Consider the following 71,692-nt stretch of genomic DNA (forward strand, 5'->3'; position numbering starts at 1 on the left):
CATATGAGTCTTACCCTTATTAAATTTATTTTTAAGTATTTTATTATGAAGCTACTATAAATGAAACTGTTTTCTTAATTTTGTTTATGGATTATTCATTGCCAGAAGACAGAACATTCAATCAAATGTTCATTGCAATAGATACCCAGTTGATTTTTGTATGTCGATAGTGTATCCAGTAACCTTGATAACTCACTTTTATTCTAATAGTTTTTCCTGTAGCTGCATTAGATTTTTCTAAATCTAATTAGATTTTCTAAGCCTGATTACTCTGCCTAGAATCTCCAGTACAGTGTTGAATAGAGGTGATGAGAATGCACATCCTGTATTGTTACTGTTCTTAGTGGAAAAGCATCCAGTCTTCTTCATGGTTTATGATGTTAGCTGTGGGTGTTTTGTAGATACCCTTACTAGGTTGAAGAAGTTCCCTTCCCTTTCTGTTTGTTAAGCATTTTCATCATAAAAGGGTGTTGGATTGTCTTGTTTTGTTTTTTTTTTCCTACACCCATCGAGACGACCTTATGCTCTTGTCTTTCATTCTTTTAATATGGTATATTACATTGATTAATATTCAGGTGTTAAACCAATCTTGTTATTCTTGCAACAATCCAATTGGTCATGGTATATAATCCTTTTTACATGTTGCTGCATTCAGCTTACCTATATTTTTGCTCTAACCTCTTAACTGGTTTGCCTCTTTCTACCAGGCTCCATATAGTCTTTTCTCAGCCCGCAGGCTACAGTGTTGTATTGTGCCATTCCTCTTTTCAAAACCGTCCAGGGATTTCTTTCCCACTCCAGAGTAAATGCTAAAATCTCACAAGATCTGATCTAACCAAACCTCCCAATTCTTCTAGAGCACACATCCTGGGACTCTCTGTTTCATCTACTCTGCTCTTCCTATGCTAGTTTCCTTGATGTTTCTCAGCAATCCAAGAAAATTTGCACCTCAGGACATTAGCACTTTCTGTATTCTATTCTTAGGTTGTTCTTCTTCCATATGACTTACTCCCTTACTTCCTTCAGTTCTCTGTTCACATGTTGCCTCATTAGAGAAGCAGCTTCTGATCATCTTATAAAAGAGCAATGCTTTTACCCCCAAGAATGGCATAGTATTCCCCATTCTCCTAACCTGCTCTTTCTTGATAGCATATTTTACCATCTGACTATATATGTTTAAATGCTTGTTTTGCTTACTGTCTTTCCTCACGTACAGCATAAGCTCAAATAAATATATGTATATATTTGTTGGGCAAGTATTATTGATTTATTACTATGGGCAATGTTCTACATGCTGGAGACAAATTGAAAAAAAAATAAAGCAGATAAAATCTCTGCCCTTATGGAGCTCATCTTTTAGTAGGGAGAGATATTCAATAAATAAATATAATTAAAATATGGAATTGTGGTGATGAGTACAAAAGAGGAAGATTTTGCAAGCAATATGGAGGTTACTAATATTCTTGGTAAAAGCAGTTTTAATGGACGATGGATATGATAACCCAATTGGAATGGGTGCAAGTATGAATGAGAGGAGCAAATTAAAACAGACAGTACTGAAAATTATTTCAGGGATCTTACTATGAAGGTGAATACAGAAATGAGGTATGAAGAAATAGCATATTTGTAGTTGACCCAAACAATCCCAGTAGAGATACAAAGTAGGTTTTATGGGAGACAGAAGAGAAAATTGCTGAGCTATGTCCTTTAGCAGTTTTTGCAAGAGGACACAGTCTAGCTCCCAAGTAAAGAGATTAGACTTAAGAATATGGACTATATAGAGATGATGTAAGTAGGTGGTATGTTTGTTAAATGAATGATTCACTGTTAATCATAATAGTAAAGTACTCACCCCAGGAAATTCCAAATTCCAACAAGTGGCTTTATATCACGGGGCTTTCCCTGATCCCCTTTGTGAACTGAGATCATCTATGTGTAAGTTATAGTCTACAATATTAAATTTGGGTTCAAGTGTTGACTTGTTCTCATTTTCTGAAGACTGGTGGAACAACTCTTCTACTTGGAAGCATTTTAATGGGATGTATCAGAAAACCAACTCGGGATCCCTGGGTGGCGCAGCGGTTTGGCGCCTGCCTTTGGCCCAGGGCGCGATCCTGGAGATCCGGGATCGAATCCCACGTCAGGCTCCCGGTGCATGGAGCCTGCTTCTCCCTCTGCCTGTGTCTCTGCCTCTCCCTCTCTCACTGTGTGCCTATCATGAATAAATAAAAAAAAAAAAAAATTAAAAAAAAAGAAAACCAACTCAAATTACGTAAGTTTAAAAAACACATTTGTGACTTTTACCCAACACTCTATGAATTTACCTTATAGATAGACTTGCACAAGTGTGCAAGGGTATCTAGACAAGGTTCACTGCAACATTAATTGTAAAAGCAAAAAATGAAAATAACTCCAACATCCATCATAGGTTACATCAACTAGGGTATAGACATACCATGAAGTTCTCTTTCTTTATTACAAAGAGTGAATCATTCATTTAACAAACATACCACCTACTTACATCATCTCTATATAGTCCATATTCTTAAGTCTAATCTCTTTACTTGGGAGCTAGACTGTGTCCTCTTGCAAAAACTGCTAAAGGACATAGCTCAGCAATTTTCTCTTCTGTCTTTGTCTAGGGGGTACCTCTGGCATGAGAAGACTTCAAATTTTTACATCATAGAATTCTAATTATATACAATTTTTTTCAATAAGCATGTGTCAATATAGTAACTTTACCATTAAAAAGATCATATAGGACACTTCAAAGATATGGTAATGTTTTATTTTTTTAAACCGGTGCGGTAGGGCCATGGGTGCTCATTGTATTAGAATTTTCTAACCACACACATAATTTGTAAATACCATTTTGTACCTGCTTAACATTTAATAAAAAGATTATACCCCTGGGCAGCCCGGGTGGCTCAGCGGTTTAGCGCCGCCTTCAGCCCAGGGCGCGATCCCGGAGACCCGGGATCGAGTCCCATGTCGGGCTCCCTGCATTGGGCCTGCTTCTCCCTCTGCCTCTGCGTGTGTGTGTGTGTGTGTGCGCGCGCGCGTGTGTCTCTCTCTGTCTCTGTGGATAAATAAATAAAATCTTAAAAAAACAAAACAAAAAAAAAGATTATACCCCTGAGGGGTGCCAGAGTGGCCCAGTCAGTTAAGCATCTGCTCAGGTCATGATCCTGGGGTTCTGAGATCGATCCCCACATTGGGCTGTCTGCTTGGCGGGGAGTCTTCTTTTCCCTCTGTCTCTCCCCCCACTTATGGTCTCTCTCGTGCTCTGCTTTCTCTCAAATAAATAAAATATTTTTAAAAAGTTATACTCATGATATCTGATTATTTTCTTGTTAATGACTTCTCTTTTGAAAAGGCAAGTGCAAATACATCTTTGTCAAACAGTTGAGGATTCTAGTTAGCTGAGGTCGGTTCATTCAGGTTTCTCTATGTCTATCAAGAATTGCCCCCCTAGATTCTTTGGAACATGGGAAGAAACAACCAAACTTCCAGGTGTTACTGAATATCTGTTACAGACAGTAGCCTTAAATTTTTTATTTACAAAGTTTATCTACTGTTTTTTTTTAAGTTTATCTACTGTTAAAGACAGAATTATGTCCTCCAAAAAAAAAAAAAAAATGTGTTGAAGTCCTAGACCTCTGCACCTCAGAATATGACCTTATCTGAAAATAGGGTTGTTGTAGATGTAATTAGTTAAGATGACATCATAATGGAGTAGCGTGGACCCCTCATCCAATGCAACTGGTGTCCTTATAAGAAGACAGCCATGTGAAGATAGAGACAGAGAAAAAGAATGCCATATGTTGACAAGGCAGAGACTGTAGTTGTGTGACTGCAAACCAAAGAATGCCAAGGATCTCCGGCAAACCACAGATGCTAGGGAGAGACAAGGAAGGATTCCCCTACAGGTTTCAGAGGGAACACTTGATTTTGGATTTCTAGCCTTCAGATGTGAGATAATACATTTCTGTCATTCCAGCCACCTAGATAGTGGTATTTTGATAAGAGCATGACTAGGAAACTAATAAGCCTGCCTTATACTTATAATTATTACCAATAATATTGTGACATCAGATCATAGTCATCAATAAGATTCAGTGTGTTTCACACCACGAAGCCAAGGGATCCTTCTCTCATTTGAGAGAGCCTGCGAAATACAGTGTTGGAAATGTCTGGAAGGACACTCTCCAAACTGTCAGCAGCGACAGTTCCCTGTGAGGAGGGAAAACAGAGGCTCAGGAACATAGAAATGAAGGACTTTTAACATTGCCATCTTAAAAAACAAACATATTTGTTGCATCATTAAAAAGAAAAAAAAGAATCCTAGGCAGATTGGAAAGCCAATAGTAGGAAAAAAGCAAAAATTGTGTGTACATTTCACGTGTTACGAAAATACTTATTGTAAATTAAGCTAATCTTTGATAAAAAGTGAATATGTGGTTGCCTATATGGCTCAGTCAGGTAAGCTTCTGCCTTTGGCTCAGGCCATGATTTCAGGGTCCCGGGATCAAGTCCACATCAGCTCCCTGCTCAATGGGGAGCCTGCTTCTCCCTTTCCCTCTGCCCTCCACTTGTGCTCTTTCTTAAATAAATAATTTTTTTTTAAAGTGAATGTATGTGATTTAGGGCTCAGAGACCATATATATTGTTTGATACCATGTAATTACTGAAACACTCTCTTTCAGTCTCAAAAGTGATCCAGGTTTTATAACAAATTATGTGATTACCTCACTAATGTCCTTTCAGAGTCACTAAGAAGGACTTTCTTGTTCAAAGACAAATATATCAGCTAAGAAAAGCTCAGCAAACAGAGGTGCCAGGGAAAAATTTTCTAGCAGAAAAAAGGAAACCGAAAAGCACTGGGACTTCTGAAACGCATGAGCTAATGGCAATTTTTTTTTCAATTTCTGTGAAATTGTGTCTTTTATCTTTAAGATCGTGGAAATTTTGCATTCTTTACTAGAGTATTTATATGTTTGGAGCAGTAGAAAAATAATGCTTTTCTCACTATAGAGTTGAATTACTTTACTTTTCCTTTCAAATCATCTCTGAGTAAAATTGGATTGGCAGTCTATGGTTCTTGTGCTCTGTCCCCACCCCACCCCCGCCCCCAAAACCTGAGATTGCTGCCCTTCCATCTGAGAGGTACAGCTCTAATGCTGCAGACTTCTTGAGCTCCTTTATTAAATGCCTGGGTGTTCAGAAGGCCTAACTGAACATTTTCACTGCTTTCTAGTGCAATCACATCATCTATTAAGGGGAGACTCCTGTGAGTAAATGGCCCTTATTAGGGAGCCAGGAGGCTGGATTCTTCCCACCCTTGCCAGGAACCTGCTCTGGGTGTCCTTAAGGAAAGGAATTCAACATCTAGCTTTTTGTCCTTAGTGTCTGCTAAACTGCAGAAAGAGGAACACAGGATCTTCTGTTTCTTTTTTAAAAGATTTTATTTATTCATTTGACAGAGAGAGAGCATAAACAGTGGGAGCGGCAGGCAGAGGGAGAGGGAGAAGCAGATTCCCTGCTGAGCGGGGAGCCTGATATGGGGCTCGATCCCAGGCCCCTGGGATCATGACCTGAGTGGAAGGCAGACGCTTAATTGACTCAGCCACCCAGGTGCCCTGCCCCAGATCTTCTGTTTCATCATAACATAAAGACTTAGAATTCAGTTAAGACCTATTCTCTTAAAATTATGTGCCAGTACTATAAGGTTATAAAAGACTTATATCAAGAGTTTCTTGGGGCACCTGGGTGGCCCAGCTGGTTAAGCATCCAACTCTAGATTTCAACTCAGGTCATGATCGCAGGGTCCTGAGATGGAGCCTCACATCCAGCTCTGTGTTGGGCATGGAGCCTGCTTGAGATTCTCTCTTCCTCTCCCTCTGCCTCCTCCTCCTGCTCATGAGCTCTCATACTTTCTGGCTGTCAAAAAGAAAATAAATAATAAAATAAATAAATAAAAATAAAATAAAAAACCAAACTCACAGCAAGTGATTCTGCCCTCATAGATTCCATTCTCTGCTGAGGAAAATAGACTAATCAGGAGATTACTTAGGTCTAGTGATAAATGCTAAGAGGGGTAAAGATTAATGTAGATATTCCCCCAAAGGTAGAGTGCAGCAAAGAGGGAAAGAGGGAGCCACTATAACTGATGATACTGGTAAACACACCCCCTCACACACACACACACTCAAGATTGTGAGCAATTTGATATTAGGGAGTGTGACTTATTCATCCTGTTTCTCCAGCAGTAAGAAGAGAGTAGGTTCACAATTCATTGAATTATGAACAAAAAAATTTGAAGCATACTTGTGCTAGCATAGGACATATATTCATAAGATTGCCTGTCGCTTTCCCTTTCAATCAATCTGATTATCCTTTTCTTCAATTTGCTCCCTTAAAGAAAAAAGATTTTTAAATAATTTCATATGTTTTAAAACAAAGAATTAAAAAAAATAAAAAATAAAACAAAGAATTTATTTATATTCTACCAATTTGGAAATAAGGTAGTCTGGACAGAGATTAGACTACAGTTACCCTTCTGTTATATGAAACCAGGATTTGCAATGAAAACTTAAATGTAACTATATCTGAGTTCCTTTGGGCTACTTAAAGAACAACTTTTTAAAAGTGTCCTTCAGATTGTTTGGCAATATTTATTAGAATTGCAAATGTAGGGGCACCTGGGTGGCTCAGTCCGTGAAGCATCTGCCTTTGGCTAAGGTCATGATACCAGGGCCCTGGGGTTGAGCCCCATGTCTGGCTCCTTGCTCAGCAGGGAATCTGCTTCTCCCTCTCCCTCTGCCTTCTGCTCCCCCTGCTTGTGCGCTCTCTCTCTCTCTCTGTCAAATACATAAATAAAATCTTAAAACAAAAAAATTGCAAATGCATGAAACCTTTGATCTAACAATTCTACTTTTATAAATAAATGTATATACTTGCTTGATATTGCAGCTGCTTTATATTGAGAGATAACAACCCTAATATACAACCCTAAATGAATGAAGAGAAACTTTATTTACTGATCTAAAATTATCTTCAAGATACATTGTGAAAATTGCTAAGTAAAGCAAAGGGTAGGACACTACACACACACACACACACACACACACACACTTGGCTTGTATGTGTACAAACTATTTCTGGAAGGATACACAAAAAGCTAGTCGTTTTGATTGACTTTGCAGATGGAATCGAGTGTGAAAAGGGGATTATTTATACCTTTTGTTCCTTTAAATTTTTAAAAATTTAAAATGTTGTAATTCTGAATTTTATTTTAAAGATTTAAAAAACTTCTTAATTAAAAGTGCCTTCAGATCTTCCATTTGCTTCTAAGGAGAGAAATTGAATATCTAATTATCAGGAGAGCCAGGGAGACTTACTTTTCATCATCTACATTTTTGCCCCTTTTAAATTTTGTACCATGCATATTTGGGGGGGGGGGGGAAAGAAGTACCCTTAAACACATTAGGTCCTCAATCTAACTTTATTAATTGAGTGATTATATAAATTCCTAAATACAAACTAAACTTAAAAATCATATAAACCTTTATAATTATATTTTCTAATTTTATTATAATTCAAACTGACCATCCACATCCATATCTTACAGGTTTTGTGGACTTGCTGCTGATAGTAATTTTTCAAAACTGTTAGATATAGCTCTATACTCCAGACATTCATATACTTAAGATAGTAGAAGTGTATTTTAAAATCTTGTTTCTTTTGCTTGATCCTTCGGAGTAAATTATAGAAACTTAATTAACTGAAACTTAATTCTATTAAGTTAATGGTTGGGATTGACATGACATTCTCTGAAATAAAATTAATGAAATCTGTAATTTCATTACCTGATGAGCTAGCTATTGAACATATTCAATATGCTCATTATATTATCAATTCTGGTTGTCTTTCTAATCTCTAAGCATCCCATTTTTCCAGAAGTTCAAGCTAAGAGGCCTTTCATGAATAATAGGTTGGGCATCAGCATGCCAATCCCAACCATTCACTAAAATTCAGTCTTAGAGTTTGCCAGGATTTATATAGCCCAAATAAAGTTGCCAAAGTGATTTTTCATGGTTATATTATGCAGAGAGAAAAGCTGTTCCCATGCGTATCCATAGAAATGATGTTGAACTCTTCACCAGTTCATATAATCTATGAGATCTAAATGAGATCATCTTTCAGTATTTTAAAGCAATCGCTTTAGACCCTCATACCCAGATTGGCAACATTTATTATTTCCTGAGTCTGTCTGTCTCAGATCACACATGAATCCTAGGCTCAGTCTTCTGCCTTCCAAATAGTCCTGTCACCACCTCCAGAAGTCCTGATGAAACTGATCATTTCTGACTCCACACTATTTTCTGCTGCTGCTGTTTCAATTACGGCCACACGGGGACACTGTTGAAAACTCGTAGTAGTGCTCCTCCAAAGCCAGCATGAGGCCATACAGTGCTACTGGTGGCCCAAGGTCCTAATGAAAATAGTTTATGCTGATTTGGAATTCTCTATGAGCCTGTGCTGTATTGTGTCTAATTGCATCATCTTATTTAAACCTTATAATATGCCTCTGAATGTTATTATTATCCTTGTTTTATGGATGCTAAAACAGATGTGAAAAGATGAAGTAAAATGACCAAGGTCACAAAGTAGTAACTCTAACCCAGGTTTGACTGACTTCCACCATGATTATAAGTTCATCCCTTCAATATATTCATGCTTGTTAACCTAGTAATTCCACTTCTATGATTAGAGATACATGTAAGGGTTTACATTCAATGCAGTACATGATGTAGGGATATTGGAGACAATTTAAAGTTTCAACAAGGAGACACTAGTTAATTTATAATCCATTCACAGATTAGAATACTAATAGATTAATTTATTAAGTAAATAATATCAGTTAGTCATAGTTTCTAAGCATTTTGTTTCTTGGCTCAGTTACCCCCCAAAAAAATCCTAAGATAGAGCTATTATTATATTTCATCTAGTTTAAGCTACCATCATTATTAAACAACCCATTATTTATGTACCACTAAGAAAAATGCTACTAATCTAAGATACAATGTTTTCTCATCATCATAGTGAAATACACTTTGACGTCAGAGATTTTAAAATTGGGGGAAAATGTTTATCTTAGACATTTATCTAAAATGTTTATCTTAGAATTATCTTGGAATAAGCTATCATCATGTTTCATTTTTGGGTGAGGAAATTGAGGCACAGCAAAATTAAATAATTTGCCCAAGGTTAATCAAAAAAAGGCTGAGAGCAAAGGTAGAATGGTGATCAGAGTGACCAACAGTCCCAGCTTGGTCCATCTCTATGTGCCTCTCTCTTCCTTTTTCTGAAGGTAAAATGTGTAGTATTTTAACAATATTTTTTAGAAAACCAAAAAAAAATTATCAAAGATCCTCAAAGAGAGTAATTCAGGCACCTCAAAATTCACAGAGGACTTTTGAAAAAGCCTGAAATCATAGGAAATATTTGGGATTACCAGAATGTCTTCTATTCAGTGAATTACCTAGTGCTCTGAGCTACAAGTTTGCCTTAATTGAAAGAGCTCTGTATCTTCACCATCCTTGGAAATGCTGTATGTAAATGAGTAGTATTGACAACTTTTCTCTTTCCCGTAAAATTTGAGATTTTTTTTCCTAAGCAATTACTGCCGTTTTGGGAACATGAACGGTCAATTAGGTTTAACCTCATGTACAAGTGCTTGTAAACAAGTGTTTTGAAAACGTGAACGTCAGCTTTTGGAATGTGACACCAGTGTGGTTGCAGTTTGACTTTGTATATTCCAGCCTAAGTGTTTTTTCCCTTTTTGGGAGGCTAGGCTTTCTAAAGTTGGTCCAGGGACCCAATTCTTGCCTCAAAAGCATTTGGCAAGCTTATTAAAATATAAGAGTTCCAGACTTTACCTGAAGATTTATTTAATCAGATTCTCTAGGGGTAGGATTCAGGAACCTGCATTTTTTACAAGTTGTTAGGTGTGCTAAAACTTGAGAACTGCCACTGAGGACCATCACTGTGTGTGTGTGTGTGTGTGTGTGTGTGTGTGTGTGTGAGAGAGAGAGAGAGAGAGAGAGAGAGAGAGAGAAAGAGAGAGAGAGAGTCTACACTCTTCTGAAGAGGTTGTTATACCACATGAAAAACACTGCGTTGATCTAGTTATTCCTGGAGGTACTTTTCTCCCTGGAGAATGGGTTAGTCCTTTTTTGCCATATTCAGAATAAAGTAATAATAATAATAATAATAATAGCTATATTTGCTTATACTAATTTTTTACTTGGATTATAAAGATGGATTTGTATGGATATGATTTGTACGGATTCACATGCATGTGAATTTTGATTGTGAAGCCAATTTTATTTTTTTAAAGATTTTATTAATTTATGCATGAGAGCTGCAGAGAGACTGGCAGAGACATAGGCCGAGGGAGAAGCAGGCTATTCATTGGGAGCCTGATGCACGACTCAATCCCAGGACCCAGGACCCTGGGATCACGCCCTGAGCCAAAGGCATATGCTCAGCCACTGAGCCACCCAGGTGTCCTGTGAAGCCAACTTTAATATTTCATTCTATGAACTTAGATCCTAACAAGCCTACACATTCAGACACATAGTCACGGCTGCAGACATACTTGTTTCCCTTCTTGCCACACTTAATATTAACTAATATCTTCTTTTATTTAGAAAAGGAAAGGAAGAAAGAAGAAAGAAAAGATCCTTTGAAAAGGCAAGAGGGAAGGGAGATTGCTGTGCCATGTTTCTTTCCTGTGTGTTACTCCCTCTCGGAGACATCTGTCACTGGCTTTTGCTCACCCCTCTGGAAATGCTGCTGCCACCAAGCCACAGGAAGGCTGCCTTCTTATGGGCAGAAATGCTTCCCCTGGGGCTGCAAGGCAAAGGAAACTAGCCTCTAGTTGAAGACCCATATCTGGGAACAGTGTGATCTCACCCTTCTGGATGGAGCACATTTTCTTCCTGGACCAAGCCACTTCTGTTTGGTCCCTGGCAACCCAGCTGAGTTAGAAAAAGAGAAACCTGCCTGATAAGTCTCATAGCTCAGGCCTCCAAGACATCAAAAATTAGGCTTATGCCAGTCTGTCTCAGTGTTCTAAAAAGATAAATACTCCATGCAGTTCCCTGAGACATAAAATAGGCCTTTTGATTGACCTTTCCAAAGAGGCAGTTAAGACCTTCTGAAAACCTCTACAAACTGTGTAAGCATTCAATGATTTCTTAGTTGGGTTTTTCCTTAAAAATGTCCTGTTTCTTATCAGTTTTAGATATTTTTCCAAGAACCCCAGGGAGATTTGCAGTGGGATAATCCAGTGTACATGGTAAAAATGAAACCACTATCACAAGGCTTATGAAGGGACAAATCAAGTATAATACAAGAAGCTCTAAAGAAAACAGGAAGATTTAGCATGTTAAAAAGAAAAACCACAGCAAGATGGCTTTGACCATCTCCACGCACTGACTCGGGGTTTATGTTCCTAAACAGAGCCCTATTCAGGTGAAAGAAAAACCCAACCACCACCAAGTTCTACTTTATTCTCCCTGATGGAAGAGGTTAAATTTTATCACTCTGTGTGTCGTTTTCCCCCTGTACTCTCTTAGTACTTTTTCCATTCAAACATTGGAATAATAACCATATTTATTAAGCGTCTTGGTTTCCTAATAAGGCAACTACAACTCATAAGGATTAAGTAGCTTTTCCAAATCACACAGCAAGTGAAAGGAGGAAAAAAAGGAATCTGGACATCACATAATACTAAAACATGTTCTTTCTTTCACCCCAGACTTGCATCAGGAAGAAAAAGATGATGCAGATGATTGTATTTGATTACAGTGTATTTATGGGAACTATATAGAGCAATATTCCATGGTCTTCTCCCCTGCCTGGCTCTGCTGTTAGCATAGGGATGGAGCTGAGCTGAGTATATAGGAAAGCTTCAAATAACAGAAGGTGGAGCCCACCGTCAGCCTACACTGTTGGAGAGTTTGCTACTTGGATTGAAATGAGATATTCAGATGTACTACGGAATATTAGAAATGTGAGAGTAGGGTGCAAAAACAAAGTTAATAACCTTAAAAGTGTCAAAGTGCCTAAAAACATAAAATGTATCAATAGGCAATGGTGTGCTGCTGCTATTTAACAACCAGCCTTCTCAAAACCCAGCCCTGGTTTGTAGCATCTGCTGGTTTCTGTGGTGTGAACACTCACACCATGGCCTATTTTAAGTTACCAAGGTGAGGCCACCGACTGCAGAGTTGCAAAGACAGGCACTGGAGCACGTCATGGTGTTGTATTTCCACCACACACATATAATGGATGCGAGTAACCTCAGGAGCCTGGGAAACAATAGAATGCAAACAAAATAGTCAGAGATAAGTTTTCAGTATTTAGTATTCATTACTTTCATCTTTAATATCTATTTTATTTGTGATTTCATATCATTTCATTTTTAATAATGACTGTTAACAACCAGCTCTCACAGATCCTACAGAGGTTAACACTGGCTCTGTGAGTCGGTGAAAACGGGCTCCAAACATGCCACTGCCTGTAGGGGTCCTGGCAAAGGACTCTTATTTTGGGGGACAGTGTTGGCCTGGAGACTGTGTATCTGTGCCAGAGTTGGGTGGGCAAGTAAGAACAGCTGCACACACACCTTAACAACATCTTAGACTCCAGCAGCATCTACACAAGCCTATCATCTCACCCAGCATGGCGTGAGACCTTCTGGGTTCCTGCAGACCCCAAGAGGAATTAAAGCTGGTTTGCCTTAAGGATAAGCAAAATTAATGTCCTACTCTTGAGGCTTCCTAGGGCTCAGCTCTCTGCCACATCTCTGGACTATAGTTTAAACTCCTTTGACTCTCTCCCCTCACAATTAGAGATAAAAGATTAAAAATATAAACACCTGGTTGAGGTCTGCCTGAAATCCATTCATGTCTAGAGAAAGGGGACCAAAGGAGAGAGGAAAGGCTGGGATGGGAAAGTAATTGGGGCATTTCACGACTGGCCTATGGTCAGTCTTGTTTTCCTTCAGCTGGCACAAACAAGCGCCAGCTGTGCACTGAGGCGCTTTTGCCATGGAGGCACCCATGTGCTGCTTGATGCAAGAAGTTATTATCTGGGGTTGGGGTCAGACAGGCATAGATTAGAATCTCGTTTTCTTAGACACAATACTTAACCTCTTTAAACACATACAAATCCTCCTATGCAAAAGGAGACACTAGCACCCACTTCAGGACTGATGTGAAGAAATCTAGCAAAGGGGAGTACCTGGGTTACCATAAATTTTTGAAACACGTAGCTATTGTTATTTTAATATGGTCAGGTGTACAGTGATGCCTATTATGAAATCCACCCATCAGAGCATCTTGATACTAAAAACAAAAGTTGTGATGAACAGTAATCCATGGCTTTAATTAATAAAGGAAAGAGGCTATCGCCTGCCCCAACATACACATACTAAAAATATGGAATCTGTGGGTGCCTGGGTGACTCAGTCGGTTAAGTGTCTGGGTTAGGTTCCCTCTCCTGCTACTCCCCCCCTCTCCACTCATGCATGTTCTTTCTCTCTGTCTGTCTCTCTGCTCTCTCTCTCTCAAATGAATAAATACAACCTTTAAAAAAATAATAAAAAGATGGAAACTGTTGGCAATTATTTCTAGTGCTCTAACACAACCACAAAGGCAAACCACAAAATGTGTTTAACTCACTTGATTTAAAGCAAATCACATGAAGATAAGCATGCCACAACTTTTATAGGCTGCTAAAATAATGTGACCTGTTTCCTCACATGTTGGGTGAATACCACCTTAGAGGAGGAGAGTTAATTAAGTTCATTGGGGAGGGTGTGCTACTCTAGCATGTGTTTTTCCCTACTATGCATTTACATTTGCATTTATACATTTTTAAATTTCATTTATATAAATTTTATGATTTTATTTATTTATTTGAGAGAGAGAGAACACAAGTAGGGGGATTGGTAGGCAGAGGGAGATGGAAAAGAGAGGGAGAGCAGAGCAGAGCAGGGAGCCCAATGCGGGGCTCTATCCTAGGACCCTGGGATCATGACCTAAGCCAAAGGTAGCTGCCTAACTGCCCGTTTTTTATTTTTTAATTTTAGTTTTAAAATTTTTCATTCCAGTATAATTAATATAGTGTTACATTAGCGTCAGGTGTACATGACAGTGACTCAGCAATTCTATACATTACTCAGTGCCCATCATTGAACTTAACTTTTTGCAGCAATGCCTCCCTTAAGCAAACAGTACGTTGCCAGCACTTCCCTCCCTCTGATGGTGGGCAGTAGCTTTTCCATGCACCATTTGCAGGTGATTGAGTACTAGGTGGGGGCTTGAGGTTTACCAGGAGTGACAGGAGGTACCTGAGGTTGCTAGTGGATAAGCCCCACAAATCCACGTGGGACTGCTCCAGGCAGTCTGGGGGAGCAGCCCTAATGACCCTCTCTCCTCTTCTAAAAATGTGAAAAATGAAAGCCAGAGGCCTGCACAGTTCCTGGGGGGCATCCTGAGCCATGTGGCAATCTCGGAAGCCCAGGATTAAGAAATGCTGTACCAGGACTTTCTATCCAGGAGGTGGAAGAGAGAAGCATAGAGTGGTTTTTGTTTTCAGTGTGGTTCAAGGACCTCAAAATTGAGGAAGTCGTAGCACAAAGCAATTAATAAGAACATCATAGAGATCACACAGAGCAATGCAATTTAAGCATTTGAAAGACCTCAATTTTAGCTTTCTGCACAAGAGGAGAGCTGATTGACACACAGGCCCAATTGATACACAGCCCTCATAGACAGTGGCCACAGCGGAGAGTATTCCGGAACTTCCCTCCCTTCCCAGGGCAGCTGGGGGATTTTTCTCCCCTTCCCCCCACGTGAGGTCTCCATCTCAGCCTCAGGCCCCATTTCCCCTGTTCAGTTGCTGTTCCCACTTTGCATAGTGCTGACAAAAGTCAATGAGCACAGGGGCCCAAAAGGTGAGGCAAAGGCGAAAGGAATGAGGACAGAGAAATTGTCCCTTTCATCCTTGGCTGCACTTCTCAGCCAAGAGTCTGGGGGAGAATCTTTAGGGGAGAAGGCTGCCAGAGTGGAGGGCATGGCCTGGCACACAGATGTGCCATGAGGGCATCATAGATACTTACCCCTTATTCCTTCAGGCAGTCAGATGTGGGCCCCGGGGCTCCAGGGCCTGTTGCCTCTGCAATTTCATCTGGGATGGGTGCTGCTGGGGCAGAGCAGAATTTAATGCTGTGCCATGTGTTCTCTATAGGTCGAAGGGACATCCCTAATCCACCTCCAGATGGTGAGTGCGGCCAAGCAGGTCTGTCAATCAGCAGCTGCCGTGACTCAGGCCCTACTGCAGGAAAGGGTTTGTTTCAGGTACCAGAGGAGCACGGCCAAAGGCCACTGACAGCTAGGGGTAGGGCAAGAGGTAGGCCTTGTGGTCCCTGAGCAGAGGGAGTCAGCCCTGAATCTCCTCCTCCACTGGCTACTTCATCCTTTGTGTTGATGTGTCCTTTTAGTGCTGTCCAAGCTAACTGCTGTTAACAGAAGCTTTGTCATTTTGAAAGCCTTACTATGTAAAGGTCCGATTATAATCGAAATCCACACACATTAGCATAAGAAACTTACATATGCCCAAGAAAGAAAATGAGCTACTAGATTTTTTAAACAGCATTTCAACTTTTAAAATTTTTGAAGATTATAATCATTCTTTTATTTTTAAAGATTATATTCATTTATGAGACAGAATGAGCACAAGGGCAGGGAGGGGCAGTGGGAGAAGCAGACTCCCCACTGAGCAGGGAGCCTGATGAGGAACTGGATCCAGGACCCTGGGATGGAGACTTGAGCCAAAGGCAGATGCTTAACCAACTGAGCCACCCAGGCGCCTTATAATAATGATTCTAAATTTATTACCCGGGACTCCTGGGTGGCTCAGGGGTTGAGCGTCTGCCTTTGGCCCAGGGCATAATCCTGGAGTCCCAGGATCGAGTCCCACATCAGGCTCCCTGCATGAAGCCTGCTTCTCTCTCTGCCTATATCTCTGCCTCTCTGTGTGTGTCTCTCATGAATAAATAAAATCTAAAAAAAGAAGAAAAAAGTTAAAAAAAATAAATTTATTACCCACATGTCTGCCTGTACAGTGTCTCATCTGAAGGTTTTTCTCAGAAATTTGTACAAATCATTATTCAAACAACTTAATTGGTAAATATGTATAGTTGTTACAACAAACACCTACAGAAAAAAGTTATGCTCATGAAGTCACCCTCAAGTTCCTCTTAACTTTAAAAGTATCTTATTTAGGGGCACATGGGTGGCCCAGTCAGATAGGTGTCCAACTCCTGATTTTGGCCCAGGTCATGATCTCAGGGTTGTGAATTGGAGCCCCGTGTGGGGGCTACATGCTGGGCCCCACCCCCCGCATCATGCATGCTTTCTCCCTCTAAAAAACAAAAGAGAACTTATTTAAAGCTGTATTCGAATTCAGTATTTAACTATTGCCCTCAAAAGCTTCATATTTTACGGTTATAATTTAAGAAAAGGAAACAAATTTTTTCACCAAGCTACATATAGGTGTCCCTTAACTTATTCCAGTATTTTCTAAGCATTATATGACTACAAAAAAACACTGGAAAGCAGTGTCTCATATTCTGTTCATTAGTATAGAGCCCCATGTGGGGTTACATAAGATCAGTGTTCTGCCCCCTGACCTACCCACTGTTAATCATTTCGTTTCCATGAGTAAATGAGATCTGATCTGCAAACTACAGTTTACGAACCCATTATCATGCCAACCTGTAGGTGGAGAAAACCTCAAGTAAACTGCAACTGGTTGCAACTCAGTTTTAAAGTGCATTTTGTTGGCTGCAGAACAGCTTCAAAGGAGCTGTTTTGTAATGCACTTCATAATGGCTCCTTGAGTAACTCTCCTGTGGTTGTGCCCACACCGGCTCAGGTGGTTTCTGCTTGGCAAGGTGAAACCTCACTTTCCTAGCAAGCTCCTAAAAAAGCAGGATTGCTTTTGCAAGTCTGTTGCAACACAAAGTCCGGACCAAGTAAAACGTTAGCCTGCAACCTTTTTTCTTTCTGCTCCGTTGTTCATCTTGTCTCTTCCAGGACACCAGATCCAATTTTTGTTGGACTTACAAAAAAAGTATTTTTTACATTAAACTTCCTCTTAATTCCCTCCCACCCCATATGAAATCTGCTATGGAGTACGGTCATGAACAGCCCGAGAACCCTGCTGAGGCGGGCATCGCACCAGCTCCCTAAACTGCAGCTGTATTCCGGAGACCTCTTTGTAGGAAATAAGGCTAACACTTAGTTCCCAGAAGATGAGGTGTGGTTGTAATGAGCTCATTCTACTGGGTGGAGGCGGGACTGGTTCCATGTTTCTATTTTTAAAATGTTTATAAAGATCATCCCTTGTTGCTCAAAGACAACAGATGAGGGAGAGACGTCTCTCACGTTACCATTAGGGACAACAAGGCGACAAGCCGGCTTCCAGAGAAGAAGCTAGCTAGAGCCCTTTAGACTTCAGTTTTCTGCGAACGTTGCCTCTCCCCGGTCGGAGCTGCAGAGTTAGTCCCTCCCTCCCAGGCCAGAAAAGCCCCGGCGCTCGGAAAGGTTCCTCTCCTCCGGCTGCTGGGGACGCCCTCACCGCCCGCCACCTCCGGGGCCTCCGGGACGGCTCCAGGGCTCGGCCTGCATCCCGCGTCATTCACGTCACGGCACTCCAGTAGCTAAAGTCATTCGGGGGTGGCAATTTAGTGCCGACTCAGCCCGTGCTGGCCGTTTTATTTGCTGGTTTGGGCTCACTCTTGCTGATGGGCTCAGCCACTTGTCAGTCACTTTATCAGCCCCGTCCCTGCCTGGCCGGAAGCACCGAGAAATCCCAGACCGGAGTTAGGGCCCCACGCGGAGGGCCCTGCGCTTCACCTAAGCTAGCCGAGGCCTGTCCGCAGTGTTCATAGGCCTCCTTTGGCTCGGAACAGCAACTCACTTTCCACACAAGAGACATGGAAAGCTCTCGAGCGGGTCCGACGCCGTTTCGAAAGCGCGGGGGCGGAATGAGAGTGGGTACTGGAAAGGACTGGGCGTGGACTCGGAGTTGTGGGGCTTGCGGACCTGGGCGCAGCCTGGGACGCCCAGCCGTCCGGTCGGCGAGACCCACAGACTGCCGGGCTCTCCGGGCTGCCCTGCAAAATGTCAGGCTTGCAGTAGGTGCTGGATACGAGGGGAGTATTGAGGGGCGAGGGGGTGGGGAGGTGCCAGTCGGCTCTTGGCACTGCCCGGCAGAGTGGATTTCGTGAACGGAGGCGCTTTCCCCCCTACACCTCGCTTCCTGTTTCGCCTGGAGGAAACAATTTCCACTCAAGAAGGAAGAATACTATAAACAAAACTTTGATCTTCCCAAGCGGTGCAGAAAACCCCAGACTCGCAGCCGGGGTTAGGGAGGGGAGGTCCATGCAGGTATATTCCGTAATGGGACAGTGCCACCAAATAACGCGTTCCAAGAAAGGCCGCGGGGAACAAAACCAGGTTTGGCCGGCGGAGGACGCTGGCCGGTCTCCAGGTGCTCATCGCCTTGCGGCATCCTCTCGCCAGCCCGTACCTGGGAGGCCGCCCGCGTGCGGGCCGCAGATCGAGGCACCCCCCGCGCTAGCCACCCGCCGTCGGGTGCTTGGACGCGGTTCTGAGGCAAGGCCCGGAGCCCCGGGGCGTGGGGGTGGGCGCAGGACAGGGCCAGGGCCGCTCGTCCCCGGCCCCCGAGTACGCGCGGGCGCTAGCTCCTTGGGAAACACCTCCTCTTCCCGGGACTCGGAAGGGGTGCGGGCGCCTGACACCGCCAGGGCGTCGGGGCCGCAGGTCCTAGGTGTCCGAGGCCCGGGACCCGAGCCACGGCCGCGGTCCCCGGGGCCCCAGCTCCCGGCTCCCGCGCTCGGCCCGCGCCCCTCCCCGCGCCGCGCTCGGCTCCGCCCGGGTCCCGCCTTCCGCTCCGCCCCGGCGCCCCGAGGACAAACGGGGGGGGGGGCGGAGGGGACGGAATTTCCCAGAGCGGGGGCTCCTGCTTCCCCGCAACGCGGCAGTCTCTTTCTGTTTACGGAGTGAAAGGGGAAATGGAAAAGGCGGGGAGGCGGCGGCTGGCGTCCGCTGCGCCGCCCCTCGAGCGGCTCAGACGCCGTGAGTCAGGGGCGGACGAGGGCGGCCTGGGCGGAAGGTCCGGGCTGCAGGCCGGGTGCTCACTGGGGCGCTCGGGTCGCGACGACGCGCCACGCTCCGGGATCGGTGGCCCCGGCTGCAGCCTCTGCAGCCGCCGGACCTCGCCGTCCCCGCGCGCCAGGCTCCGGGGGGCCGGCACCCAGCGGCGCGTCCGGCCGTCGGGGGGCCGCGGCTGCAGCGCTCCGCCCGCCAGGTAACCCTCCGTTCCCCGGCTTCGGGGCGTCTTTGTGGTCGCAGCCCTCCGGGGTGCCCGGCGGTCCCCGGCCGGGGGGCGAACCCCCAGGCCCTGGGAGGTGGGGGCGCGCCCGCCGCCCGCGCTGCTGAGCTTCGGCGCCTGGCGCGCGTCGCGGGCGCAGCCGGCACAGCTGGAAAGCACCTTGCGCAAGGGTCTCACGGGGTGCAGGCTCCGGCTCCTCCCCCTTCCTCCTCCTTCCCGGATCCCTAGCGCGCGAGCAGTGCCGGGCCGGGCAGTGCGCGGGCACCCGGAGACCCGCCGTGACCGCCACCCGCCGCGCACACCGCCCGGGCCGTGGCACTGTCTCCGCGGACGCCGGTGAGTCCCGCCGCCGCCCACCCAAATCGTGGGGGCTTTGCCGGCTCACAAGCCCTGGTCGGCGTCTTTGCTTTAAAGATTAATAGGAGGGGAGTGAGGGTGGCGGCTGGCGGAGCCGAGAACCTTTCGAAGAGATGAAACTTAATTTCGTGCTTATGTAACCCGGGCGCTATTCTGCCGCCAAGGGGTCGTTATAGCAGAACGCGAGGGCTGGGCTTTCAGCCTAGGAAAGAATGTCAGGGGGAAAAGGTTATTTCACGGATGTTTCTCGGTGGTAATACGATATCGGGACTCTGAAATTCTAGATCTGGGCGGGGGACGACGCTTAGAAAGAACGGCGTGCACAGGGATTGCCCCAAAAGTTAGCCGGGAAGGCAGGAGCTGTCTTTGAGAAATGGCTATTTCACTTGTGGAAAGACGTTTTGGCACGGAATAAAGAACTGTTCCTAATGAAAACAGGGAAAGAAACCCCACTGTAGTTGCATTAGGTATCTGTGGCCTGTGTCTCCTGTATTTGCCGAGTGGACTGTAATCTGAATCCAGCAGACGCCCCCAGCTCTCTGAGGGGTCGAGGTTTGTATGCAGGACTTCTGGCAGCTAGCTGGCCCCTGGGGACTTTTTCTTATAAGGAAAATTGGATGGTTGAGGTGTCTAGAAGTTTTGAAGCAGAGTGACTGTGTTCCTATACAGCTAGAATGTGTAATTCTGGGGCTTTTGGAGAAAAAAAATGTAATAAGAGATATGCCCCGAGCGGACAATGTACTGTTTTGGCAGAAAAATCTTTTAAGTGAGAAGCAACAGGAGGTATAATTATCCTTTGTTAGGCAGAGGTTTATATCTATAATCTTGGCCTTTTTTTTGTTCACACTTGCTAGGAATTTCTCCACTTTTGTTTATGTAAATGGAAGTAGCCAAGAGTGTAACATTAATCCTTAGGAATAGGGTTGCCTCTTGGTCTTATTGTTGATTTCTGAAATAATTCGAAGCAAATAATTTTAACAATCTCTGCCCATTTCTAAGATGGTTGTAGTTGTCTGACTCCATTGACAGGTGGGGATTTGATGAGGATTTTCATTGTAAACTAGGAGGGAAGAGTCTGTTGGTAAAGTAGAATACCTTCACGGTCCCCAGTTTTTCTAGATGGGTACTGATCGGTATAAATCAGAAATCACTAGCATATTGTCTACTCAGTTAAGGCTGGAAGTGCTGAGGCTTTCTGCAGGGACATTTAGCAGGCTGCCTGGTCATCTGGGTTGCTGGGGTGCACTGATTTGTGTGACAGGAGCCCTGCTGTTGCTAAGGAATTATCCCTGGCATCCTGTCATATACTCCTCCACCTCCCCTGGCACCCTCCTCTCCACTCCCCTCTTTTCTCCTCCCTTTCCCTCTTTTTCCCTCCCTTTCCTTCTTTGCCCCTCCCCTCCTCCCCCCGCCCCCCTTCCTTCCTCTCTCCCTCAACACACAACTTAGGGGTGTATGTGTTCAGACCTCTTAGGCTTCCCATATAAATGCTCCAGACTTTCTGCAGAATTTTAAAATCAAGGCTTATCTTTCCTCTCTGGATTCAGTTGACCGACTTGTAAACTGTGTGGACTTTTCTTTCTTTCTTTCTTTCTTTCTTTCTTTCTTTCTTTCTTTCTTTCTTTCTTTCTTTCTTTCTTTCTTTCTTTCTTTCTTTCTTTCTTTCTTTCTTTCTTTCTTTCTTTCTTTCTTTCTTTCTTTCTTTCTTTCTTTCTTTCTTTCTTTCTTTCTTTCTTTCTTTCTTTCTTTCTTTCTTTCTTTCTTTCTTTTTCTTTCTTTCTTGTCATGTTACTACTGAGAACTTTATTTTCTCTCCAGTCAGCCATTAGCTAAGTCCAGGAGCCTTGGAACTTTTCAGCCAGTGGGGTCCTCCGAGGCTGGTGTTTTTTGTTTTAACTTCCCTTTCTCAGTAAATTCTATAAGCAGAAACTGCAACTGAATGGGCCAACGAAATCAGAGGTGAATGCTCCTCTGTTAACCTAAGAAATTCCTTTCCTAACTCAAGACTCCAGGAGCCTGAATTGTAGGTTCCCTCAAAGATGCAGGAGATCTCTGAGGGGAGCTTCCTGTGCTCTCTAGATGTAACTGTGATTAGCAGCTTTCAGAACATCTCAGAGATTTTGGCCTTTATTTTCTTTGTCTTTTATTCTAGATACAGCCTTTAAAGCTTTACTGTGAAGAAGCCCAGGGAACAAGTAGCCACAGCCCATTTGCAGATAAGAGAAGAGGCCTAAGCAGTATCTGCAGAGCCAGGAGTGTGACTCAGTACTGCTCTCTTTTGTGCACATACCATCAACTGCATGTGGCAGAGCCTTTTGACTATGCACCAGACACCTTACGTACCTGAAATTCTTTAAACCTCACAACCCCCCTATGCGGTAGGTGCTCTTGTACTTCCATTTCACATCTAGGGGAAGCAGAGGTGCAGAGTGGGTAAGGTGCCTACCCAGGATCATGTAGGCAGTGAAGGAGGGCCTGGGATGCAAGATAGCGTGCTTTCTGCAGATACAACTTGGACATCAGAAAATGGCCATCAAGTAAGTGAATAGTGTCACTAGATTGCCTGGGTCTTTCTCAAATGAAATTCACTCAAGGCCCAAGGTAGGGTGGTGTAGTCCTGAGTGGCAGGTGGAACATTTCCTGGAGCTTTGTTCCTGAGCTCCAGTTTGAGGGAGGCCTGTGGCTTTTAGCACTGAGCATTGAATATTGAATGTGTTAAAGGTTTGTGCTTTCAGGAATCAGAAACATCTTCCAGAGAGGCTTTTGGGAGCACAATAGTTTAAGCAGACATTCATGTCTTTGAATTTTCTTAGATGTCCCAAATCCTTTTATCTTTAATCCTCTGGAAGGAGTTGTTCTAAAGTCACAGGAAACAGCATCGTCTTTTACCCTGGGTTTACCTTCTTTTTCTCATTTACAGCTCCCAAGATGAATCACCTGATTTGCATATAAGAACTAAAGTAACAGTATTGGCTACTGTACTTAGCTCTGGCCCTACCTGTGTCTTGTAGGATATGTTCAGCTTTCCTGGCCTCCTTGTAATACCACAACTTCTAGAGGGTGATTGATCTAAATATTAGATTAGCTTTCTTGGGCCATTGAGATACATGTTTGTACCATTAAAGAATTCAGGTCTCAAGAGGAGACAGCTGATTCACAGGCTAAAAGAATCTTCCCATTTCTCATAGGTTTCCATCGGGCAGATTTGAGGCTTGTGGTCCCCAGTCTAAATGAGCTGTTTCGTTCATTTGCATCAGAATTATTCCTGAAACTTGACCTCTCTCTCTCATCATCTGTTTGCATAGATTAGAATCCATTTTACAGGCTTTAGGTTCCAGGGCCTGAATTTTCTTTGCCAAGGGATCTCCTGAATTGGATAAAATAGTTCTTTTTCTTTAAAGTCACCTAAGGCACGGAAGCCACAGAGGTCTGAGCGGGGAGGGTTGCCCCCTGGAGGGGGGGGGGAGGAAGCAGTGGGGTCAGAAGGTGTTAAGGGCCAGGAGCCTCTGCTTCTCAGGTTTCTGCGTTGCTCCTATTTGTGTTTACGTTTAGTGAAAGTTTGTTTTCAGTGGCTATAGCTGATGCCTCCAGATCAGTGAGTGAGTGAGTAAGGAGTAAGCTCTCTAGATCTCAGATTTCCCTTCTGCAAAGTATACTGCTGGGCTAAGAGGTTATCTAAGGTCCCTTTCTTCACTGTCTGTCAACTTGAATTTACATACACTGTTGACACAGAACCTTCATTTTATAAACTAAGGCATAGGGGGGCCTGTCCCCAGTCCCTTTGATATCAGTTTCTCCTTGGTCTCAAATGCAAATACAAATACAGTAACTAAGTGCTTGTCTTTTCCCTTGCAGACTCTCTAGAAAGCATCACAGTGATGGAGTACATGAGCACTGGAAGTGACAATAAGGAAGAAATTGATTTCTTAATTAAACACTTGAACGTGTCCGATGTAATAGACATTATGGAAAATCTTTACACAAGTGAAGAGCCAGCAGTTTATGAACCCAGTCTAATGACCATGTGTCAAGACAATAATCAAAATGAGGAGCATTCAGAATCTCTGCTGCTCAGTGGCCAAGAGGTGCCTTGGTTGTCATCGGTCAGATACGGAACCGTGGAGGATTTGCTTGCCTTTGCAAACCATATATCCAACACGGCAAAGCGTTTTTATGGACACCGACCACAGGAATCTGGGATTTTATTAAATATGGTATGTTTTTTTTTTTTTTCCTGAGCAGTTGAGGGCTGTGTTCAGCTTTACTCGTGCAGCTTCATTTAATGCAGAGGGGCAGTTAAACTTGGCTTAGACTGGCAGCCAGTGACTTTTAAAAATGTGATACCTGTTAGAATCACCTCTATGTTAAAGATGCCAAAAAGGTCTTCATTCAAAGTCCCACTTAAAGAATCTTTTCCTTATGTCAGTAGCAGTCATACAAATAGGTAAGAAGAATGTCTTTTAACTTAACAATTTATTAAAAATCTCACTCACCAAGTAAGCAGAAGAAAAAGAATTCTTCATCTGAGAGGGGAATAAATACTTCCTCTCTAATATTTTTGAAAGCTGGATTTTTTTTTGTTGTTGTTGTTCCTCTCTTGTCATGTCTTGGAATGTCACAATATTAATACTGGCTAACTTCAGTTTTTGCAGAAATGTAGTTTGCAGGCAGTAAATAGCTATCCATGGATTCACTCTCTTTAATTGGCAGAGTATGAATGACAAATGAGATTTTTCCTTAGCCATACCAAGCATGCAAATAATCTAAAATATTGTGACAACACATTGTCAAAATCGTTGATCAGATGATGTGTTTGGGTGTGCCTGGGGTTTCTCTCCGTGTGTCAGAGGTGAATGTAGGTGCTGGGTAAAGGTCATCTAATTCTTTAAAAAGGACAGTTTGCAAAGGAGTAGGTAGTAACTTGCAAAGTGTACATATTGAGGAAAGTGATCCCTTTTCCTTGGTGCATCTATGTGGCAAAATGGCTAATGTAGGGGGAGGGTCAGTGTTGAATGATTAGAGTCTGGACAAAGTACTTAATTTTTTTCCCTGCATACTACATTGGTTCAGTTGAAAACAACACAGTAATTTAGGTCAGCTATGTGGCGAATTGTTTTGTTAGAAGCCAGTTGTGTTCAGCTCTAGCTCAATTTGGAGCAAGACTACGTTTTGCATAGTGGTGTGAATTGCTTTGGTCTGAGTAACTGTGTTTAATAGTTGACTAAGTACTTAACCTTGAGAATATTATTTTTTCTCATATGTGGAAGTAATATTGAACTGGGAGCACTACCTGATTTTCTAAAGTAAAATATAGCTGGAGAATTCTGGTTAAAAATGTCCTATAATGAGAAATAATTATTTATGTATTTTTCTTTCTTTTTTTGTTTCCTTTTTCATATATGTATTTTGTTAAAATGAGTATTTTAAAGGAACACATGCAGGTTAACAAAAATATTTTTGCTTGTAAATATGTAGAAACTTGCATATATTTCCCCTGACCCATCAGACTGATGAGAGATGGGCTGTAGAACTTCATAGGGAATGTACAGAAGAGAATTCAGGAAAATTATAAGAAATACAGAGAAATAACTTCCAAAAGGTTTGGAGTGGGGGGAAAAAGCCAATTCAGAAAAGGAGAGAAACAAAGACATTACAGGGAAGTGGAAATATTATCAGTCAAGGATAGGAGTAAAATGTTGTCTGTCCCTGCCATGGAGTTTGTGCTCTGTAAGGAAACAAATGAATATTCAGGAGAAAATTTAAGAACAGGACATATCCTAAAAGCAGGGATCTTTAAAACTTTAAAAAGATTTTTCGTTTAAAAATGATCAAGAATATTAAACCAAGATTTAAAACCAGAGGGGAATAATAGGAGAACCTCAAAATCTGCAGGAGTGTAGACCATGCCTCCCTGGGCCAATCCAGCCAGGGGTCCCTGACTCTCGGGGTTGTGGTTGACTTTTCTGTCACTAAGCTTAAGAATCAGATACATCCTATGCCTGCTAGTAACCTGTGCCAGGTCCGAGCTTTATAAACAGTGGCCCAGAATCATGACTTACCATGCTTGATCTTTGGCAGTCAGAGACAAGATGATGAAGGAGGCATAGTTTGCTTTTGGCTCCCATTCATCCTCACATGGTGCTCTCCTTGGAACCATCCTGTGTTCAAGACCTTTGTCTCCCTGTGGCCCTTCCCCTAATAGCCTGTCAAAACTTTTCCATTCTGGGCTTCATTGGTTGCTATCTGTTTCTCTGCTTTAAAAAACAATTGCTAATTATCTAACAGACTGGTTCCAAGGTAAATTTGATCTATAAAGTGTATCTGCATACAGACCAGACACCTTCAGTCAAGTATTCATCCATTCATTTGCTAGACATAGGTCAGATTTGGACAGTGTGTCGGGCACTTTTCCAGGTGCTACAGATCCAGCGTGGAAGAGTCTGTGCTCCCTGTAGCTCACTGCCTGGTGAATGCTAGAGATGAGGAAACAGGCAATTATAATGTGGTATGTTTCTTCCCAGTACAACTACACCCTGATTGCTGTGGGGATGCTCAGACAGGACACCTCACATAGCCACGAGGGGAGAGAGAATGTCAGCTTCTAAAAGGATGATGCCTAAGCTGAAATATTTAGCCAATTCTGATTGTAGGAAAGACCTTCCTTGTATAGCACTAAAATCCATCTCTGATTCTCCTTAGCCTACTCTTTAGCCATAAAAAAGGTATGGATGAAAAAAAAAAAAAAAAAAGGTATGGATGTTGACTAGTGTAAGGATGCAGGCCCATGAATTAAAGTACCTGGGTGTGTATTTCAGCTCTGAGATGGATCAACTGTGTAGCTTTTGAGCTAGTCTCTCCTCCATGGCTCAGTGTACTCATTTGTAAAATGGGTCGCATCATAGCACTTAACTCTTAGTGGCTGTCGTGTGGGACAAATAATGAATGCACGTGACCTATTTACGCATAGTGAGTGTTGAAAGAATGTAAGCTGTTGTGGTAGCTGTAGTTGTAAACAATTGTTGGTGTCCTTCCTTACGACAGTCTTTCCAGTATTTTAAGACTTGCATTTTCCCCACATCACGCTTCTGTCACAAACACTTCTTCTTGTGTCTGCTACTTGTCACTTACTGGACTGTTAACTTTCATCCTCACCTGGGCTGCACTCTCTGAACACAAGCCTGGGTCAGCGCCTGCCTTATAGCCCCAAACTTGAGCGTGGCAGTTCATTTGTTGTGTGACCAGACCAGCATCTGGATAAGGAAATTAAAAGCATGCTGATAAGGTCTACACTTGATGGTGGCTTTGGTAAGCTGAAGAATTGGGAGACAAGAGCAACATAGAGTTCCATCAAATTATTTGAAGGAGCCCCTAAAAGAAGAAGAAGAAGAAGAAGAAGAAGAGGAAAGCAAAAAACATCACAGACCCAAAGAGGAAAGGTCTGGGCCAGAGGAAGAACTGGGGACTTTGCAGAACTGCTGACTGGTGTGTGCTTGCATATCACACATTTCAGGGCCTATCATCAAAGGAGAACTTGCCCTCAGAGGAGGGTCCCCAGAACATGGGAGGTTGTAGAACAGAGATGAAGGAACTCGCTGCATTCCATCTAAAGAGGCGAAGGCTGAGGTGCTCAGTGACTTGTAAATGTAGGCTTTTAGTAACAGGCTTTTGATCATGGCTTGATCATGACAGTCTTCTGGAAGAGAGAAGGCACACAGGAGCTATAGCTTTGGGGTCAGACAGATCTGAGTTCAAATCCTGACTCTGTCATGGCCTAGTGAGTTACTTGACCTCTGGAAACCAGCTTCCTCACCTGCAAAGTGGAGATAAAAATAGTACTTATACCTCCCAGAATTGCCGGGAGATCTTGATGAGAGCTAGCATAGTGCCTGCCTTATCATTAGCACTCAAAATAGGGCTGCCATTACTAGTTGTGATCTGTTGGGTCACATTGGGTTATCACAAATTGAGTTGGACAAAAGTAAAACTTATACAAAGGCGAATGAAACACTGAAGTGGATAACTGGAGCCTAAGTGACATGGGATACGTAAATATTTAAATATTTAATAACAAGAAAGAGACAGTAAGCAAGTGAGTGCCGTGGTAGGGTTCTGTTTAAATGTGGCAAGGGACTAAATTTATCACGTTCTTAGCATACTGTTAAATGAGGCCTCCAGTAACTTGAGGTGACACACTTCTTGAAAGGAGGTCATATTTCAAACAAGGCAAGACCATGGACTGTAGTGAGTGCTTATTCATTTTCCTGCTAGGGCTCTACACAGGAGCTGGCTCAGGGGAGTGCTCAGTAAATGCTTCATTTTAAATTTAGTGACTTCACATCTCTAAGTATTGGAGTCGTCCTCCACTTCGTTCCCTGACTAATAGTGCATGCATCTGTTTGTGGGGTACAGCTAAGATTAGCAGTAATGAAGCCTGAATGAATAACCCTGGGACTATTAGAACTATTCCCAGGCAGTGGCCTTATGAGGGGCCCATGCATCTGTAGATGAATCAGGTGTTCATTCTTTTCCCATGTGGTCCACATTCCCCTTTTTAGCCTCTGCGCTTCAAATAACTTAATGCCACTTTGACAGTTTCACAATTCCTGAATCCATAATCTGAAGTCAGGATATTGCTAATGACATTGAAGAAAAACTCCTTTTTTTGAGATCCTTAACTCTTAGAGAGAACAATTTTCAACATATTTTAGTCATGTGCTCCAGGTCATAACTCTGGTGGACTGTCTTATTAATTGGTTTTCATATTTATAATTATAATTATTCATCCTTTTAATTTTTTTACTCTTTTGAAATTAAGATCTGCTTTATATGCAGTAAAATACACAGACCTTAAATGCCCAGTCTGTTGAGTTTTGACAAAAGCACATGCCCTTGTAACCCACCCTGCTATCAGGATACATCTTTGTTCATTTTTGAGTTGACTGGTTTTGAAATCTCTTGTTCTGATGTTGACCTGTTCAGGAGCTCTCAGAGGTTAAGGGTCATCTCTCACTTGTTCATAGTTGCCCTCCTTGGCACTGAACACAATGCCTGGTGCTTTTTATGCACCCAGTAAATATTAACTGTTGCAAGTAGATGAGAAATAATTCTGCCTTTACTTTATTTATGCAGCGCTGTCAACCCATAGCTTTGGCATAACACATTATTTTCCAGAATCCTCTACGATCATCAGTGTATTTCCACGCTCTCTCTGTATGCGTCATGTGTGAGTAATAGCTATGTGGACTAACAGGTTAGCACATTTTAATTGGAAACAAGTCAACTTGCAGGCATAGTTTATGCAATCCTTATTTTCAGCCTTTTGGTCACAGTAGTCATGCTCCCTTAGATAAATAATTTTTAAATTTTTGTTTGACAATTAATTACTCACCGGTAGGTAGGTAGAAATTCGATCAGGTCTGACCAGGGACGTGTTTCTGTTACATGCTTTCTCTAGCTTGCTGAAGCTCTAAATATAGTCTCCCTACACTGTTAAGATTACACAACAGTGACATTAATTTCAAACACTGCGTGGAGGAATTCGATCTAAAGTAACCAGTTTCTAAAGGGTGTGTCTTAGAAAAGGAGTTTGCTGCAATTCTCACCTCCTGTCTTTTTGTTTTTGTTGTAGGTAATCACTCCCCAGAATGGACGCTATCAGATAGACTCTGATGTTCTTCTCATCCCTTGGAAGCTGACTTACAGGAATATTGGCTCTGATTTCATACCTCGGGGGGCCTTTGGAAAAGTGTACTTAGCACAAGATATAAAGACTAAGAAAAGAATGGCATGTAAATTGGTATGTACTTTATAACCAGACATCCTGCATCCTATGTTTGGCCTTATGGCTCTTGTTTGTTTGCATTACCCAAAGGTTGTTACCATTTGACTGAATCTTATGCAAGGTGCCCTGTCCAAATGCATCCTTCTTTTTTTGCGGGGGGGGGGGGGGGGGAGGTGGGATTTACTTGCTACCAGGGGCTCTATGGCCCCTAAGTCTGTCTAATGCATAGTTGGTTCTAATCTGTTTTGCCTTGATAAAAAAGAAAACACTGCTAGTATACTTAGCACCAGCTTGGATAACACTGTCTCTCTTGTACACTTGTATAAGAGATAGGGTGGAATAGGGTGGAATAGAGGGGAGCTATCCTACAGGAGCAAATCTTGTGATAGGGTGGAGTAGAGGGGAGCTATTCTCCAGGAGCAAATCTTCATGCTGCTCCTTTAATCCCACTGACTGGGGAGGGAGCCAGGCAGGGAAGCAGAAGCTGGGAAAGCTCCAAGGCTTCTCAAGCCTGCAGATTAAAGGACTGAATGTAAATAGACCAATTATCGAAAAGGCCTCATCTCTTTTTATGAAGTAGCTATTGCTAAGGCACCCCTGCTCGGGAAGACTGTCTGGCAGTGTCTGCCTAAGCTGGACGTGTACACACCCTGTGGCCCAGCAGTTCCACTCTGATAGGCACACACCCAGTAGGTGTGTACACATGGTCACCACAAGCTATGTACTAGAATGTTCATCATAGCACTGTTTGCAATAGTCCCAAACTGGAAATTTTCCAGATGTTGCAATGTGGTATATTTATACAATGGGATACTATACAGTGAGGAGAACAGATGATTTATAACTGCAATAATGTAGATGAATCTTATAGCCTTATGGTAAGCCAAAACAGCCAGATACTAAGTAAGATTTACTCTGTGAGATTCCACTTATGGACTGGCCCCAAATAGGCCAAACACATCCGTGCCATTGGAAGTCAGGATAGTGGTGGGTGCCCTTGAGGGGCAGTGACTGGCAGAGGTCAGGAAGGGGTTTCTGGGGGTATCGGTAGAGGTCTGCTTCTTGATCTAAATGGTGGTGACATGGGTGTGTTCGGTTGAAAATTCAGGGAATTTGATACTTAACCAGTTTTATACCTTTTAATGTATCTGTTTCACTTGGAAAGTTTTTAAAAAGTATAATAAAATAAACTCACTTTTGATTTGCTAAATATGGGCCTTACTCTATCTTATTGTAATTAAAAGATCAACCATACATTGGCCTCATTTATTCCTCCATAAGGATTTCCTAGAGTATCTGTTAACAAAAGAAAAGAAGGAGATATCATAATGGGCCATTTGAAAAAGCTTGCATTTCGAAGGGACATGTTCCGGTTCTCTTAAAAGAAGCTAGTGACAGTTTAGAAAGATCTTAGAACCAAAATTTCCTATTTTTATAGTTTTACCACAAAAGGCATGAAAAAATAGCTTTGTGGGTTTGTTTTCCTAAGAGTACTTATATTTAATTTTTAAGCTGTATTTTCTTTCTTAAGGAGAAAAACATGTAAGATGATTAACAACCCCTAGCAGATTCAAAAGAATGTAGGTTGAAGAATGAGATCCCTTTCTGTGAGGCAACTACTGTTAATGAATTCTTATACATCTTTCTGGAAAATTTCTATGGACATGTGTATGTGTAGCTTAAGTGATTTTTACAAATGGGAGTGTAGTATATATATATATATATATATATATATATATATATATATATATATTTACACACTTCTGCATCTTGCTTTCATCATATAACACTGTATTTTGGAGACATTCCATATCTATCTACACTGAAAAATCTACTTCTTTCTTTATTAATGACTTTTGAGTTTCCCCAGAAAAGATAGCCAGTGTTTATTTTAAACGTATTGCTAGAGCATGAGCTGTGGGTCCAAAGACATTCTATTATTTCATGACAAGTGGAAATATTGAAAATACAACCTAAAATCTAGGTGCCATAGAAAGGTCATGTAAAATAGATGGGAAATTATCTCTCTTTTTGATTCAGTCATAAATAATTCTTTGGTTGGATTGCTATATTCTAAATGAAAATATTTTATATTGTGTTCTTATTTTTTTATTTTGAATTGTTTACCTAAAGCTCACATGATGTAAAAGCTGATTTGAATATTATCTTAATATGGCAGCCTAATTTTACGCAGATCACAATATCCTTGAGGGCATTTATTTGCTCTCTGGTTTGTGAGTTGACCTATATCAAATATATTTTTCATTCCCCCAGAGTTGTTTAGAATCCTATTTGTATTTTTGTTTTCTAGATCCCAGTAGATCAATTTAAGCCATCCGACGTGGAAATCCAGGCTTGCTTCCGGCATGAGAACATCGCTGAGTTATATGGCGCAGTGCTATGGGGTGAAACTGTGCATCTCTTTATGGAAGCAGGAGAGGGAGGGTCTGTTCTAGAGAAACTGGAGAGCTGTGGACCAATGAGAGAATTTGAAATTATTTGGGTGACAAAGCATGTTCTCAAGGGACTTGATTTTCTACACTCAAAGAAAGTGATTCATCATGATATTAAACGTGAGTTACCATTGGACATGTAACTTTTTTGGCTTAGAGATGAGTTAGACAGAGGAGGTGAATGGGTTTACCTCTTCATTGTAAAGTTCCTTGGTGGCAGGGAAGACAACTCTCCTGGATAACTTTTCATCTTCCTCCCCTGTGCTCCTGAAACATGTTTTAGCACCAAATGGGAGTGCTAAATCTTTCAAAGTCATCAGGAATTATGATTATCCAATTGTGGAGGATTAGGGCCACACATCTATTAAGTACTGGCCATGTCCTTGTTCATAAGGCTTTAAAAAATCCTAATTTACTTTATTTTTTTCTTTTTTTTTTCTAATTTACTTTAAAACATGCACAGAGTCACATAGTTTTTGAGAAACAAATAGCTTTTTAATTTCAGAATTAAACACCATTTCAGTAAATAATTCAATAAACAAACCTTCACTGATGGCTTTTTAGGAGGAAGAGATGCTGGGAAATGCACAACAAAGACCTACTATCAATCCTTAATATTTAATACTAAATTGAACGAACAACATTTTTACTTCTAAAAACATGGGTATTTTACTTTTTAATTTTAGGAAAGTGATATGATAATATGCATATATCTTAGAATTTGAAAGTCAAGCTCATGAGCATTATCATATTTTTCCAGCTTTATTGAGATATAACTGACATAACATTGTATAAGTCTAAGGTATATAATATGATTTGCTGTATGTGTATATTGCAAAAAGATTACTCCGATAAGATTAGTTAACATATCCATCACCTCACATAGTTAGAATTGTGTGTGCTTTTAAAATCTCCTCTTTCAGCAGCTTTTGAATATCTAACACAGCATTATTAACTATAGTCACTCTGCTATAGTACATCCCCAAAACTTGTTCATCTTACCACTGGCATTTTGTACGGCTTGACCACCTTCACCCATTTCCCCCCATCCCACAGCCCCTGGCAGCCACAGTCTATTCTCTATTTCTATGAATTTAGTTGTTTTAGATTGCACATACTAGTGAGATTCATACAGTATGCATCTTTCTCTGTCCGACTTACCTCAGTTATCTCACTTAGATCTTCAAGGTTTCATTCATTTTGCAAAAGGCAGAATTTCATCCTTTTTTGTGGCTGAATAATATTCTGTTTCAAAAGTATTTCTTTTTAATTTTTATTTATTTATGATAGTCACACAGAGAGAGAGAGAGAGAGGCAGAGACACAGGCAGAGGGAGAAGCAGGCTCCATGCACCGGGAGCCTGACGTGGGATTCGATCCCGGGTCTCCAGGATCATGCCCTGGGCCAAAGGCAGGCGCTAAACCACTGCGCCACCCAGGGATCCCTATTCTGTTTCATATGCATATACACATCATATTTTCTTTATCCACTCATCCATCATGGACCTGTAGGTTGTTTCCATGATGTAGCCATTGTATCTTGAGTATTATTAGTACGTGCAACCATTTACACTGACATTGGCTGTGTTCTTGGCATATCTGAAGTGATTTTCACTTCAATTCTCACCCAGATTGATCCTCCTCTTTTAAATATAATACAGTCATCTCGGTAGGGAGCACATTTCAATCTATTCTGATTCGGGATTCATTGTTTTAGATGCTGTTTTTATTTTATTTATGGGTACACAGACAATTTTATACTTAAAAAAAATGTCCTCTTTTTATAGCTAGCAACATTGTCTTCATGTCTACAAAAGCTGTTTTGGTGGATTTTGGCCTAAGTGTTCAAATGACTGAGGATATCTATTTTCCTAAGGACCTCCGTGGAACAGAGGTAATTCTATTCTCACAGGAAAGGTCAATATCTTTTTATTTTTTTATTTTATTTTTTTTAAATTTATTTTTTATTGGTGTTCAATTTACTAACATACAGAATAACCCCCAGTGCCCGTCACCCATTCACTCGGTCAATATCTTTTTAAAAGTAAAAATTAAAAATATTCTGGTGTTATTGCAGAAAGGACAAAGGAGAGGAAAAGCATTGCATCAAATGTTATTATCATTGAAACATATTTAGTGAGCACTTGCTCTGTGCCAAGTAGTAATTTTAGCATTTTAAATGAATTATTTAATCCATATAACAACCCTATTATTGGTAGATACTGTTTTGTAGACAAATACTATTACTTATAATAAGGAAATAAACTTGAAGAAGTTAAAGTGCCCAGAATTACTCAGCTAGTGACATATCTGACACTTAAACCAAATTTTTTTCAGAATCTAAATTCTGTCAACTACTATTTGACTTTTTAATATAACTAATGTATGTATTCTTAGTATAACATATATATATTCTTAATGTATATATATATTTTTAGTGTATATATATATTCTTAGTATCACTAAGCAGTACTGTTTTGGTTCAATTATAGTCAGAATTGTCATGGTCGTTAATATATATTGAGGACCAACCTTATTCTAGGTAGCCTATAATAAACCTCAAATTTGTTATAGCACAAATAGATTGTATTTGAAGATACAAACTAGCTATAATATTTAATTCATTTGAGAAGCAGAAACCAAACCAAACCAAAAACTTTTCTGAATGCAAATGAGATTCAGAGGAATGTGTTCATGGGCTTCCAAATAGTATATTTAATTTAACATGCACAAGATTAGGCTGAATAGTGTGGATTCTGGAGCAAGCACCTGTTGAGCGCCGCTCTGAGTCGGGCTCCTGTGGGCATCAGGGATAGAGCCCTGGCTGCATCCAACAAGGACGGTGCCCTTGGCAGTACTCTGGCAGCCCCCACTCTTGGTGAAAGGACCTATTTTAAATTTACCTGTATTATTAAACGAAGCAAGAGTTTAGTTCATAGTAGATTATCATGGGCATGTGGTTGGATGCAACGGGGACGGTAAATGGGTATGAGAGCTACCTCCCTGGCCCATGCTTAACTATCAGAGCCCCCCAACCCCATGCCTTCTCTCTGCTTTAAGTGCCCCCAGCCAATGGAGAGAGGGCACTTGGCTGTGCCTTTGCCATAAGATTATCAGTCAGGGGGCACCTGGGTGGCTCGGTTGGTTAAGCTCTACAATCGGTTCAGGTCATGATCTTAAGGTTCTGGGATCCAGCCCTGTGTCCGGCTCCCTGCTCAGCTAGGAGTCAGCTTCTCCTTCTGCCCCTCCACCTGTTTGTGCGTGCTCTCTCTCTCTCACACTGTCTCCCTCCCTCTCTCAGATAAATCAATAAAATCTTTAAAAAAAAATTACCAAGTCAGTCTTAGTGTTCAGCCAAATGACAACCCTTAGTCTAGCTGGTGGATATATTGCACCGAACCCAAAGGCAGTGCAAAAGCAAGCAAACAAACAATCTTCCACTTAAAAACCAAGATTGTGTTAGCTTTTTCTTAAGTCTCTCAAGGAAGAAAGTCTCCTGGGAAGCAGAAGAAATTGCTGGTCTTGCTGCATTATTCTGAAAAAGACTTGAGGAAGGGTCCTTGATAGTTGCCTCTGAGTAGCATAATATTTAGAAGAAAAAACCGTAGACTTCTTAAAAAGAATGTTTTAGTGGTCAGATCTTAAGACTACTTCAGCGAAGCACAAAATCTAATAAGACTTAATGCTTATGACATGTTTTTTTTGGAAAATGTCTCAGCATATTTTGGCATTAGTCAGAAGTTCAGATATGTGACATTCTATTCTTTTTCCTGGAGCCAGTTTGAGAAACAAACTATTTATGGTATTAAAGATAGAAAATACCTTCTCTTCCCGGCAGTATGATCAAATTGAACATTTTGCAATGGCTGGAGAAGGAAACTTCTTCCCTGGGATTCTCTAACAGAAAGAGAGTCTGTGCTTGAGTATGAGATAATAACATAGTGTTTTCTCCTAAATAGTATTTGGATTATTTTCAGCAAGTGTAAATTGCTTTTTATAAAGTGCTAAACCGATATTGAGAGTTACAAACGTTCTTCAAATCAGCCTGCATTTATTATCTGTACAGTACTCACAAGTCAATGTTTGATAATGAGCAAGGTTGTGAAATCACCATGGAAAGCTTTTAGCAGGTTGTTTTTAGTCTTCCGATTTAAAGAGCCAATAAGATGTCATTAGTTAATGTCAGCCATGTCGATTTACTTTCCATTAGATCTTGATCACTTGGCTACTGAATCTCTGTAGATGATTTCTGATCCCTGCAATGTAGGGATCAAACTCCCCTGTTTGATCTCTCTCCCAGCATTCATATTCAGAACGTTACATTGTAACCATGAAATAGAAGCACAGGATTGATCTGGCATATATTAATCTATTGGTTTTCAATTATATGATACAGAGAAAGAATAATGAATGTAGATAGCCAATTAGAATTATTTTTGCTTTTTTTAGAGAGAGAGAGTGAGCTTAGTAGGGGATGAAGGGGCAGAGGGAGAAGGAGAGAGAGAATCTTAAGCAGATTCCATGCCCAGTGTGGAGCCTAACATGGGGCTTGATCCCAGGACCCCAAGATCATGACCTGAGCTGAAATCAAGAGTCAGATGCTTAACTGTCTGAGCCACCCAGGCACCCCTAGAGTTACTTTTATAGCATGGTTCTTTTGTAAAAGTTCTTATTTTCTTCTGAGTCTGTGTTTGGTCTTACTTGATTTAAATAAACATGTAACCGTCACATGTGCACGCCCACGTGCATGTGAACACACACACCTACATAGTATCTTATCTTTTTAATAAATGTGTTGAGAGATGAGGGCCTTGACCCCTGGTCATATAGGTTCCTTTGCTCCAGTGCCCATGCCTGAGGCTGTGCAGGTGTCAGAGAGCCTTGCATGGTTCCCACCAGGCCTGTTTTGTGCTTGCAGTGAGCCAACCTGAAGCCTTCTCGAACACCATGCCCTGCTGCTCTGGCTCCTGTTGAGCCCGAGGGAGCAGGAGCTCTAAGCCTTGGAATGCTAGGGCATCTGCCTGGGGGGACGGGGGGCAGCAGCCAAGTCACCAGGTGGACAGGATGCTGTATCCCCAAATGTGTACTCGTTTGAGAGCCTCCAGAGCCCTGTGTGCAGAACTGCTGTTGGTTACACCAACAGTAAATAATTGGCCTGATCTTTGCTTAGGAGGGCAAGCAAGGGGGAGGAGATAAACATCCTTTATTGACAACTAATCCTTCCTGCTGCATTTGTTGTTTACTTTTTGATTATATTTAGTATTTAGTAAGAAAGTCTGTCATAGGGATCCAAATGCTCTGCCTTCACTTCAGGAAATGTTTGAGAACAAGGAGCTCAGTTTAGCCTGTTTGGTGAGACAGACAGACAGAATGAGCAAGGGAACAAAAAGCAAGCCAGCCAGGAAGTGTGTTGTAGAATGGTGTTGAGTATGGTTAGGATGGGGAAATTGGGAAATTTTCCCAGTTTTTGTAAGCCAGTTTTTTTTTGTTTTTTTTACTTATTGACTCTGAAATATATTCCAGGAATATTTACCCTTTTTTCATATTCAAAGGATGGACAGCATAAAAATGTCTTAATGTTAAATATTGATAATTAAGATATTAACTCCTGTATGTCTGTACCAGCCATCAATATGGATCATTGGTCACTGGCCTTTGCTTACTTTTCTTTCTTTTTTAAGTTTACAAGCAAAGACTAAGAGAAACTATTTCTGATACTAGCCCTGCTTTTCCAGCATGAAACCAAATAGAACTTATTTTTTTTAATTTATTTTATTTTATTTATTTATGATAGGCACACAGTGAGAGAGAGAGAGAGGCAGAGACATAGGCAGAGGGAGAAGCAGGCTCCATGCACCGGGAGCCCAACATGGGATTCGATCCCGGGTCTCTAGGATCGCGCCCTGGGCCAAAGGCAGGCGCTAAACCCCTGCGCCACCCAGGGATCCCTCAAATAGAACTTATGCAATGTTAAAATGGCATGCGTTTAAATATTTAGTCCCTGGGCTACATGGTAGCTATAAAGAAGAAGTAGTTTGTATAAAATGACCGATGAGGACCACTTTACATTACAGCATTACACTGTAAGTGCTTTTCTCACATGTGATTAGTGTTAATACCCAAAGGATCTCTGCCACCTTTAATCACTATAGATAATTAGAGGTTTGGCAGTTTAATGACAAACATGAAGTGAGGAAGCTTATTTGTAGTGTCCATTTAAATATAAAAGGAATCGGTGTTTTAATAGAAAAATTAAGCCTCAGTTGATATCTTCCAGAACCTGGATAAGTGGATGTGCCAGGTGGGTTCTCGGCTGTAGGCCCTGCAGCTACCAGGTGTGTTTAGTATGTAGAAAAACGGTGTTCTTCCTTAGGCTGCAGGGATGCCTTAGGCCAAAGCTGTCTGCCTGACCGCCCCCCCCCCCCCCCCGCCACCCCGCCCCTCCCCCGCCAAGGGTGTCTGTGTCTCTCTAGCTTCAGGGAACACAGCATTCACATGCTCTCCTAAAGGGCAGGAGTGTACAATAAATGTGGTAAAGGCGATGAGCCAGCTTCCAGAACTGGCTAAGGGAAATGGACACCCAGACAAATGGGGAGAGTCAGACTGATTTTTTTCTGCTTCTTTTTTAGATTTATATGAGCCCAGAGGTGATCCTGTGCAGAGGCCATTCAACCAAAGCAGACATCTACAGCCTGGGGGCCACGCTCATCCATATGCAGACGGGCACCCCGCCTTGGGTGAAGCGCTACCCTCGTTCAGCCTATCCCTCCTACCTGTACATAGTAAGTGGAGGTCGGCCAGGGCTGAGGGTGCAGGGGGGGTTCCACTTGCTCAGGAGAGCTGCTGTCCCTCTTGTAACACACCCAAGTGGGATGATGTGAACTAGTGACTCATGAAGCTGAAAGTTCTTCCCACATGGAGGAAAGTCCCATTCCTGCAAAGAAGGCATTGCTCTTGTAGTGGGAATTTACTAAATGTGTGCTGGGCACAAATTATATGCTCTTCTGTTATTCGTGACTCATAAAATGCCACTTAGTGAAATCAGGGGAGCATAAGTCTCTGAGCCAAAGAAGCTGTACATATTCTTTGAATACTTTCGAAAAAGAAATAGTAGATTACAGATCCCCAAGCCAGTCTGGCATTCAATGAAACATGCAAATTCCATTTTACCATTGAGAGATCAGAGAGCATATGCTTCTCCATTATAGCACAGTGACCCTTGAACATCATTAACCCAAAGGATAGGTTTAACTCAGGGTACCTAAGAAATGAAAGGGAAATCTGCTTACGGGTATGACTGTATTTGCTGCAGGGCATGCAGTGGGAAACAAATGACTTTCCAGGTCTTGTTCACCAGAACACTTTTAACTATGGAGGGTGTACTTTTATACCATTGGTGCTAAGACTGCTGATCTGTTGCTAGATCCACAAGCAAGCGCCTCCGTTAGAAGATATTGCAGATGATTGCAGTCCTGGCATGAGATTGCTGATAGAAGCCGCCTTGGAGAGGAACCCCAATCACCGCCCAAGGGCAGCGGACCTACTCAAACATGATGCCCTAAATCCCCCCAGGGAGGATCAGCCACGCTGTCAGAGTCTGGACTCTGCCCTCTTTGAGCGGAAGAGGCTGCTGAGTAGGAAGGAGCTGGAACTTCCTGAGAACATTGCGGGTATGGACACCTGCTGGGTGCAATGCCCCTTGTTTCCCTTCTTTTCCTGTCTACCTCGAACTTCTGACGTCATTCATGAAAGCACTTGAAAGAAAATGCAGTGACTTCTTGAGTGCCATAAGTTGTCTGAGAAATTTCAGCAAGAATTAGCAAAAGCTAATTTATTTTTTTAATAAAAAAATGTGGCTAATTGACCATGAAATCATAACGTGTTTCAGAGCAAATGTAGGTAACAACGGTCCTTAAAAATTGCCTCTGGCTTGCTTTTTTTTTGCAACAGGGAGTATCATTTGCCTTTAAAAACAAAACAAAACAAAACAAAAAAATCAAACCTGGCAGTTTTGCTTGTTGGTTCTGAACAGGGTTCTGTTTCTTTCAGTTACAGTAAACCACACCAGTCCTGAGTTGGAGACATCAGGGCACTGCTCTGTACTGATAAAACACTGAGTTTGAAGTCAGCTTGCATTTTTGTCTTCCTCTGCTTAAAACCTCTTTGCCAGCTATGAATTTTTCCCACTTAGAAAAGTCAGTACACATTCCAGGAACATTGAATATGCAAGGAGAGGGTTTCTATTTTTATGATTAAAATCTGTAGCATTCTTAATCCATTTGGGTCCAAACCCAGATGTCAAGCCTGGAATGTTTATTTGCATTTCCTCCTCTTCTTGTCTGACTTTTCTATATTTAAAGAGAACCATCTGGGGTGTTGGAAAATATGCCACACTTTCTAGCTAATTTCTTGTCATCATTGACTCTTTCTTGAACCCTTTTTTGTAGGCCATATGACGTAAACTAGCCCATCATCTACAGCTGTAAGTCTGTAGGTCTTTTTTTTTTTTTAAAGATTTTATTTATTTATTCATGAGAGACACACAGAGAGAGAGGCAGAGACACAGGCAGAGGGAGAAGCAGGCTCCATGCAGGGAGCCCGACGCGGGTCTTGATCCCGGGTCTCCAGGATCAGGCCCTGGGCTGAAGGCGGCGCTAAACTGCTGAGTCACCCGGGCTGCCCAAGTATGTAGGTTTTTAATAAAACCATAGCTTGAATGCTGTTTGACTAGAGTCAAGGTTGGTTGTTTTTTTCGCCCCAGAAGAAATATTTATTATTGAGCATGTCACCTGGTCATTTGTTTAATTTTCTTTTTCAATGTTTCCCTTTCCAGATTCATCATGCACAGGAAGTACTGAGGAATCTGAGATGCTGAAGAGACAGCGTTCCCTCTACATAGACCTTGGGGCCCTGGCTGGCTATTTCAACCTTGTACGAGGTCCACCAACCCTAGAATATGGCTGATTGATGGCATCGTATGTTTTAGATGATTAAGACTTGGTGTTGGGCTCCTGGAAGCTGGTTCTGCTGACTCTATCCTGGGGCTGTGGCTAGTGAAATGTGCCATCCATTAGCTGGGGATATGGGCTCCCGTGACTCAGGAATGTGACTCCATGTGGCTCCCCTAGGTTTGATGCATGAAGCTGCCCTGGGAGCTGCCAGGTCTAAAAGTTCTCATTTCTCAGGTGGTGTGACTCCAAGGAAGCTGAGAGTTCGTAGAAGAATCATTTCTGGTGACTGACTCCATTCACTGTGCACTTTGCTCAAAATTTTTAAAAATACCGATCACGAGGATAATGTATTAGCCTGAACTTAGCATTCTTGGTTCTGATTTAAGTATGGGGACTTCATTTAACTCAGTATAGTTGTTTTGTACATATTGGTGTATATAATATGATATAACTTCTTGAGCCTCTGTAGGTAGATTGTAGTATAAATTAACGTCATTATATTTCGGGTAAATAGAACAACTTGAATATTACAGCAATAAGCTGAACTAGTGTCTTAAAAATGGCTGATTATTTAGGAGCCATCTGACAGCAGGCCACTAGTGACAGGTTCTGTTATGTTCCTATGGAAACATTTTGTACTGTATATGCTATGCCTAAAACATTTAAAACATGATGTTTTGAATGTGGATAAAACTGTGTAAACCACATAATTTCTGTACATCCCAAAGGATGAGAATGTGACCTTTAAGAAAAATGGAAATGTTTCTAAATTCTTAATGATACTACTTTTGTAACTCTTCTGACTCTACTTTCTCCTATGCATTTGTATATTAAAGTAGCATACCATGTATGTTTTATATCAAATGCCTCCAGGAATCTTTCTTGTATAGACATATATTTTTAACTTTGTGATTATGTGCGTATTTCTCCTTAAGGTATGTTTTTTACATCATGCAAATGAAACAAACACTTTTATCCAGAATAATTGGCCAAATCAACTGAATAAACTCAGTATTTTGCCTCAATTCTTTTAAAGAGTATAATTCTCAATGGGGACTGGGGAGTGAGTTATGGGGTTTGAGATATAGGTCAGAGGAGAATGTGTATTATGAGGAAGGAAAAAAACCCAAGAGCTTTGCAAATTGTTTATATGCTCCTCTTCTATTACTGCAGTGTTAAGCCATTGTCATCTGGATTGTGCCTCTTCGGCACATCGGGGCAGAGAAAGAATTGTCAGCCATTGGTTCAGGCGAAATGTGATTCTATTTTGCCTCTTGTTTTTATGCATTCATACTACCTTTGAATATATTCTTGCCTGCTCTGTGTCTGTTGTTTGTCAAATTAATACCTAACTTGCCTTGGGAGGCGCCTGGGTGGCTCAGTCGGTTGTCTGGACAATCGATTTCACTGATTTTGACTCAGGTCATGATCTCATAGGATGAGAGATCAAGTACTTCATCAGACGACACTCAGCATGGAGCCAGATTAAGATCCTCTCTCTCCCTCTCCCTCTGGCCCCCACCCCATCTTGTGCACTCTCTCTCTCAAATAATAAAAGAAAAATTAAAAGAAACCTAACTTGCCTTGTATAAGGTAAATTTCAGTCATGTACACAAATTCTAATGGAAACTGTTGGATGGGAGTCGGAATCACCATTCACTGAGCAAACAGTATGACACATTTTTAAGCGTATTATGTAAAACCTAAAGCCATCCCTATAATCCTCGTAGCACGCACATGAAAGATGGACTATTATCTCCAGGTTTTTTTTTTAGAGGGGGAACTGAACCATGGGGAGGTTAGATAACTTTATGCTTAAGACCACAGAGCAAGTCAAGAGAGCTGGTCATGGAAGCCAGGCCTCTCTGCCTCCAGTCTCCCTTCACTTTTTCATATCGTGCTGCTTGTGGGTGATAGACCATTGCAGATCATCTTGCTGCAGAGAAAGCCTGTGCTCCTGCTGGGAATCAGTTCTCCAAATAAGGGCAGAGGTGGCTTCACCACTGAGCTAATGAAGCTTCACCCTCAGGGCCCCTCACTTGCCTGGGCCTTGTCTCCCCATGGCTCTGTGCCTGCTTATGCCTGGACCTGTCTCTGGGCCAAGGTGTACAACCTTTGATGATTTTCATGAAAAACCAAAACAGTTAATGTGGATTATTTAGTTAACAAATTCCATTTGGAGGAAAAAGAAAATGCCTTTTAAGCAAACTGGAGCTTTCATGGAAAGATCTGGGGATGTTTGCCAAAAGATGATCAGAGCCAGTGGTGACTGAGAAAGTGGTCATGAAGGCTAGCAGGGCAAGTTCAGGGCTGGAATCTGTGCATGGAGCACTTGCAGAGCTGTTGGTCTGGGAAGCCAAGAGTTGCAGCCTGGGATGGGCCAGCAGACTGAGCTTAGGAGAAGGAAGAGGCCCTCAGTTGGTCCTGAGGGAATCCATCATTTGCTTCCTGGGCAAACAGTGGCTGTCAGGCTTGAGTGTAGCTGGCAAGGAATAATCACACCCCGAAACCTCCTTCTGGCCCCCTTGAAGATTCTGGTTTCAGGCAACAAGATTCTGATTTCGTGGGGCATTGGAATGCTTCATGGAAGGCAGAACGGACCTTTCTAGCTCGGGTCCTGGAGATCATTGTTAGGTAAGTTGGTATACAGATAAACCTGCCGGTCGTCACATGGCAAATGCTGGAGCCATGTCTCATGATTATCACTCCCCACCTTGCGTGTGCCTTGAGGTCTGTAGAAGAACCTGAAACAGATCATGAAGACTGCCTGCCAGGAATTTGCTGGCCCTAGTGGGGATTTGCCCGGCTGTGGATAGACAGGCACCATCTGGGGGAGCTACGTTTCCACCAGGGGTTTGCCATGGTGCTAGGCACTGCCGTGGGACTTGAAGTCAGCCCCCATGTTCCTCCCTAGTGCATGCCCATGACAAGACAGACTGAGCCTATCAATCTTTAATTGATAGCAAATGTCTGTAGGGTAACTTCTTAAGAAAGCCAGTTGTGTACAGGCTTGCTGTGATTTCAAATCCATGTTTTGAAAGCTCATTATGGACAAAGTTGTTTGTGGTTTGAACTTGCTTTGAGTAACTTGTTTTGACGAAATGGTTCTGAAATTGGATATTAGGACTGTGTTCTTGAACTCTCACACCTGGAGTGGAAAGGACCATTATGTTATTGACTCCATAGTAACGGCAGTGGTGTCCTCACTCAATGGACTCTTAAACTGCAAAACCGAGAGATTTGACCAGCAATTTGAGAGGGATCGGTTGAGATAAGACACTCTTTGCTGATCTAAATAGTTCTCCAAAGATCTTGAAACACTTGGCTCCGGCCATGGCCAGGGTATTCTTGGTTAGTGGTGCTGAATCTCAGGAAGAGAAGGGACATCTATCCCTACCTTGGCGAGCCTCTTCCTCAGTGGCTGTGGTGCAAGCTGTGGAACAGTCACTGGAACAGCCTTTGGAACAAGCCACCTTGCCTTCAAATGACGATGCCATCGCCTGCCAGCTATATGCCCCAGGAGTGAGGAACCTAAGCTGGCAGCTGATACCCAGCTTTTAGTTAGAAGGACTGACCACTCCGCTGAGAACCAATTTGTAGAAAGGCACACCTTTGAACAGAATTTGGGCTTCATTTCTCCCACCTCCTCTTTGCTTGGAATAATAGTGTAATTAATCTGTCATTGGTTTGGAGTATGCTTTTTTTTTTCTTTATTGGTTTAATTAGGAGGCATGATCTTATATGCTATTGGCTTGTAAAATATTATTATTATGAATTCTAATTCCTGTAATGAACCTGTGTCAACAAAATTATTGGCAATGAATCTCAGTCTCTGAGCTTAATATACCCTGAATAAAACACTAGTGTTTTCTAAAGGGCCTGGGGGAACTTTTTGTAGGTCTGCTGTATGATTGGAAGTAAAGATTGCTTAATACCATGGGTCTAGGTCCAATCCCTTAAGGGCAGCCAGGAGAGAATGCACCCAGGGGGAGAGCAGACCTATCTAGTGGAGTGCAGGCCAGCTCTAGTGGAGAGCTGAAGCCTTATTGGGGACCTACTTTGTGCAAAGAACTACGCTGGCCCCTTCAGGGAACATAGGTAAGAGAGGGCCCAGCCCCTTTCATATCCAGTCCCTGCAGAAAGGAAGTGTCTTCCACGCTGCTGCAATTGTTAGAAGACTCTTTGTTTTGATGTACATCCTCACTGTCTCAACAAAGACTTCTTTGGCCAAGCATTTACTTGCAGTTTTACCTTACTGCCCCTGAGCTACATTTATAAACGACGATCAAATGCACAAAGATGCTCAAATGCACAAGAAAACTGTGATTGCACTAACATGGTTTCAAAAGCCCACTTTGGGGCAGAGAGGAGAGATGCAAAGTGGCTACGTACAAAGCACTTTTGTACTCATCTGTATGCTGCCTCGCCAGCATTTTTGCTGGGCTCTTGGGAGGGTGTTCAGGATGGAGTGAAGAGGGAGAGAGCACGGCACAGCCCACAATCGTGCTCCCTACTCCGCTGCTCAAAGGCCCCCTGCCCAGGAGCAGCATCTGCCCCCTTGATGGCTGGAGCTTGGCTTGTGCCTCCACCCGGACTGCAATCTCCTCCCATGTTATCCAAGGTTAACCTAGATGTGGGAAGTCTGTCTTGTCTCCCTCCAAAACCAGAGTTAGACGAGACCCCTCTGAGCTGTCCCATCAGGGAACAGAGCATGTGCTTCATTTATGTTCAGTGTCGGGTTAAAGTTCTGGGTACTCAATCCATTCAGAGGCATCTGTTGCATCAACAATGAGAGTGAGGTCAAAGCTGGTTATCTGGCTGCCCCGCACGCAAGAGCTGGTTTCAGGAGAACCTGCTCATTCGGGTGAGCGGACAAGGGGAACCTAGTGGAAATGTGGATCAGTGAGGCATCAGCTACAGCATGGACCACAGCATCCTCTCATGCCAGCTCCAAGTCTTTGGGGAGCTGCCCTGAGCCTGCCCCCAACTGTATCATCGCACGGATACCACCAAAGTTTACAGGAGTTACAACATTGCTGTACAAAATTGGCTATTGTTATTATTTTTTTAAAGATTTTATTTACTTATTCATGATAGACACAGAGACACAGGCAGAGGGAGAAGCAAGGTCCTTGCAGGCAGCCTGATGTGGGACTCGATTCCAGGACCCCAGGATCACACCCTGAGCTGAAGGCAGGTACTCAACCGCTAAGCCACCCAGGTGTCCCCTGTTATTATTTTCTTTAACTCATGCTAGATTTTCTCTCTATGAAGCTGAATGTACTCAGGTTTAAATTTTCCCACACACGTATAGAACTCCAAAGAGGAAGAGTGGTCTTGCTTGTTGCATCATGGGCACAGGAAACAAGTAGTGGTCCATTTCTAGATTCCAATAGACTGGACTCCTCTGAGTCTAATGAACATTCTTCCGAAGCATCAAGGAGATCAAAAGGAAGAAGAATATTCTCAGGAGAAAGGGTTAATGGATACTACTGAAGGCTTGAAGCTAGGAATGGAGTTGAGTTCTGGTTCAGTATCACTTTTCCCTCAAAGTGCCTACAGGGACTGGGTGGCTGTGAGCGCCCAGGCAGTGCCGATAATGGAGAGGTTGTGGAACAACTCAGCCAACCAGATCCCCTGCTAACCCCCGGCTGGTGAAAAGGTGAAAAGGCGATGGCATTACCCCCACCTGTACCACTGCCCCCCCCCCCGCCCCACCCCTTTCTGCCCAGATATTTCTTCTGATCGGAAATTCCGGTCTTGCCAAAGTTTTGGTCTCCATAAGTCAGAGGGCTGGATGGCGACTCGGGACCAAGGAGACTCTCTGTGCCGCGCTCTCAGCTTCCCCATGTGGACTCACATGTGAGTCCTTGCCAGGGACCGCGAGCCAAAAAGGCCCAATTGTTCCTATCTTAATTAAGTTACATAGGAAAGAAAGAGGACAAACAAGGTAATTAATTCAGATTTTCTCACTGAAATCCAAAGTTTCCTTTTTGTCTGGCCAGCAGGCAAAAGCAAACAGAAAAGATTTGGCAAATGCCTTTGTCACTTACCATTTCAACCTGGCCTCTAGCTCCTCACACCCCTTCCTTTCCCAATTCCCCAGTCCTGTTTCTAGAAGTGCTTGCTGCTAGCAAAGATACTCTATGCATATACAAACGTGATTATGTAACACCCTTCTTTATAAAACAACAATAAAATGTGCACCTGCTACCATAATTTATGCATAGTTTTATGTCTTGGTGTTTTTTTGACAGTATTTCCCAGAGATTATGAAAAGAAGTATTGTGATAGGAGTGATCTTGCCTAACATGAGTCTTGCATGTCTCAGACAAAGCTTTTTCCCAATCACTTCTGCCACAAGGTGGGAGGCTTGAATCTGGCTCTCCTGCTTTTCTTTCCTCCTCTGGGAATGAGGGTTGGAACTTGATGACCTACCAATTTGCTTCCAGCCTTTGAAATATTTAAAATTTAGTTTAGGGGTACCTGGAGGACTCAGTCGGTTAAGTATCTGACTCTTGATTTTGGCTCAGGTCATGATCTCAGGGTCATGAGGTCAAGCCCCAGATCAGGCTCTGTACTGGGCATGGAGCCTGCTCAGAATTTTCTCTCTCCCTCTGCCTACCCCTAACCCCAACTCATACTCTCTCTCAAAAAAATTTTTTTAGTTTATAGGAAAGAAAGTGGAATGGCAACAAGTTTATGGATTTAAGTTCTGAATCTAATTGTGCACAGAGGGGATGGGATCCAAGCCCTTCACTTATACATCGGGACCTTGCCACCAGAGCATATTGCTGTCTGCCACTCACTGTTGCCTTCTGACTGCTGATGGCCCTGAGAGTCCTTGAGCAGAAGCAAGACAGCAGTTTACACTCATGTTGACCGTGGGGTGTAGAAATTGATAGGAACTATTTGGCTAGACTGATCAAGTTTCCTTTCTCCTGATACCAAGAGGCTACATCCTGTCTCCAGTTGATGTCATGGCATGTGATCTATGTAGATGAGAATAGGTTCTCGGGTAAAGGATGCAGGGGAGAAAAGATTCTACACATGGAGGAGATTCAGGGTAATGGTAAAGGGAAAGAAAACAAAGCCAAGAGCTGCTCATTAAAGTTAACGATCATAATGAATGTTGCTAAGTGCCAGCTGTGGTGCTCAAGGTCTGGAGATGTAGTTGTGGCTATCATCATGTTCTAGTGAGCTAACTGTGGGAATCAAACTCCTTCCATGTAAATCACACTGTCATTTTGACAAATTCTAGTCACCAATTCCGATGTAGAGGGTGGTTTCCTGTTATCACCACCAATTCTCAGACACCTGGCAGGTGTCCTGTAATTCAACTTAATTCTGACACGACTTTCCTGGAGACAGCGCCAGATCTCATGGATTAAGGGTTCAGTCTCACAAAACTGCTGCTCATGCAAACACACTTCAGATGCCAACTGCAAGTTCAGGTTGTCACCCAGGCTCTGACTGACTTACTGGCTATAAATCAGAGGTCCCCATGATTTTCTCCTTGGGTTTTATTAAAAAAGTGGCTCAAAAAAATCAGAGAAACATTTTGTTTCCTAGATTACCAGCTTATTACAAAGGATATTAAAGAATATGCATCAACAGCGAGAGGAAGAGATACATAGGGCAAAGTTCTGAGCAAAGGAGCTTTTATCCTCATGGAGTTTGGGGCCTGGAGTAATGGCACCTAAAGCGTTGTGGGTCATCAACCTGAAATCTCTGTACACCCCCATCCTTTTGTGTTTTTATAGAGGGTTTACTACAGAAGTTCAATTGATTAAATCATTGGCCATTGATGATTCATTCAACCTTCAGCCCCTCTCCCCTCCTGGAGGTTCGGGGTGCGGGGTGGGACTGAGACTTCCAATCCTCTAATCACATGGTCTATTCTCTTGAAATCTGTTCTCTATCCCTAGGTGCTTTCCAAAAGTGACCTCATTGACATAAACTCAGGTGTGGTTAAGAGGAGTTTGTTATGAATATCAAGATACTTTCATCACTTTTATAAATTTCAAGGGTTTTAGATGAGATATGGGGAAAAACAAATATATATTTCTTACTATAAATTAGAATATCACAGTATTTTATTTCTGTTTAGAATCAACAGAATCACAGAATTAATCAATTGTGAATTCAGCAAAATTATGCCTAATGACCTAAAAGCAAAGCTCGGTCCAAACTAACCTCCACCTTAGAGTTGGCAGGTATGTTGGGGAGTGCTAGTCTCTTTTGTCATGTAATTTGGTTGCTGCAACTCAGAAAGCAGAAGCCAGGGTGAATCATAGTTGTCTTCTGTTTAAGCCAGAACCCAGGCCTGGGCAGGGGAAGGCTGCGTTCAGGATTTCCAAAGTATGTTGATTTAGAAGTGGCCAAACTGTCACTGAGCCATTACCATGTGAGGTTTCACATTGTTAAACGAGGGAACAACCTCAGAAGAAATGAGAATGACCTTTTCTAAGTGCTGGCATCGTGGCTGACATTTGAGTAGCCACATTTATGTATAATAGTAAACCAGGGAACTGAGACTCTAGGAGGTTGAGTGAGTAATGTGAGGATACATTCCTAGTATCCTAGAGATTTGAGAGAGAGTTCAAATCCCTGAGATTTGAACCCAGGGCCATCTGATTCCAAAATGCATGCCCTTCTCACTAAACTCAACTCTTCCCCGTGTCACTGGAAGGAAGAGGGAAAAGAAATTACCTACCAAACCTCATTACAGTGAGAATCCAAAACCTATGACTCCTATGTTATGCCTATCTCTAGAAATAAAGTTACTTGAATTATTGTAATATTTGTTACTGGGACATATCCTTATCTCCAGAACAAACAGCTCTGTATAGAAGTGGTCTTAGCTCCAAAAAGGTGTACAATCTGACTGTCCAATAAGATCAAAACCCATATGCAAAGCAACCAGGTCGCACTCCATGTATTGAAGAACATGACTGTGTGGCACAGAGGGTTTTATGAGTACACAGAGGATATAAAGTTAGAGGAATAAGATCTGTAGTGAGAGTGGGGAGGGGTCTGCTTCAGTTAGAATCTTTCTCAGAAAGAAAGGAGGGCATGAGGCCAAGTTTACGTGCTGATGTTTTATAGGATGTACAATCCTAGAGTGAGGGAGAAGGAAGAGAAGGAAGAAGGAAGTGAAACAGGAAAGGACAGGAAGCAAATGAACAGTAATATTACCAAACTGGCCACAGCTTTCAGAAAAGACACGGCTGGGTGCTTTGTTGTATGGAATATGTTCAGAGGGACTGTACGGAACACCATGTCCCAGAACAGCTCACTGAAGGGATGAAGGAAAAGAGACTCATTCTGTCTCCTTCCTCTCTCCTGTCTCATTGGTTGAGCTTTCCACATGAGTGTTGGCTTCCCTGAATGTCTGGGTTGTGTCTCCAGACACCTTTGGGCAGTTGCTGGAAAGCCAGTTTTCATGTGCTGCAGCTTATCACTTCATCCAGCTCTGTCCGTGAGAGGAGGGACCAGAGCCTCCTGGCCTGGGCATCAGAATTGTCTGGCCTGGGCATCAGAACTGCTGTGGCTCCCACTGGAGCAGAAGCAGTAGAGGCCATGTGGGCACTTTGGTAGAGACTTGGAGATGGTCAGTGCTGGGAGCTGTGGCAATGGGCAGTGGCGGGTGGGGAAGGATGTCTCCATGAGTAAGCAACCAAGGGCTCTGGAGACAAGTGGGGTCAAGTACATCTGAGGAGGTGTGTAAATTGTATCTGATACAGAGTTCCAAGAGATAAGAGATGGGACATTCAAGAGATAGGATATTCTAGGATATCCTACTCAAGAGATAAGGTAATCTGAGAAAAATGTATTCACAGTGACACTCCTCCAGAGATAGCAGTGAGGAGGAAACATGGGGGTGTGGGGTAGGGGATGATATTTGATAGCTCTGGGCTAGTAGCAGCAGAATTATTATTTTTTTTATTTATTTTTTATTGGTGTTCAATTTACTAACATACAGAATAACCCCCAGTGCCCGTCACCCATTCACTCCCACCCCCCGCCCTTCTCCCCTTCCACCACCCCTAGTTCGTTTCCCAGAGTTAGCAGTCTTTACGTTCTGTCTCCCTTTCTGATATTTCCCACACATTTCTTCTCCCTTCCCTTATATTCCCTTTCACTATTATTTATATTCCCCAAATGAATGAGAACATATAATGTTTGTCCTTCACCGACTGACTTACTTCACTCAGCATAATACCCTCCAGTTCCATCCACGTTGAAGCAAATGGTGGGTATTGGTCATTTCTAATAGCTGAGTAATATTCCATTGTATACATAAACCACATCTTCTTTATCCATTCATCTTTCGATGGACACCGAGGCTCCTTCCACAGTTTGGCTATCGTGGCCATTGCTGCTATAAACATCGGGTGCAGGTGTCCCGGCGTTTCATTGCATCTGTATCTTTGGGATAAATCCCCAGCAGTGCAATTAGCAGCAGAATTATTATCAACTCCAGGCTGGAGGGACTTAGGGGAGAGAGCAGTTACTGAACTCAGAAGTAGAAGAGGTCATGTAGAAGAGGTCATTTGGAAAGGAACAATGACTTTTGGTCAATGGACACGGCCAACTCCAGGATGATAGATAGCACAAAGGAATTAGAAGGTATTGGCTCCTATCAGAGGCCAGAGAATAAAAGTTTACTGAGATAGCTCATGGGAGTGGAGAATGAGAAGTTCAGATCTGGAGGGGCATTTGGCAGATCTCTGGCATAGTGTTTCAGAGAGACCTAGTTTGGGCCTTTCTCACTCTTGCCTTTTTTTTTTTTTTTTTTTTTTTAATGAGATGAAAGATGATGTAGCTTGCTTGAGGTTATGCCCTGGGAGAGGCTTTTGTGGCTGGGAACAGGAAAGCTTGCCATAGGCAAGGAAAGTGGAGTGAACACATGCCTGGGTGGGAATGAGCAAGACAAATTCGTGGAACATCAGTGGGGGCATCCTGACCCAATAGGAGTTGAAGGATTGTGAGAAATACTGGTAAATGGGTGGATCATCCTTTGAAGGGCATGGAAAACAGGCAGGTCCATTTCCCCTCGGTGTGGCCGGAAAGAGGTTGCTATTGAAGATTTTGAGATGAAAGCAGCACTGAGTAAGATCAGCCGAGGCAGAACAATAAATCCATTTTAAAAGAAAGGGGAATTGGATCCAGGGAGTCTAGTGAGGAAACTGTTAAATAAATACAGAATGGAGGTGAGGCAAGCCTGGATTTGAATACGGTGGAGGATAGAATCATAAGATGTGCTTCAAAGGGAAAATTGGTAGGAGTTGCACATATTGCCGGATGTGGAGGTGAAGGGGAGGAATGAGCTGGTTATCATAAATGTTTAAGTCTAGAGGACAGAAATGACATGGTGCTTGACCAGGAGAGGAAGGTGAGGTGGGAGGTCCTCTAGGGCAAGTGTGGGGCCTGAGGTGATGATCGGCTCAGCTGGGATGTGTTGAGATTGGGAAACCCACTACTTATCTCTTCATCTTAACATGTGTGACCAAGGCTATTACCAATGAAAGGACAGAGCAGTGACTCGCCAAGGCTAGGGCAGTGGGAGCTGTCCTCCAGGGTACAGGGGCAAGGAAGTGCATTATCTATAGAGAACTCACAGACAATCATGAAATCAACTAGAAGTCAATGTGCTTTTGAGTTTTATTATGCCCTGGTCAGTGTAGAAATGCTCCTTCCTAAAAGAACTCTTTCGTTGGTCTAAATTCTAAACAATTGTGATTACTGTTGACTTTTAACAACACATACTCCCTTAAAGTTAGTACATTTTAGTTACCTGCCCCCCCCTTTTTAAAGGTAGTTATTTTTTTTAAACTATGATAAAATATACCACATAAAATATAAAATTTTCCATTTTATCCACATTTAAGAGTACAGGTCAGTGGCATTAAACATTCGCATGGTTGGGCTACTTTTACCACCATCCGTCTGAGGATGGAGGGTGGTAAAACTCTGGAGATGGATGGTGGTAAAGTTTCACTTTCATCTTGCAACATTGAAACTTGGTCCCCACTAACAGTAACATCAAACAAATATCCCATTGCTTCTCTCCCCAGCCCAGTGACCCAGGTGTTCCAGAGGAGGTGAGTACTAACAAGTGATCTACTCCAAGCGTTATGTTAGGTCTGCCACTGTGATAGAGTCATCTTTGCAAGTTGTACAAAGAGATCCTTTTTTGCCAAGGTATTCAGAATAGGGAATACCTTCTTAACTTAAAAAATTTTTTTTTTAATTTATTTACTTTAAAGAAAAAGAGAGTGTGTTTTTGTGTGTGTGAGTGAGGGGAGGGGCAGAAGAAGATAATCCTCAAGCAGACTCCCTGCTGAGCATGCAACTAGATGTAGGGACTGATCTCATCGCCCTGAGATCACAACCCAAGCCAAAATTGAGAGTGGGATGCTCGAATGACTGAGCCACCCAGGAACCCCTAACTTCTTAACTCTTAATCGAATTTTGAGACTAGGGCTGGAATTTGGATCCTGTCTCACTATAGCCATATCGTTGTAGATGAGAGGATGTTTTATAAAGTTTATACATAGGTGCTTATAAGCATTTCTTGAACAAATGAGTGAATGAATAAGTGAATGAAGGACATTTCTCTCTGGCAATCCCTGTTCTGCACAAAGGAGCATGTAGGACTTGGAAGGGATTTGAAAATATACTACAAAGATACCGAGGATGAGATAGTTTATTAGTGAAGGGGTTCCAGAAGTTTTACAAGCTTTGGCATGGCTCTTAATATCTTGGTTGTACACAGCCTACCTAGCAAAAACTTACACTCATAAAAATTGAGTGTTTCCTTAATGAATAAAATTTAATTTGAGAGGAAGTTAAGTGGTCAAAAAAGAGGGCAAAATAACACAAAGAGCTTTGCAATGAGTAGGAAATGACATGGAAAGGGGGGATACCGCCTTACCTAAATAGTCATAGCCAACACATGTTTTGGCTCTTTGACACCCAAACCAGAGAAATGAGGTTAAGTAATTTATGACACCGGTGTGAAGCTTAATAAAACTTTTAGTTCAAAGCTTCAATTGTGGGTCCCTCACGTTTGACTTAAAATAGCTCAGCTACTCAAGAAGGGTGGTATTTGCTTCCTTCCCCTTCTACACTCACTGGTAATCAAGAACTAAACTGGAATAACTAAAAAAAGGTCCCCCCCCCCAAAAAAAAGAGGAAGTGTGTGAACATGGCTGGTATGAGTTTTCTGTACATTTTTGGTCAGTGTGCATGCCGGCAATTTATCACTATGCTTTCTCCCTACTACTACGACTCCCGACTCCTTTCAGAAACTCATGCCATCTGGTCCCTGGGGCTTTCTTTTTGATGTGAAATGCACTGAGTGCCTCTCCCTGAGATATGGAGCACTCTAGTGGAAGTTCGGTCATTAGGAAGGTAGGCATCAATGGCCATGCCCCAGTGGGACTACCTATCTAGCAGCTATTGCTAATAGGCCGTGCTAAATTCGTAGACCAGTGCAGGGCTTGAATTGGAGGCATAAAACATGAACTGGAATTGGAACAAAGAAAAGATAGGGTTAATTACATAGAAGAGGTCATTTAATTGGCATCGAAAAAGGGTTTTAGTCTGTATAGGTAAAAACCAAAGAGAAATATGCATACTGCAACATTGTAATTTTAAAATATCAGTAATAGCAAGGAAATGCTGAAGTAAATTATGGTACAGTTACTTAGGGTCTTGTGTTATCAGCAGAAATATGTATTGTGAAGAGTTAATAATTATACAAAGAAATTGATTGATGCTCCATTACTATAGGTAGAGATGTCTGATCAGCAAATCTGATTCTGCTCAAAAGGAAGTCTTCATTGATCTTAGGATAAAATTCAAACTCAATAACCTAGTTTACATGGTCTGTTATCTCTAGAATCAACCTTCAAAACGTCTCTGTCCACTTCCCTTCTGTGTTGCACGCATACTATTCTCTTCACCTAGAATGGTCCTTCCTGTTGGCCAGGCAATTCTTCAGAACCTGGCTTGGGCCTCACCTCCCTCAGGAAAGCCATCCCTGACCACCAGATTGGCAGCCATAGAACGTGCTTTCTGCACAGTGTCATAACTGTCCCATTACTTCTGACACAAGACAGTAGGCTCATGAGGATAAGGAACCTTGTATCCCCTGGATCTTGATATAATCAGTCACACATAAAAATGCTTAATGAATATTTGATGAGTCAATTTTTGTATTGAGTGAAAATGGAAGGATCCACACTGTGTGATATAACTGCGAGTATGGTTTATAAACTATGTCTTTTAAGCAATAGGAAGGACATACCATACAACGAAATGTTAATATTTTAATCGCTAAATTTTGATTGCAAGTATGTATTACTTTTACAATGACAAATAATTGCACTTCACGATTTTTAAAATGCAACAGAAAGAGGAAACTCTGAATTCAACCATGCAGTTGAGAATAGTGTTTCAAGCACAGTACCAACAACTGCGATTTGATTAAAAAAAAAAAAAAACCAAAAAAACCTGGGGTAACCTTTGGGTGGAGGGAAGTTACACTTATATAAACTACACATGTGTTGGCCGCAGCAGAGGTGGGCCCAGTGTGAGAAGGGAAATGAAACACAGGGCTGTTAGTATGTGCCCAGAGGGCAGGCACTTCATGGATGCCAAAAGGGCAGAGCCTGCAAGAAAGGTTTTAGGCAGGAATGGGGGATATACTGGTGGATGCTGAGGAAATGTGAAAGGATGCTGAGGATGACCTGGAGAAGCCACAGGGCACCACCTGGGGCCAATCATCCCCACTAGGACAAGGATGGCCTTGCTTGGTGTAGATCCAAAAAGAGAAAGAGGGAGAGGGACAGAGGGGAATCTAAGGAGGTCGAGTGGTGGTGGCTGTGGTGGCAGTGGTGTTTGTGTGGTGGGGAGCTTGTGTGTGTATCACAAGGCATGAGTAACTAAGCCCTCAAAAAAGACCCCAAGAGAAATTCAAGGGGAAGTAGGCATAACTTTACAAAAAGAAACATCAGATTTCATCTACAAAAAAAAAAAAAAAAAAAAAAGTGCAAGGTGCCAGAAGGAAAGGTGTCAAAGGTGAAGAAAACTTGAAACTTGAATGAAGATGAATAAATCACCATGAGGTGACACTCAGCTGACGAACCCGGCAGGTGAGGGCAGGAACCAGAGGAGCTAGTGAGGGCATGGAAGTCAGAGGTTGTTTGTTGTGCTAGGAGACTGGGTGAGGTGAGCGTCAGGGACGACTTCTGGCTTGTTTGGTAGCAGGTTGGGGCAATCATGTAATGACAGCCTATGAGGATCTTCCTAAAATAACACCTTCAGAAGCAGCTGACAACAACAAATAAAATAAAACAACAACACAAAAGGAAGCTAGCATGAATTTTCCCAATGGTGTGTTTCATGCTGGATGGGAGAAAATGGGCCTGCAGTGCGTGTGGGGGTGGTGATGAAAAGTGTGGCCGCCTGAAGGGCTTCTTCAGCTGAGGTGGGCAGTGCCAGGGGTCCAGGAGACTCAGCATCCAGGAGCCTCTTACCTTTCTGCCTGGCAAATCCATTGTCCTGGAAACTACCCCACCCTTCTTGCTTCAGCTCTGGCTGATTCTCTTAGGTATAGAAAATCAAATCCATGCCACCTCCCATCTGGATCTTTGGACTGGAGACCCAATTCCATGATCTCAGGTGTTGACCTCTGGTCAAAGCACTAAGATGTGTCAGACATTCACCAAGCACATCAGTTAAACAAAATTAGTTCTTCCTTCCCCAGTTATCAAAAATTGGCGGAAGAATCTGAGAATGGAAGTGAAATCACCAGTGTACATATACCACCAATAAACCTATTTCTTGCAGAGACCTTAAAAACCAAACAGTTAGGAAAGCTCTCCCCTGTATCCAAGCAGAGAGCTCATTGATTCTCCTGAGAGGCAATATGCCTCACCTGCTGTGTCTTCTGGGCCACGTGTGACTTCAGGGGATCCTGGCTGCATGCCCAAGTTCACATGTAGGAATTGATGGAAATATACCTGTAGCCACACACACACACACACACACACACACACACCACCACCACCACCACCACCACCATCACCACTAAGGTGCAAATCTTGGGAGCCTAGAAACCACATTTCCTAGCCATCAAGGAGAGACATTCAAGCTGATACTCCCAAATAGGGCCAGATATGCAAAGAGAGTCCAGGTGGCACTCAGATTGCTGGTTCTAGTCTTTTCCTCAAGCCTGGCTGTATCCCTGTCCTTCCTACTGTCAAAAGTTTACTTAGATCCTTGAATCAATGAATTGCTCTTTGGGGCTAAACTAGTTTGAGTTGGGAGTCTATATCCCTTACCTCTGATGCAGAGGCTAGTGAAGTCAGCATGGCACTTGCCAGAAGGTATCTAGCTGCTAAGGAAGAGGGGCATGATCCTCAGAGTCGACACAGGCTTGTTACAGTCTGGGGATTCGTGACTCACAGATTCTTGCTCGTGACTTTGGGAGTGTCCTGGTGGGTGTTGCTGCAGGTACCTGGAAAGTTGGGGCAGGGTGGATAACAGAAGTGACATAGAAACCTGGGGAAGTGGGGAAGGCCAGGCAGGCAACAGATACTATTATTGGAACTGGCAACTTCAGTGACTATGACCATGAATATGACAGCAGGTTTAGCCACCCATTTAGGGCTCTTGTCATTCAAAGGAGGAATCTGGGTGATCCGGGGGACAGTCTGAGACATGCAAGACATGACTCAACAAACCATACGGTCAGGGCTGGTGACTCAAAACTACAGGATTAGGACATAAATGCATCTCATAGAAGAAAATTATACGAAATCTCAGTAGTATAGTAAGCAGGTCATATGTCTGCAGACAGTGGGGTGGCCATAAAACCCCATTTGGGACAGTCCTGGTTTACACCTATTGTTTTGGCGTGATGACCGACAGCACCTCTTTCACACTCAAAACTCTTCTGGTTCGAATGGTAAGTTCTCCGGCAGCCCCAGCGAACAGCTAACTTGCCACTGTGTCACCACGGACGGGAGGGTTGCCTTTCAAGGTCCCAACGTGGCTAAGTTCTGCCCCGAGGAATGCAGGGAAGCCACAGGGAGCAGCGAGAGGGCGGGGGAGGAGGACAGCGGCAGCTTGGGGAAGAAAGGGGGGAAAAATGAAGCTGCTGCCCACTGTTGGTAAGAAAAAAAAGAGGAAGATATAAAGAAAAAATGAACTGATATGTAGCAAAATCAGCAGCTGGAAGAAAATTGTTGAGGACAGAACAGGTGGAGCTGCTGAGGAGATGTGATGAGCTCAGCACCGCAGGGACACATGATGCCGAGCACAGCGGGAATGACCTTGGAGAACACTGAAGTGTCACAGCTGGAGATGAATGAGTCACGGAGGTAGAACCAGACGGAGCGGACTCCCAGGGGTGAGTAATTTGCTGCAGGCAGTCGGCTCGGCGTTTGTCACCGCCGGGGGAACCAGAGCAGAGCTGATGACAAACCGGCTCAAGACTAAGGTCAAGGGGATACAGACACGGTGAGCCGTCCGAGGAGGCTGTTGCTCGGAGGTTCTCCAAAGGGTTCATGCTTTTGACTTGAGACATCCAGGCTTAGAGGGCGGCGCTGGCTCCGGGATAGACGTTGAATCCTAAAAACGTGAACATCTAAGACCAACCCCTTGACTCGGGCAGGCAATGAAGGGGAGATCCGACGGGGCTGAGCGGCCTGCGGTGTCCGCCCAGAGTTGAATTCAAGAACCAGAGCTGCCATGGCCAGCTTCTCAGGCTGCGCTCGGTGTGCTTTAGAGAGCGCGCGGGCCCAGGCCACGCTGCCAAGAAGCCCTCTCTTTGGGAAATCAACCAGGGGCACTAGGTTAAGTCAAGAGCTTCACAAATCTGGGAGTGAAAAATCAGTTTAACCCAGGACTTTCTGGACTTATTTGACCACAGTACCCATTTTTTAATTATATCGGAGAATTGCTTTCGGAGACGCACATCCACGAAAATGCTTTGGGCGTGAGATTCATCTAGTCCATGACTGCTTAGAACAGACCCAGTTTCTCTGGGGCTGACGGTGCCTTTTTGCCTCCGGGAGCCTTTGCAATACAGGTGTGAATACACAGCCAAGCTCTTTTGGTCAATGAGAGTCTCAAGGAAGAAACGTCAGGGTACGTGTGTGCCTATGTGTGTGTGTTGTTGGGTTCTATGGTCCTTATGCTGCGCAACCTCCATTCACCACTCCAGGTCCACTCCCTCCTCCTCCCCTGCCCACTCACCTATATAACCACATTAGTGTGCTTGGGCTCCCTTTCACCCTCCTTCCTGGCTTCTAGTTGTATTTGGATGAAAACAACCAATAGGATATGAGGAGGAGCCTGAAGTTAGGCACTTAGTTCCTTGGTTCTCCTCCATGTAACAAGATCCCAGGTGCTGCCATATGGCCCTATTCTCCTCGCTTGCTCTCTCCTGGCTTCCTCCATGTCCCTTGGGCCTTGTGATGGTAATGGAGCACCTGCTGCTCCTGGCCCAACGGACTTCACTCAACCTTCTGGTTTCTCTACACACTTCCTACATCTTGAAAAGCAGTCCCTTGGGACGTCTGGGTGGCTCAGCAGTTTGGTGCCTGCCTTCGGCCCAGGCTGTAATCCTGGAGACCTAGGATTGAGTCCCACATCGGGCTCCATGCATGGAGCCTGCTTCTCCCTCTGCCTGTGTTTCTGCCTCTCTCTCTCTGATGAATAAATAATAAAGTCTTTAAAAAAAAAAGCAGTCCTTTTATTAAACTCTCCTCAATTTAAGTTTGTCATCATTTCCTGTGAGGGCCTTGCTGATGCAGTTCTCTTTCATGGAGGTTTTGGATTCATTATCCATTCATTTATTTGGCAAATGCTAAATTTGTCAGGCTTTGCACTGGGCACAGGGATACAATGGTGTATGAGACAGAGCAGATCCCTGCCAGCATGAAGCTTAGTGAGGGAGCGAAAATGGAGTAAGTACGTGACTAAACCCATATTGCCCTGATGATCAGGAAAGAAATAAGCACACTGCTGTTCCTGAGAACACAGAGACACCGATCTATCCAGGAAGGCCAGGGAAGAGCTCTCTGAAGAGACCTGAAGAACAAAGTGGTGGAAAACCAAAGGAGAATTTTCCAGACAGAAGAAATAATAAGCACCAGGTCTTTGGGTAGGAGAGAGTTTGGAGTGTTTGGCATGTTGTTTTGTTTTGCTTTCCACTATGAAGAAGCTTTAATGGTGGCACCTGCACAGCACGTGATGCCCAGAAGGAAGAAGAGCAAGTGCACACACAGTGTGAACAGGTTGTGAGTGAAGAAGCCCTCATGTGGCTTTTGCGCTTTACGGGGCACCAGACAGCGCTAGACCACCTTCTCCCCTGCCTCCTCCACACACCTGCCCTCCTCCGCATGCCCACCGGACGCGGGGACCTGGCCAACCTGTCGCTTTGGGCCTCGGGGACTCCATGTGGTCCACGCCCCACCCCCAGGCCCTGCCCCAGAGCGTGGCCTTGACCTGCTCTGGATGCGACAATAGCTCCTGGATGGCTGTGCTCTTGCTGATGAAGGTGGGGGTCATTTTTAGCTGCCCGGGGCCTGATGTCACAGACAGCTGTTCTCACCTTGTTGGAGACCCACTCAGCAAAAAGCTGCTGTTCTCGGTGTGGACATCAAGCGCCTGCTCACCCGCCTTCTCCGTGTGCACGTGGCCCGACACAGAGGCACAGAGGCCAGAGTCGAGGGGCAGCGGGGGGCAGCTGGGGGTCCCAGGCAGCCGTGGTACTCCTGGCGCAGACCATGTGCTGGGTGAGCTGTGGCTGCTGCGCCCCACTCCCCGCACCCCCGCATGGCAAAAATGAAATGGCAGCAGCCCCAGTGGTGGTTCTGTCGGGAGGGCGGGCGAGGGCCAGGTCACAGCCCAGGGAGAAGGGCCCTTGGTTTACCTTCCCTGTGCCCACCTGCCACCATCCATCCTGGAGCCCTCACTGGGTCCCTCCAGCCCAGACTCCCTCCCAAGCTCTACTCACCCCCACCTGCATCATCGTGTGCAAAACTTTTCTCCTATTTTCCTAGACCCGCTCCTCCTCCCACGCCTTTGGGCCCCTCATTACCGTGCACCCTGTTGCCTTTGTGGAAATTCCGAGAGCTGTTCTGCTCTGTCCCCTCTTTGCTCATTGAATCTTGTATCTTCTCCATCTGAATTGTGTCCCCCACTCTTCGACTGCAGCCTCTGTAGCCAGCGTCAGACGCCCCTCTGCCTCCTGCTCCTGCCTGGGGACTCCGAGCGGGCCTTGCCAGCGCGGCCTCTCTCAGGGTGTCACTCTGCTCCTTAGGCATGAGGGCTCTGCATTCTTTCCACATAAAACTAAAATTCCTTAACCCTGCCCATAATGCACAATGACCTTGGCCTGGCCCTTCTCCCGGCCCACTTCCTCCTCACCCCCTTGTGCCCTCTCATTCCAGCCATAATCCTAGCAACCCGCCCCGTGAGTGGGGGGTGTGTCCTCCCCGCTTTCCAGCCCCTTCTTAGGAATCAGCTCAAGTGTCACCTTCTCCAGGAAGGGTCCCTGCCACCTTCAGTCCCTCCCCTGTGCCATGTTATTCTTTGCACTATGTGACAAAGGTGGGTTTGCGCATCCGTTACCCTCAACTGTGAGCCCCTTAAAGAAAGACTGCACCCTTCATTTCTGTTTCCCCCAAATTTATTACTCTGCCAAGTACATAAGGTGCATTCATTCAGTGAATTCACAAAGAAATGAATGTCTCCGTATGAAGGGAAGAAAGCAGCAGTGAGAAGTAGACACGTGTGACATGGTGCTGATGCAGGGAAAAGAAGAAAGGACAGAAACAGCAAACAAGGACCTCAAAAAAAGAGGAAGGGAAGTGGAAAGAGGACCATGAATGGGCCGTGGAGGCTAGAAGCACAGCTGCAGGGATCCAGATATGAGAAACAGTACGGGAAACACTGTCGCTCACTGAGCAGCGGGAATCAGAACACATCAGTTGGTGAAGACTTCAGTGGGGCTAGCGAAGATGGCATCTTCATTCCACGTGTGTAAGAGGAAACAGGAAAGGTGTGTTTCTTCTTTTTTTTAAAGGGCTGCACTATTTTTTTTAAAGATTTATTTATTTTTTCATGAGAGGCACAGAGAGAGAGAGAGAGAGAGAGAGAGGCAGAGACACAGGCAGAGGGAGAAGCAGGCTCCATGCAGGGAGCCCAATGTGGGACTCGATCCCGGGACCCCAGGATCACGCCCTGGGCGGAAAGAGGTGCTAAACTGCTGAGCCACCCGGGCTGCCCGGTCTGTTTCCTTCCAATGCACAAACTGCTATGGAGAACCAACGGTCTATGATCATATTGCATTTTGTCATCAGCCTTGTATGGTTAGAGCACTTACACATGAAATGGCACCAGAAATATTTGCAATAATAAATGATACAGAGAGAAGTGAGCACCATCCCAGTGCCTTCTCTAGGACGTCCATTTTCACCTCGTTGTTTTGCTGACTTTATTTAACTCCCACCTCCAGTTACTAGAACTGGGAGCAGCCAAGCCCATGTGGAACAAGTGTGGAGCCCTGCTGATCCCCCATGGCAACAGTTCCTTCTCAAAGGTCGATGTTTCCAAAATTTTATTTGGAATTTCTGGTCATTTTGGATATGAGAGCTACACTTTGTGGGACTGTAACTATGGGAAGAAGAATCAATTCAGTAGAGACATTGAAGCACCAGGAAAAGAAGGCACATCTATTTGCTGAACACCTATGAAGTGACAGGCACCATGCGAGAACGCTCTCCTGTTCTTCTCATTTGGTGTCTTTCCTTTGCCATATTGTTTTCAAGTCTAGGTCATCTTTGGGAGAGGCTTTAATGATTTGAGAAAACACACCCATGATCTTAGATTTTCCCTTGCAGTGGGAGTAAAGTGTGTGGCAGAGAGATGGGCTGGTTCCCGGCACATCTGTGATGCTAGTAGGTTTTCCCCTAGTGAGACACCACCTTCCCCTCCTATCTGATCTCTGTCTCCACTGGCCTACCTTGCTTCCTGGTATCACATATTAGACTTATTTGCAGTAAAGCACCAGGGAGAGAGTGTGATCTGTTTCCCAAAAGCATTTATCATTTTAATGAAAACTGAAGAGCTGGCAGTGAGGTGGCAAAATTTCAGGCATTGTAGAGAAGACCATTGTGTAGGAAGAAGAGAGGAATGTTTACCCTTCCCAAGCCCTTCAAAGCACACTGTGTAGACAACTGTATCCCCACCCACCAGCAAGACTTGTCCACCTGCAAGGAGGTGTTGTGTGGTCTTGTTGCACCTCAGACCTCTACCAGTCACCTTTAGGACCCCTAGGTACCTAGATACCCCTAATAGAGATCTAGCACTACACTGGCTTGAGGCCCAGTGCCCAGAGTTGTATGGATTTCCTTTGCCTTCAACTTCCTCACTGGCCTAGGTCCTCAAATTTCCCTAAAGTGCAAAAGATTGAACTTGGGTGTACCTAGGCAATGGCTTTGCTTGATTAGCCAAAGTACATCAAAAGGTCACTGGAACACTTGAGCTCTGAGTGGCCCCACTGTGCTAAGCTTGTAAGCATGTTGGTGCACTGTTGTTCTGATTTGTGTGCATTTTTATGAAGTTTTTATGAAGTTGTTCAAGGTTTTACTGCTTGAAAAGCTGAAATTCCATTTCAAAAGGAGAGAAGAAGAGAAAGAGTGAGAGGAGCTCCCAGGCCACCTGATGTAAACTAGTTGGTCCAGTCAAGGCCCACAGCCAGCTCTCAGAAGAGCGCACCCCAGGGCACTTCTGATAGAGGTGTCTTAGGGAATCACTCTAGCGTGTGATTGTTTGCAGGGCCAGAGAGAGAAATTTCCCCACACTTCACTGACCACTGTTTATCTCCTTGAGCTCACTACAGACACCTTGCCTTCACCACTTCCTTCCCACACCTTCCCTTTGCTTTCCCTGCCAATCTAGACACACTACAGCAGGGATGCCTGGGTGGCTCAGCGGTTGAGCGTCTGCCTTCGGCTCAGGAGGGCGTGATCCCAGCATCCGGGGATTGAGTTCCACATCAGGCTCCCTGCGAGGAGACTGCTTCTCCCTCTGCCTGTGTCTCTGCCTATCTCATGAATAAATAAATAAATCTTTAAAAAAATAGAAAGACTACAGTATTAGTACCTAAGTCTTTGGAGAAATGAGTTTTCCCAATCCAGAAAATAGTGTTGATTCTAAACTACCAGATTTAGAATTAGCTATTTGAAACTAATAGAGGTATTCAGAACTAAAGAGAATAGCACCATTAAAAAAAAAAAAAAAGTTTTATGGCTACAAAAACCTGAAAAGTAAATAACATGAAAAGATCACTGCATTCCAAAGCAAAAAGTGACATTGGAAAGGATTTGGTTGAATTCTGTTAATTCAGAGCTGCTGAGACAATCTTCCTAGAAGGCAAGCTGATGGCCTAGAAGACTCAGAGCTTCCAGGAGTCAAAACCAGAAGGAAAGGCTCAGTTTTTCTGACTGTTGGTCCTGTCCTAGTTCTACATGGTCCAAAAGACTGAAGAGCGTATTATGTCATAGTTTACAATGTGAGGATGAGGTTGGGTAGATATTTTTCAAAGTAAGATGTAAGAAGTTTAATGTGATCGGTAATAGGAAAGTCATGAAGCTTTCAGCCTGGTGAATTTCTCTTCAAAGTTTAACAGAATTTTCAATTTGTCTGGAGAATATAAATTCTTCTGGAATGAACACTATCACCCACAGGGGTTGCATGCAGTTCCCACCATCAGAACGTGGACTTAGGAGCTCCTAGAGAGGAGGAGGCCAATGGTATCCACATCTATGACACTCCGATGTCCAAACACAGAATTTTTTGAAAGACAGCACTCTGGTCGGATTTGAATAAAAAGATGTAGTTGGAAGACAATATTGTATAGAACAAAGGATTGCAAAATTTGGAATTGGACAAACATGAATCGGCAACTTCCTCCAGTGTGAACTTGAACTGTCTGAATCTTCAAGTTCTCATCTATAAAGCAAGGTTCAGAGTATTTACCCCACAGGTGTGAAGATAAGGTAACAATACATACAAAGGAACTGGAATATAGTAAATGTCAATGCAAGATAATTCTCCAGCCTTTCAACATTTTAAGGAGTAGAAGAAGGCAAAGGAGAGATTGGATGAAAGAGGCAATTGAAAATACATTCTTATCTGGAGTGCAAGCCAATACTAGGTGCTGAAAGGAGAGAGATAAGACAAGCAGGAACAGAGTACAGGGGAGACAGCACAATTTTTAAGGTAACTTCCCTTAATTTATTATTCCTTTTGATAGAGACTGGTCTTGGCTACGTTCTAATCTAGATTACCTTAGATTTGTTTTTATGCAGTTAGTAGGACTAGGCTTGTTTTTGAAATGAGAAAAAAATAGGCCTTTCTCTTCTTTATTTGTAAAAGCTCCCATTTTGCTCATAACGATAAGAGAAGGCTCATGCTAAGAGAAGCTTAACAAAGCTTTCAAAGCCAGATATATATCCAGTCTTGATCCAGAGACACTTGAAATCCGCTCTGAGTTAATGAACATGCTCTCAAGAGATAGCATAGCTTAAGGAAGAGTGGAGATCTTAAGGAATCATTTATCAAAGGAACTAACGGAGGAAGAGGGAGCAAAGAATGGAGGAAGAAAAGAAAAAACAAGCAAGCAAGCCAGGAAAGAAGGAAGATGACCTGTTTAGTTTGCCCATGTTGAGTTAATGAAGTGGTCCAATGGGATGCAAAAGGGAGAAAAAGCCCTTGGGGAGAAAAATTGCGCAATAGGTAGGCTCTCCTCAGGAACAGCTGCAGCCTGGATGATGAGGAACCTCTGCAGCTAGAAGTGGACTGCTAAGGGAGTCCCCATGTTTCTAATGCATTGCCCTAAGTGCGGTGTAACCGCGAGGTTGTTTTGTCTACTAGGGTGACCATGACAAAATACCACAGACTGAGTGGCTTAAACAGTAGAAATCTATTTTCTCTCTGTTTTGGAGGTTGGCAGTCTGAGATCAGGGTGACAGCAGTGTTGGTGTCTGGTGAGAGTTTTCTTCCTGGCTTGCAGAGGGATGCGTTCTCACTTCTAGCTGTGTGGTCACATGGCCTTTCCTAAGTGTGTGTTTGTTGGGTGAAAGATGGGAGAGGGATCTTTTCCTCTTCTTGTAAGGCCACCAGTCCTATCGAATTAGGACCTAACTCTGATGGCCTTATTAACCTTAATTACCATATAAATACCTTATCTCTCAGTACAGTAGCATTTCCATTTTAGGTTAGTGCTTGAACGTCTGAATTTTGCTGTGTGTGGTGGTGGTGGTGGGGGCACGATCAGTCCATAACATGAGTTATGAAGTCCGTTTAGTGGTTTGCAATGAACAGTTACAAAAATTTAAATAAGAAAAAAAGAGAACAAAGGGCACTGCACACAAGGCTGCTAGATATGGTTGTGCAGGTTGTGCCACTGCACACTTTAAGAATGTCACTTGCATTTTAGTTTATGGGGATGACACACCTAGTGTTTTTTGTGCACCACCCACAGGTCATAAGGTGGTGGGTCTGATAAGCAATGATAAGTATCACATGAAACTTTTCTTTATGTGAAGGAGTGTGTGTGTGTGTTCTGATGTGTGGTGTAAATGTGTTTCTTATTAGGAACGCAGAGAAAAAAGATTGAAACTTGCTCTGGAGGTCATGTCACTTTTTGGTTGCCCAGCATTGAAACACCCTCTCTGGCTTTGAGGAATGCCTAATTGTATGACTCCTGATAAAGACAGAGTCCTGTCTTCCTCTACGGAATCCAAAATGGAAAAATGGATTCTGTAGGTTCTCTCCTTGGAGTCCAGAGTAAGATTTCATTACCAAGGCTAGCACAATTGGATATTCTTACCTAAAACCTTGCATTTTGAGGGGTTGAAGCAGAGACTCAGGGCAGTTAGAGATTACTACTGTGACCGGATGGGGGTGAGTGGCAGAAGGATGGCCAGTCAAAGGTGGAAAGTGACAGGGATCTGTAGCAAAGGCCAATGGCAGCATTCTAAGCTGTGGTGTGCTCAGCAGCTGCCTGCTTTCTGATGCCAAGTCATTCACTATGTTTCCAAGAAGTTTTGCAAAAATTTACTGGAGTCACTTTTTATCATTTACAGCTAAGAACTGTGATTAAAATACATAGATTTTTTCCAGGTAGGTGAACGTTGGATGTAACTCACCCATCCCCTGAGCCTACATTTTCAAGCCACGTAAATAATGGAATACAAACGAAGAAGTAAAGAAATAGATGAGAAGAGAAAAATACATATATTCCTGTATTTTTTCCAAATGATTATTTAATGAGCATTGTCTTGAGAAGGCAAATAAAAGAAGTAAGCATTTCCTTTTAATTACAGCACATGACCATAAATATCGTGGCTCATGTGGTTGAAACCACTATTCTTTGATTTTTCTAATATTTTTTACTCCCACCAGTTAGCATTTATTAGAATGAAGCAGTCTTCCCCTGAAGCATTTACTATTTACTTACTATCTATGCCAATCAGACAATACACAGGATCTTTTTTTTTTTTTAAAGATTTTATTTACTTATTCATGAGAGACACAAAGAGAGAGAGGCAGAGACACAGGCAGAGGGAGAAGCAGGCTCCATGCAGGGAGCCTGATGTGGGGCTCAGTCCCGGAACTCCAGGATCATACCCTGGGCTGAAGGCGGCGCTAAACTGCTGAGCCACCCAGGGATCCCCCAATACACAGAATCTATGCAGAGTATACCCCCATGGCCCTTCCAAAGGCCTGAAACTTGCACACTTAGCAGTGTTGGGTTTTTTTTTCTTTTTTCTGAAGGAAAATGTTAGAATACTTTCCAATCAGGTTTTTTTGATGTTGTTTTATTAAGACAGTGTGTAGAAAAAACAGCATTTGATAAGACTTTTTCAATATAAGACTTGTTATTTTCACACTTTTAAGCTAGGTATTCCAGTTTGGCATAATATACTGTTCAGGTACCCTTTCAAGAGGGCCTGTGTTTATATTTTATGTTTTACCTGAGTAGAAAAACATCTCATTTCGCATACTTAGGAAGTGGTTTCAGCAGTTGGAAAGACCTCAGTCACAGAGTGTGATAAGTACACATGGCAGGACAGGAGGTTCTCACAACATATGTCCCAGGCCACCCACTGATGGGAGGAACCATCCAGAAATGACACATGTCAGTGGCTAAGGTAAAGCAACGTGAGAATTTGCATCAGTCTGACCAAATGAATGACAAAAACCAAAGAAATCACACAGTTTAGTTTTCATGCATCAAACAAATTAACCGGTTGGTTACAACAGTTTTGCACCCATGAAGTCAAGTGTTAACACTCTCAGAAGTTTAGCTAATTTCCAGTTTGTCACAGTGTCTTTTTTTTTTTATTGTTCTTTTTCTTCATTGGCATCATTTGAACCTTCTTGTGCCCCAGGCTTTGTCACCAGCATCACAGCTGGTGGGGACTCTCTCTTGCTTTTTCTACCCATGGTGCTCAGCCTGCAGCCCTCTGGTCAAGTTTTGTTCTGTTTGTCTACTCTTGAGGCTGTTGTCTTTGTGTGGCTGACGTCCGGTCCTGAATGTCTGAATTATGTGTCTAAGTGAACCCAGTGGATCTCCGAGTGCGTCCAGTGTACCCTCCACAGGCTTCCTCCCTCCCTCACTGGCAATTCTTTCTCTGCCTCCTTTGGCAGCTCCTCCAATACTTAATCTTTATATCATGGTGCAACATTCAGCTCAACCCAGGGGTTTCACTCTGGGCTTTCTTCCTAAACCATCTTCCTTCTTCCACAGATTTCAATTACCATCACTCTATTATGTTAACGACCCTCAAATCTTCACGCCTAGGCCAGATCTTTCTTTTCCTAAAGATTTTATTTATTTACCTGAGAGAAAGTGAGAGGAAGCAAAAGAGAGACAGAGAGAACAGAGGGAGAAGCAGACTCCTCACTGAGCAGGGAGCCTGACACAGGACTTGATCCCAGGAATCTGAGATCCTGGCCTGAGCCAAAGGCAGACACTTAGCTGACTGAGCCACCCAGGTGCCCCTCAGCCATATCTTTCTGTTAAGTCCATGACTTCTGACTCCAATTGCTCATTTGACATCTTAGATTCAGATGACTTAAACCTGTCATAACTAAAATTGAACTTCTCTCTGATCCCACATCTGCTGCTCCTCAGTAATATGCCTCCTGTGCTTTCCCAATAACTCAAAGCCAATCCCCCCAAGGGCCTCAAGGAAGACAGCTGGCTATCATGCCGGACTGCCCCCTCTTCCTTACCCTGTTCCTCTCCCGTCTGCCTCCAACACATTCTTGGTAGCCTCAACAGTGAGCTTAAACATGAATGTGAGACACCCTCCCACTGAAAACCTTTCAGAATCTCCCACTTGGTCTTCCTGAGTGAAAGGCCTGAGCTAATGTGGCTGACAAGACCCAGTGTGGCACCATCTGGGCATCCAGGCTCCTCGAGTGCCTTTCTCCTCACTGCTCAGCACACTCCAGCCACACTGAAATCTAGTCCACTCTATTTCGGACACATCTTATGGGTTGTAGGTTCCAGTCCCCAGGCCTTTTCCACCCACCTTTCATGGCTAACCCTTCCCTCTCTTTCACCATCTGCTTAGGTCCTTCCTCTTGCTTCACAATTAGCTTCCTTGCAATGCATTCTTTGGTTTTACAATGTATTTTTTAATAACAAATTTATTTTTTGTATTTTTTTATGAAAGTTATAGTTGTACATAGTTTAAGAGTTAAATTGTTCTTTATGTTTTTAACCCCCCCCAAAACCTAGTTCTCTGAACTACCTCCTTCCATTATCTGCTCTCTAGGGGCAACTACTTCCAACAATTCTGATTTTTTTTGGTAACATTAACCTTATTTCACTATGTAACATACTTGCTGCTTCTTTATTTTCCTGTTTGTAGGCATTATCTATTGATTCCTCAATATTAAAGGTGAAGATTTTTAAAAAAATTTTTTAAAGATTTTATGTATGGGGCACCTAGGTGGCTCAGTGGTTGAGTTGTCTGCCTTTGGCTCAGGGCATGATCCTGTGCTCCTGGGATCGAGTCCCGCATCGGGACCCCTGAATGGATCCTGCTTCTCTCTCTGCCTATGTCTCTGCCCCTCCTTCTCTGTACCCTTCATGAATAAATAAATAGAATCTTTTACAAAATACAAAAGCAAAACCAAATATCTTCCACTCCTTGGCTGTCCACTCATAGTTAGCAGTTGGGCACTCAGGGTTGATTGACAGTGCTGGGCATCTGGGCATTTTTTTTAACTGTGGGGTGCACCTTACTACGATCCAGATATGCTGTTTCATTGGGAAAAACTCACTCTGTACCAGTATTTATATGTCTACTGTCTGGGTGGTTTAAGTCGGGCTGTCAGCCTATGGGAGACAAGTGTGGTCAGGGTTTCAGTATTTTGTATGTCTTCACTCAATCCTTCTTTCCTTGGAACCCAAGCATCACCTTCAATTATGCTTGGCTTCCTCCAACCGAGACTCCCCCTGTTCTACCTTTTCCAGAGAATACACCTCCATGCTTGCACCATGGAAGGGAGAGGCAGTCTCAGGAGTAAAGGAGTAGATATGGAGATTTTACTGCTACTTCAACAAACTTTTAACCAAATATCTGGTGTTTTAAGTCTTTCTGGAAGTATCAGATGATGCTATTTCTTCAGCATTTTGGAGGTCTATCATTTATATTAGGTTCTTTCTTGACTTTTCCCAATACTGGGTTAGTATTCAATTTCTTGGTTCTGCAAAGTCTGTTACCATATAACTTTCCAACTCCCCCATTTGTTTTGGTCTTTATGGCTTATGCTTTAAAACATTCCTTTGCTATTATATTAGTTGAGCTTCAGGAAAGCACGGAGACTGAAATGTGTGCTCAGCTCACCATCTTTAAATGGAAGTCAGTACGATACTCTTCCAGCACAGTTAATCTCTCCTTTGTTATAACAACATAACTATAACTTCTCTTAAGTCCTCAAAAATCTTTATGCATTATTTTTTTGATATATGTGTAGGTTTTGTTTTCTATCAAGTTCATTTCACAATAGCAAAAGAGGTATTTGGTGTAAGGTAGAGACCACCTGAATTATAGTATGTAGAATATACTGTATTTGTTACGTATGCTTGCCATTAAATGATGGCTCCTTATGTTAAGCATTAGCTGAACACACAAATAATTCAACAAATAACTATTCATAACAATTTAATCCTCAGCCTGGAATCCTTCTTGATGGCTATGAAAAAGTAAAATTTCCATTCTTCGTCATATGCTATCTGTTCTTGGTTGTATTTTTAAGACCAGACTAATGTTGCTGTAATTTCTATGTGCATGGTGTTAGGTTGCCTAGATATATAAAGTACACAAAACTCAGTGTGTAGAGTGTATAGCAGTCTACACTTTGGTTAAGACCCAGGTTTTATAATGGGATAGATATGGCTTTAGAGATTGACTTAACTCTCTGAGGAAACTTGGATCATCAGACTCTCACATGGAAAATAAGGATACCAGATCACTCATTCATTCCATTGTTTGGGGATTTAAGGAGATGTGGTTGGAAAATTTATTCTGCTTCCTTTGGAGC

The 71,692-nt window shown here is 43.1% G+C and overlaps 1 protein-coding gene and 1 long non-coding RNA gene across 7 annotated transcripts; one reads left to right on the forward strand and one right to left on the reverse strand.

Moving 5' to 3' along the window:
• Positions 1-2,784: 2,784 nt before the first annotated feature.
• LOC140633252 (uncharacterized) lies at positions 2,785-19,330 on the reverse strand. 2 transcript variants are annotated; one of them, XR_012030890.1, is made up of 4 exons: positions 17,531-19,330; positions 15,197-15,411; positions 12,275-12,380; positions 2,785-4,233 (listed from the first exon to the last, which is right to left on the reverse strand). It is a non-coding gene; the product is annotated as an uncharacterized lncRNA (long non-coding RNA). The 2 variants fall into 2 exon arrangements; XR_012030889.1 differs by lacking the exon at positions 2,785-4,233 and having other exon boundaries at positions 5,145-12,380; positions 17,531-19,323.
• MAP3K8 (mitogen-activated protein kinase kinase kinase 8) lies at positions 19,109-42,063 on the forward strand. Of its 5 annotated transcripts, none has more exons than XM_072825559.1 (9): positions 19,109-19,241; positions 22,007-22,232; positions 23,710-24,068; positions 29,483-29,650; positions 31,947-32,208; positions 33,875-33,981; positions 38,717-38,869; positions 39,511-39,757; positions 40,921-42,063. In XM_072825559.1, exons 3-9 carry the CDS (start codon positions 23,733-23,735, stop codon positions 41,049-41,051), a joined length of 1,404 nt encoding a protein of 467 aa, XP_072681660.1. In that variant the 5' UTR covers positions 19,109-19,241; positions 22,007-22,232; positions 23,710-23,732; the 3' UTR covers positions 41,052-42,063. The 5 variants fall into 5 exon arrangements, with proteins under 5 accessions (XP_072681660.1, XP_072681661.1, XP_072681662.1 ...); XM_072825560.1 differs by lacking the exon at positions 19,109-19,241 and adding an exon at positions 19,378-19,473; XM_072825557.1 differs by lacking the exon at positions 19,109-19,241 and adding an exon at positions 19,534-19,833.
• The last annotated feature ends 29,629 nt before the right edge of the window (positions 42,064-71,692 follow it).

Source organism: Canis lupus, chromosome 5, assembly GCF_048164855.1.
Source record: "Canis lupus baileyi chromosome 5, mCanLup2.hap1, whole genome shotgun sequence".
Classification (NCBI taxonomy): Eukaryota; Metazoa; Chordata; class Mammalia; order Carnivora; family Canidae; genus Canis; species Canis lupus.

Excerpts from the sequence above, each read along its gene's own strand:
- MAP3K8 (XM_072825559.1), top strand. The coding sequence starts at position 23,733 with ATGGAGTACATGAGCACTGGAAGTGACAATAAGGAAGAAATTGATTTC. Across the intron at positions 29,651-31,946 it reads AAAGAATGGCATGTAAATTG|ATCCCAGTAGATCAATTTAA; the intron begins GTATGTACTTTA and ends TTTGTTTTCTAG. Across the intron at positions 39,758-40,920 it reads ACTTCCTGAGAACATTGCGG|ATTCATCATGCACAGGAAGT; the intron begins GTATGGACACCT and ends TTCCCTTTCCAG.